This window comes from Mus musculus, chromosome 2, assembly GCF_000001635.26.
Source record: "Mus musculus strain C57BL/6J chromosome 2, GRCm38.p6 C57BL/6J".
In the NCBI taxonomy this organism is placed as follows: domain Eukaryota; kingdom Metazoa; phylum Chordata; class Mammalia; order Rodentia; family Muridae; genus Mus; species Mus musculus.
In genome coordinates this window covers 117,405,834-117,477,922 of record NC_000068.7, presented here as the reverse complement: position 1 = coordinate 117,477,922, position 72,089 = coordinate 117,405,834, and the positions used below count along the sequence as shown (strand labels likewise).

Here is a 72,089-nt window from a genome sequence, read left to right as displayed (position 1 = left end):
TTGTTCTGCTCTCCCCTCATGTGGAAGGGGAATAAACCCGAGACGCACACGGCCTTGGAATCGACTGCATTTTACCAGAAGACTCCCTACAGACTCCCTACATCTCAGGGTAAGAGGAGCCCTGAGGCAGCACAAACACAGAGCTGTCTAAGGCTGATGATGACAGATGACAGAAGCTTGCTTTGGAAAAGCCCTGGGCTGTGGTGGTATTTGAGCGCAGTGTTTACTCTGTGATGCAACTGTGCTTCCACAGGATGCTCTTCCTCGCGGGCTTTGTCTAGAGCGATGCCAGGCGCACATGTCGGCGTGGATATACAGAGTGGGTTTTCAGCACTGGTGCTGTACTCCTGGCTGCCAGTCAATTTCACCATCCAACTTGTGACAAGCAGCTTCACCAATCATCAGGGGTTGCTGTTTCACCACATAGGTACCATGCTCATTGTCTTCCAGACTGTAGCCATCCCCAAGGTCGAGGAATTATCCCCTTGTAATTGTTTTACTGTGCTTAGCTAATGAAATTGAGTAGCTTCCCATGTGTTTCATTGGTCACTTGCGTATCTTCTCTGAACACACGTCTGTTCACATTTTCTCCATGTTTAGTGGGTTCTTTTCCTCCTCATGACTGAATCAGCAAAGCTCCATAGAAATCCTCACACCTCTCTTTCAATTGAACATCCATCAGCCAGCGACTACCACAGCCTCTTCTCGCTGTGTATCTGCAGCAGTTTGACCTCCCATACAGCTTTTCACTTAAGAATGGCTTCTGTCTCAACATTGCAGAAGAAGTGGCAGAAAGACTAAGAGTCAGAGGTTGGGAGGGCCTAGGCATAATTATCTTCTGGATACATCAGGACCACAGCACTCATGAATTCACAGTGGCTATGGCTGGCTGCACATCGCCTATTCAAGACCAAGCCAGTAAATATTCCTACAAATGGGCAAGGGGCTCTCCAGTCCTCAACAGTAACTGAGGGGCTATTGACGGTTGATGACTGCTGTTCAGGCTCCTGCTTCCCTGCCAGAAAAGACATAATCAGTCCCCTGGATTCTGAGAAGGGAAGCAAGGCAGGATGGCCTGAGAGAAGAGACCTCAGGTGACCAGACTCTCAGGAGGCAGCTTCAGCTCATTTAATAGGGGAACAAAGGCTATTTAAACCTTTGGGGATGGGTAGGGCTTTGGGGGTGAGTGTACATCATTGGCCAGGGTCAAGGTTCTAGAGATGTCTCAGTGGCGTAAAGAGGAATTCTAGATGCTACAGGACTTGACCTTAAAAGCTGAGGAAATTTAACCTGGCTACCAGGCTAAGTGACCTCCTCCAGGAGAAGAAAGGTCAGGGAGCAGGGCTACATTTGCCTGGTCACACAGGGCTGGGGCAGTAGACAAGCAATCCTATTCCTGCTGACCTCAGGATGAGATTTCTACAGTTTGGACCCACCTCCATCCTACTCTTGCTCCCTGCTGGCTCCCCACAGCTCCATGGCTCCCTGGCCACACAGATCACTCTGTGTGTGTGTGTATGTGTGTGTGTGTGTGTGTGTGTGTGTGTGTGTGTGTGTGTGAGAGAGAGAGAGAGAGAGAGAGAGAGAGAGAGAGAGAGAGTTTTCTTTAAGGATATGTCCCCTGTAAGACATCCATGGTCCATTGGATTTCCCTATCCCTGTATATATATGATCAACACAAACTGGACTCATTGGGTTATAAAATAAAAGAGAAAATCAAGTAGAAAGGAGGGGTGGTGAGTGGAGGGTAGGGCTAACATGAATTAGAGAGAGAAATTATGGGTGAGTTAAGTTACACATAAAATTCTCAAATTAACTTAAAATATTGTATTTAAAATACAATATTAAAATAGCTTTTGTCTCACTTGACTTTACTTTTTTAAAAACTATTTTCTCCTATATCTGCATGTCCCCTTAATGTGCTCTTTACATTTGTGTAGCAGCAATTATTTCAAGCTGCCTTCACAGGTGAGAGGGACATCTCTAACATGATATGTATTTTTCTGGTATATAACAAATTATTACAAATATCACCCCCATTTGTCACCTCATCTATCCCAGGGATGACTGTTTGAGCATAGCTGAGAAGATATGTCCTCTTCAGGCCTCCAAAGCCACCAGCACTAGAGCTCTGTCCACAACAGATCGCCCTCTAGAGGACAATCCCAGGTATACACCCTTAGCTTAGAATTCCAGATATTGGAATTTGTCCCACACAGCTGTAGAATTCTCAGATGTTTGCTATCTTGAGACTAGCAAGGGAAGTCTTTCCTCTCAGGAGAGTGCCCACCTCCGTCCCTTGTGCTTTTTGAGTGGCTCCCACATGATTAAATCAAACCCATTCGGGATAATCTTATTTTAAGTTAACTGTCAGTCAATTGTTTTGGGGCCTTAATTATATTACAAAATTCCCTCACCTTTCTGATAGTCTATTGGCTACAAGCAAATCATTGGCTGCAGCTAAAAAAATAAAAATAAAATAAACATGACAGGATTTTATAACCTCATGAGTCATCATGGGATACCTTATGAGTGTCTGTCACGGGATGCTAGCTCAGAGTTCTCACCCATGATGCAAAAATAAACACTATGAGCTGTCAGTTAGGCAACTTCACTAAATTAGTAGCAGCTCCAGAGTAACATAACAGCTACAAGAGATTATGAAAACTGTGATGGTGAACACTGACTGTCAACTCTCTAGGATCTGAGAAGAGGAGGTCTGTGTATGCCTGTGTGGTGATTTGTAAGAGAGGTTACTTGTGGTAGGAAGACCCACCATAAGTAACTATAGGTGGTACAATTCCATAGGCTAGGCTCCCAGACAGAACAAAATGGAAACTGCATACTCAGCAATAATCTCTCTCTCTCTCTCTCTCTCTCTCTCTCTCTCTCTCTCTCTCTCTCTCTCTCTCTCCTTCCTGATGGAAGATACAACTTCCTCAAGTTCCTCCACCATGCTATCTTTGCCTAACTGTACTGCTTTCGAACCATGCACCAACATAAATCTTTCCTTGTTTAAATCATTTTTTCAGGGATTTTTATCTCAACAAGAAAAGTCATTGATGCAAAAAAAAAATATTTTTTAGTGCAGAGACATTTTAAATACTTGAGACTTTCAGAATACAGCAATGGCTTCCCTATCTCATGGTAATAATGAGATCTGATATGCATTGCTTTCTACTTTATATAAAGCCCGATATTTTCTATATAAGAACCAGATCCTCACAGCCAGCCCTAGAAGTAGGCAATGTGGTTGATACTGACCTCTGCTATAGAGGCAGAGCTGGAGACAGAAGTCAAGCAGTCACATGTTAGGATGCCTGATTCCAGAAAGCCTGGTCTCACCATGGAGAGCAAGTCACCTATTGTCTTTCCTCACCCCACACACAACCTCAGGTATAGGCATTTCCAGGGTCCAGCATTGTCTTGGAGGACAGGACACCAGCATAAAGCCTTGGATCATTCCATGGACTGACCAGTGACAGATACGTACCCAGAGAGAAGAAGCATCTTGAAAAACAGATGAGCCACCCCGTGTCCATTTTGTACTACTGCCTTTTGTCAGAGGAGAGCACCACCGAAGGAAGCTGCACCAAGCTGCTCCTGCTCTGAGGAACAAGTGTGAACACCATCACTCCTTCACAGGGCTGTGCTGTCATGCAGAGACAGCCATATATCTGGCATAGTGCATGTATGAGGGACAGACACCATGAGAGAAAATATCTCACTACTAAGTATCTACTATGAAGTTTCCAATGTAAGAGAGTCATAATAAAAGCCCACCCTTACTGAGGAACTGCTGGCAGTTGATAGCCATGGAGAAGGGAGAACTGTGCTTTCTTTTTTTCTAAAAAGGAATTCTCCATGCTACAGTGGATAGTCCTATACCCACTGTCCACATGGGCAGTACTAATTGGACTTAGTAGGCTACCAAGAAGAAGAGAGGAAGAGGAGTAGAGAGAAGAAGAAAGGAGAAGGAGGAGGAAGAAGAAGAATAGGAGGAGAGAGAAGGAAGAGGAGAAGAAAGAGAAGAGGAGGAGGAAGAAGAGAAAGAAGAGGAGAAGAAAGAAGAAAGAAGGAGATGAGGAGGACAGGAAGGAGGAGGAAGAGAAGAAAGATGAAAAAGACAAGCAATGAAGTCAAGAGGAAAGCATTCTGGGAACTGTCAGGAAGGAGTTGAAAAGGGAAATGGGCGGGGTGGATAAAATTATATTTCATTACAAACATGTATGAAATTCTCAAGAACAAATATTATATAATAAAATTTGACCACAAGATTGCAATAAATACACTTAAGGTAGAATAGCTGCAGGTGCTGTGTGGAGAACAGACAAGGTGATGGCTGTGACCGGCAGCAGAGATACTTCTCATGCAGAGAAAAACCACCACCACCACCACCACCACCACCACCACCACCACCACCACCACCAACAACAACAACAACAACAACAACAACAACAAATGTGTGTGAATCTGTCAAGAGCCTGTCTAGAGCTTTGACTCTTGTGCGACACGATGTTCACAAGAAATCATTTGGGGAGAGAAGAGCATCTTGGGTGGCTGAAGAAGAGCAAGAGTCCATGATGAAAGCCCCAGCAGCTCAGGATCTGTCTGGCTGTTTCCACTCACCATGATCTCGCTTCTGCCCACACCTCAGTCCAAGAGGCCACCAGCCTCCAGGGTAGACTTACTGAACCATTGTGTCTCCCACATTCCGTCCAGCCAGTCACTCAACCAGGACCAGCTATTTTGTTCTAAGCCAACCTCACCTTCCCACACGAACCTTGATTTGAGCCCAAAGTATAAACTCTGATAGAATAGGGGTCATGTCACAGATAATGCGCTTCCTGGGACTGGCCCCTGAGATCCAGAGTCTTCTCTCAGGAAGATCATACTTAGTGGAACCCATAAGAATGCAACTGGGCTTTCAGTGAAGAGAGGAAGCCACTTGGACTTGCTTTCACCCTGGATTTCCAAATCAGACAAGTGCATCTGACTATACCAGAATCAGAAGCTGGCTACCACACACATGCTTGAAAAAACAAACAAACTGAGTGCTAGGCTTTTTTTTTCTCTATTCAGTACAATTCTTTATCTTTCCCTTCATTGCCATGTCTAGCCACAACGTCTACCTTTAACCAAACAACACTGCTCTTGCATCTGCTTTAGGAGCCCTTGAAATGAACAACATATTTTTGCACACTGGAGACCTAATCTTCATTTCCTTCACACACCCCTCTTCTAACAATCCAACCTGACTTTAGTCCTTCCAGATCCATCCTAGGACAGGACAGACTAGGGCTTTATAGAGTCCTTACCAGAGACTGCAAAGAGGAGACAGCAAGCTAAGGAGATAACTTTTGGTCTCTTCCTTGGATACCTGACCAAAGAACAGACCTACATAGATTATGACTTAGAAAGATAGGTCTTCCAACGAGGTCCCTAAGAAAAAGTGTCTTCAGCTGCATCCCCCAGCTTGGCCAGTTGGTAATTACTTCTACTACCCTTTGATCTAATTTTATCGAAAGGACCCAGATGTAGCTGTCTCTTGTGAGACTATGCCGGGGCCTAGCAAACACAGAAGTGGATGCTCACAGTCAGCTAATGGATGGATCACAGGGCTCCCAATGGAGGAGCTAGAGAAAGAACCCAAGGAGCTAAAGGGATCTGCAACCCTATAGGTGGAACAACATTATGAACTAACCAGTACCCCGGAGCTCTTGACTCTAGCTGCATATGTATCAAAAGATGGCCTAGTCGACCATCACTGGAAAGAAAGGCCCATTGGACATGCAAACTTTATATGCCCCAGTACAGGGGAACGCCAGGGCCAAAAAGGGGGAGTGGGTGGGTAGGGGAGTGGGGGTGGGTGGGTATGGGGGACTTTTGGTATAGCATTGGAAATGTAAATGAGCTAAATACCTAATAAAAATGGGAAAAAAATAGGGAGGTCTGGTGACTTTCAGACTGCAGAAGGTAGTCCTGCATCCCTATTGTCTTTCTACCAACAACATCATGGACTATTCTTGTCCCAGTGTGCCTCAGCCCCATCCTGGATGAGGTGAATCCCTGAGTACCCGATGTTCTTTCCAAGATTCTGATCCACTGCCTTGTAGGAGATTACTGTGACTAAAGGAAAGCTACCCAGATGCAAGGACAAAAGACTTTACTAGTTTCTGGTTGCCCTTTGTAAGTGAGAAGCTTCCAGCCAATAATGCTCCTTAATTATACCGTTTCATGGACTATTAGGGGCTTCATTTTACTGCCTATCAACTTGTGGGATAAGAGACATTGACAGAAATCCACACTGCCATTGCCATACTGCCCTGGGTGACCTTGGTCAGCAGTTTTAAGACCTTGATTTCCAGCCCAGTTTCTCAGACAGAAGTTATTCACACTCAAGAGCTGCCCAAAACAAGACAATGAGCCTTCAGGGAAGTGCAGCCTGTGGCAGGAGCCTCTGACTCCAACAGGAAGTGGTGGAAGGTTCTGGCTTTCCTCAGAATCCTTCAGGCTCAAGGCCTCATCCTGAACAGAGCATCTAAGTAGAGACTCCAGCAAGACTTTCCAAAACATGGTCATGTTCACCTTCACAAATATGGTGACATCCTCTAGCCATCCTCGGTTTATAACTGCCTTACAAGTGAGGTTAAAAGGAAAGAATTTTAGTAATAAATTTCTCAAAGCAAAACAACAAAGACAGAATGATTTCAAATGTGTTATTTTCCAAAAGAGAGACATGCTTTCTACTGGAATTTTCAACATTCATTTTCTTTTCCTTCTTAACAAAGAGAATAACTTCTTTCAGTGTTCAAATTCATTTTGAAGTAATAAGAAAATAGAGACCAGGGTGATGTCTCTGTGGATAAAGTGATTGCTACTCAGGCACAGGGACTAGAGATGTACATCCCCAGCACACCCTTGAGGTAGTGTCAGTGGGAAAGCTTAGCTGTCAGCCCAGTGCTTGTCAGGTAGAGATGGGGGCCTGGGACAAACTGGCTAGCCAGATTATCTGCATCAGTGACCTCCAAGTTCAGCAAGTGACCCTGCCTCTGTAAATAAAGTGGAGGACAATTTTAGGAAAATATCCTATGTCAAACCCTGGCCTACACATACATGTATAAACAAGAGCACATGCACACAAGAGAACATGCATCCATACACATCACACATATAAATACATAGAAGAAAAGTCAAAAGTTAAAATAATGATAACGCCATGTGGAACACTTTTTCTAAAGCAGATGTCTGTGGTTGGAGTGCTACCTGCTCTCCCACACAGACACCTGACAGTAGGATCAGTTCTACTGCCTCCCAGTCAGTCCCACAGAGCAGGCAGCAGTAGGTGGGAAGGATGGAGCAAGCCCTCACAATGAGGTCACTTCACACTTATGAGTAAGACTCACACTAGAAGTCTCATACACCTTCTCCTCCCTGGCTTGCCCACCCACCTTAGTCCCCTAACTGTCACAGTGTGGCCATTTTATAACAAATTGTTGAAAAGTTGATGCCTTTCAAACTGTTTGTGCCCAATGAATATCTGGTTTGTGGATTACTCTGCCCCAGGCATATCCATTTGCTTTTTCCATGACAGTTCACATCTTGTCCCTGCCTTTCTCATTTCCCTAATTCCTTAAGCGATTTCTTTCCTTCTGCTAGTGTTTGTCATATTTCTCCACACAGAATCATCTGTGAATTTCATTTTCAACCCCCTTTCACTCCCTATGGTCCTTAAGGAAAACAGGTCTGAGAGAAATGGAATGGAAGGCCAGACTCCCAACCCATTCCAGAGACCATCACTTCTGTAGGCAGCCCAGAGTCTAGAAGGATATTTACTTCCAACCAGAATATTTTCCAGTCACATGAGAATATGGGCAGCCAAGAGAACCTGCATTTGTTTGTGCCACGCATCAGGACCTTAATCAACTGCCAAACTCCCAAACCCATAGAGGGAATGTCCTCTCAGCTTTTGTGCTGGAGTGATAGGCAAAAAAGGAGAGTTTGTGCCCACCTCAAGAGCCATGTGGAGCATTGTCAATTTACAATGTGGAACAAAGAGGCAATTCTCCATTTCCCTACCCTGTGGGCAATTACATTTCTCTGCACACCCCTAAATTTCCTCTTCCTTCTGCTTTTTGTGTGATACAAACATTCAATCTTTCCTCCAAGATAGTCCCTGGTGAACCGACCCTTTCAAAATTATGTCTTTTTAAGCTTACATGGGGGTAGGCTTGTGATATTACCCATTTCTGCTGCAGTACAGAGCTTGTACTGCAGACTAGGGTCTGCTGATCAAGGCATGGCTTTGCTAACTGGCAATGACAAATTCCAAGTAGATCTCAGAAAGGAAAGAGCTGAAATCAGCATGCTCAAGAAAGATACAGAATAGACATGAAGTGATATTGGAGGATGAGGAACAAATTGAAGTTATCCTTTGCCTGATGTAGCTTCTGATACTGAATAGATCAGTGGTTTTGAACAGTTGCTCAACCTATCTGAGTTAATTTTCTTAGGAAGTGTACAATGAGATATTTGAAGTGCACATTATCTAACTGAATCATAAAGTCTATTGGAAGGACAGCATAGAGCACAGGAACACCCTGGCCAGAATATTCTCACTGCCGAGGGGAAGAAAGTTGGGGTCCATGGGAAATGAAGAGCCTTTTAATATTTCCAGGGTCACCATTTGCTTCATTTCTTCCATGCATCATAAAGACTGGCTCAAAGTCACCCCTTGCCAAAAAAAAAAAAAAAAAAAAAGAAAAGAAAAGAAAAATAAAGAGAGAAAGAGAGAGAGAGAGAGAGAGAGAGAGAGAGAGAGAGAGAGAGAGAGAAGAAGGAAAGAAAGAAAGAAAGAAAGAAAGAAAGAAAAGAAGAGAAAGATCTCTGACGTGCAGCAGTCATCTCTGCTTTAATGCAACTGACTTCAGAAAGTGTTCCTCAGATATGCACTATAGCTCCAGCTCCAGACAGCTCCTTCATGGATCCATCCCATATATGCCTAAGCATTTCATTCAGGTACACACGGAGTGCCATCTCTCAGAGGATCTCTATTAAAGTGAATATTCAAAGTAGGGATTCTCTTCAGGTGGAATTCTATTCTTCCATTCTTGAAATCTTGAGTGAAGTCACTTACTGAATGCAGAGTGATAAAAGTTGGACACAAAGACCAAAACAAGGCCTAATTCCTGCCCTTAAGCAGTTTGTAGTTTCCAGGACAGTCAAATGTAGGAGCGTACAAGAGCAGCTTGGGAACATTCAAAGCTGAAGGACCACATAATTTATAGCACAAAAATAGGACCTTTTTGTAAAGAGTAAAGACATGCATTATTAACTGATAGCAAATGTATAAACCAGATCTATCCCATAGAAGCCAGTATGTATGGTAATCCTAGCTCCAATGAGGGCCAGCAGTAGTCACCCTCAGTAAAGTGTCCTTACATAGCCATTGAAATTCCTTGTGATACAGATAATACCTTGACCCAGAGAATCAAGTTGTACCTAATACAAAATTAGCCACAGTTTATATTCTGTTTCTGAAGACTGGCAATGACTCTCCCAGAAGCCCTGCTATTCAAAGTGCTATTCACCCCGGTTTTCTTGTTTCTTTCATACAAAAGGTTTCCCAGTAGACGTGATCCTTAGCCTAATCTTGTCATAATAAAAGCTCTTGTGTTCCAGGTGGCCACATGGACAACCATATCCCCAGTACCTCAGGAGGCTTCTGTTCCTCCGTCTGAGCTTTCTTCTACTTTCCTCAGTGCTTGCAGCTATAAGATCCTTAATATACTGTCCACAGAATCAACACAGGGAGTAGGATCTGAGTGAGCCTCGTTTACCTTCTGTGGTTCCACATCTTACTGGATTGAATTGCCTCTTTGTGGTTTTTATGACTGTAGAAAATTATTTTTCATCACCACTAACCCCATTAATCTAACTTCTGCCAGGATGTTAGATTAATGAGTTGATAATTAATTTTAAATGATCAACTATATATTTAATAAGAAACTTTCCCGCAGTCTACTGCTAAGTTGCTAGACCTTTGATAAGATTATATTTCTTAGGTCTGTCAACCAAGATGTATCCTAAGAAACATCATGCTGTCGTACTCATTAGTATTTTCCTCCAGAGTAACTGAGAACTCAGAGCATGGCTAGGGCAGCCATCTTCTGGGATGTGCGCTCCACTGAGAAGCACTGAATCCTTCCATCCAGAAGTACAGACAAGCTGCAGCGTGAAGCAGAGCTCTGTGCACAATGCAGCGTTCTTCCGCAGTTCCTTCATCCCCAAAACAAAACAAAACAAATGATTCCTGGGAAGAAAATCCACATCCACCTCACTACTTACTATTCTGAGACACGAATCTGAGAGCCAAACTGAAGACATGTTACTTAGCCAGTAATGCGCTCCTGAGCATCAAGAGAAATTTCACATATCTCATCCTGTCATAATTGATAAGAAAACAGTTAAAAGGTGCAATTCACATTAAAAATGGGCAAAAGATACATGGAGAAAATTTACAAAGAAACATTAATACCCAACGAATCCATCGAGACCATCAAGAAAATATGACGTCATACCGATGAAATGGGGAGGTTTTAGTGTTCCAATACAGACACTGGCATTGACATGGAAAAACAAGATGCCATGCAATGCTGAGGACAGCGTGGATCTCTGGTGTCACTGGAGGGCAATGTCAGTCTCTGAAGTAGTTAAAAATGGGCAGATGCTGCCACCAAATCCTTTACGTCAAGTGATTACTCTAGGAACTTTCACTGCTTCCTATGAGCAGACTTCCACACAGCTGGCTGTTGTTACTTATGATATCAGGTTAGGAGAAATTGCCTCAGTACCATTGGTAAAGATGGATAAGTCTGATATACTCACATGGTGGACATGAATTGCTGATTATATAGGTAATGAAGGAGACCAATATCAAAAAATAGGAAATGCAGCAAAAGTAAAAAGTTCACAGGATACTATTTATATGCATTTTAAAAAAATAATAAACCCTGATGGAGGTGGGCTCTATAAGTTCCCTCTCCCTACTCTAGGGCATTTCATCTAAGGTCCCTCCCTTTGATTCCTGAGAGTCTCTTACCTTCCAGGTCTCTGATGCATTTGGGGGGGGGCAACCTCCTATTTCCTGAGGTTACCTGTTTCCATTCTTTCTGCTGGCCCTCAGGGCTTCAGTTCTTTCCCTCACCTAATATTAGATCAGGTTCCCAAGAGAGGAATGGGGTTGCCATCCCACAGTCACATCTCTGACCCATAATTGTTCCTGTCTGAAAGAATTACAGGGGTGGAAATGGAGAGGAGCCTGAGGAAAAGAAGGTCCAGAGATAGACCCAAAGTGGGATCCTGCTCAAGGAGAGATCCCAAGGTCTGACACTATTGCTGAGGTTATGAAGGGCTCACAAAAAGGGACCTAGTATGACTGCCCTCCAAAAGACTCAACAAGGAGCTGAAAGTCAGTTGCAGATATTTGCACTCAACCAATGGAAAGAAGCAGCTGACCTGTTGTTGAATTAGGGGATGCAGAAAGAAGCTGAGGGTGATCCTGTAGGAGGACCAGCAGTCTCAATCTGGACCCTCAAGATCTCTCAAACAGCAGACCACTAAACAGGCAGCCTGCACCAGCTGATTTGAGGCCTCCAACACACATACAATAGAGGTCTTCCAGGTTTGTGTTCATTCAGAGATGATGCACCTAACCCACAAGAGACTGGAGGCTCCAGGGAGTTTAGAGATCAGGTAGGGTGGGCGGTGGAGGCATCCACTTGGAGACAGAGGGGAGGGAAGGAGGTGTGGGGTGTGGAGCAATCAGAGGTGGATGAGGGGCAGGGAATGGAATATGGTGTGTAAAAAAAATAATTAATTAAAATAAATAAAATAAAAAATAGCACATGATGAGAATATGTGTATTGAAAGGCAAGAAAATTTAAACAGGATAAATACTACTTTGAACTTCGTTACTATGACTAGAAAATAAAGAAAGGGGAGTAATTTTATTTATGATGTATCCGTTTCTTAAGAAAAGATGTGATGCAAATATTAAAAAGTCAGTTTCTAAATAGTTTTAATAAAATAAAAACAAAAAACTGGAAGCTGCTGGGCAGTGGTGGTACACGCCTTTAATCCCAGCACTCAGGAGGCAGAGTCAAGTGGATTTCTGAGTTCGAGGCCTGCCTGGTCTACAGAGTGAGTTCCAGGACAGCCAGGGCTACACAGAGAAACCCTGTCTCGAGAAAAAAAAAATGGAACCTAGCTTCTGTTTATAATGCACACACACACACACACACACAGACACACACACACACACACGCACACAAACACACACACACAAGAAAAGGAAGGAAGGAGGAAGGAAGGAGGAAGGAAGGAAGGAAGGAAGGAAGGAAGGAAGGAAGGAAGGAAGGAAGGAAGGAAGGAAGGAAGGAAAGAAAGAAGGGAAATGTTTGAAAACCTAAAATGAAGAAAAAGAGGAGGAGGTAAAGAATTGGGAAGGGGAAAGAGGAAGAGGAGAAAGGAGAGGAATCGAGCATTTATGTAGGTCCTTTACATTTACAAGTTCAGTGTGTGCAGAGTCCTAGGGCATAAATGTTGTCTATAAGAAATAGACCAGTCTCTTTTCCTGCTGAGCCATAGAAAGCCCACCCAAAGCTAATTACATTAGAGCTGACTTGCCCATAGTTGGAGCCCTTAAATAAGATGCTGGACATCATGCTGAACTTTTGGAAAGCCTACTGTATCCTACTGTATTTGATGTAGTTGATGACCAGGGTCATCCAAGCACCTCTTAGAAGAATTCGTAATTAAAGGACACTGAGCGGGTCAATTGCGTCATCAGAATTTTTCACTGCCTAGTGTCCTGGATGGGAATGGGCCTGGCACAGCCCTGACCGACCAATACTGTCAATACTGTCCAGGCGCTGGAGGCAACGCCCATGATATAGTATCTGAAGAACTCACTTTTTTTGAGATGAGTAGTGGCTTTATTATCAGAAATTCCACTATATTTGTAGCTCATTATGGTAAATTTTATCAACCAAAATATGACCTTGTTTACCAAGTAAAACCTAGCCCTTTCTTCGACTTCTGACAATCATTATACTTTGATCCTTGACTGTTATAAAAGGGGAGCTGGACCCCAGCGGCATCATTTGTCTGCCAGCTTGGTCTTATCCCACCTTGGTCCACAGCTACCTCCCACCCCTTCCTGCACAGCTTTTGCTCACCTCTTGCTCCATGATGACTGTACACTTTAGAGGGGAGGGAACTCTCTTACTCATCATGTTTCTTCACTACTTGATAAATCAAATACATCTGTGGCAGCCATCACTGAAGCAAATCCAAAGCGCCACAATGGCGGGATCCATGGTGACAAATGAGTTGATCCCACTGAAGGGTAGGAGAGCTTCTAGCCCTCAAGAACATCTCCATGGACCAACGTGTGTACTGTGTTGCAGATAACACAGATAACACAAAACTTATTTATCTAATTACCCCCTCCAAAAATAAAGACCATGGGTCTTACAGGATATAGGCTCGGCATCAATTGGGAAAGGGTAACTCAGTCTCCATTCAGAATATTAACCTCTGTACTACATTTCACATTTAAAAAAAAAGAAAGTAGAAAATTCTGACTAGTCCCAGAAAGTCATTACCTCTGAACTTCAAAGAGAATTAAGAAAATGGTAATTGGTCTCAGCATCCAGGAGTTGACACTAACAAATAGTAAAAAAAAAAAAAAAAAAAAAAAAAAAAAGTCAGGTTTTTATTTCATACATTTTAATTAAAATATAATTACATCATTTGCCCTCTGTTTTCAGTGAATATCCCTCATAAGTCTTGGACATTTGAATACTTATCCTCTGTTGGTGGCTGTTTTTGAGAGATTAGGATATGTGGCCTTGTTGGAGGATGTGTGTCACCTGGGTCAATTTGAGGTTTCAGAAGGCCCCCAGAGTCCGCAGAGAGATCCCTGTGCATCCTGCCTGCAGGTTTGAGGTGTAAGCTCTCAGTGGTTCCTGCCTTCATGCCTTGATTTCACCATCATGGAATCTATCTAGCCCTCTGGAACTGTAAGCCACAATAAACCCTTCCTTTCATAAGTTGACTTCGTTATGCTATTTTAATACAGCAATAGAAAACTGGTGTGTGTGTGTGGAGGGGTGTTCACAAATATGTAAATACAAGATGCTAAGTTTATTTTTGTTGCTTGAGAATGGTTTCAGGGTTGAATACTGTGTGTTGGATAACCAATTATGGGTCTTGCCCATTAGAGAGGCTAATTCTCCCTCTCTGCAGATAAATTGATGGAAAAAGTATGTTGAATAAGGTTACCCAGACTCAGAAAGACAAACACCACATGTTGTTCTCTTCTGTGATTCCTAGCTCCAGATCTTCAGGTGTGAGTATATAACGTGCAATAATTGCAGAAACCAAGAAACTATGAGTGAGTAGGTGACATGGGGAAGGGAATAGCAGAATACATGTGATACGAAGAAGGAAAGGGAAAATGGAGAGGTGGTTTAATAGGAGAGAGGGGAGGAAAGACAATACAGAGGAAGGAAGGAGAGACACATTGACGCCAAGGTTGCTTGATAAAGCCTGGGGGATGATATTATTTTACAATTATCTAAAATTATATATAACACACACACACACACACACACACACACATATATATATATATATATATATATATATATATATAATGCATACATAAATTGTTGCTAGGGGTGGTTCAAGTGACTTCCAAGACAATATAGGCCATTAGTTTTGCCCTTGGTTGCCTCTCAGAGATGAAGGTAAATCCTTATCTCTGAAGACACTGTACATGTAGGACATGGATGATTTAAGCTGGAGCTAACCTGAAATCCTTCTTTCTGAAGTCTAGCTTCCATAGTACTAGAATGAACGTATTATGCAAGTTGCCAAGGGAATGAAGCAATGAAAAGTCCTCTCTGGCTGTGACACCTATGAACCATAGTGCTGAGCTGCAGAGCAAGATATCAATAAAGGAGCAATAATAGCACTTACGTTGGCAGCCCGCAGCTGTCTAAGTGAATTTAAAGCCCACTCAACAGGAGAGATGTCAGGCTTGGTACCTGAAACTGAGCCAACTACTGGGTTTAGTGAAGCCATGAATCTTAGGAAAAATCTCCTATAATCATTTTACTATTAGCCTAATTCCTTACTACGTCTTGGATCATCTCCTTATTCCCACAAATAAGTGCAACTCTTATCCCTTCATTTTTGTCTTTACAGCAAATAGAGATCATTACAGAAAACCAACTGGCCACACTGTAGTGATCAATGGGTGGTGTGGAGTCCAGCCCCAAAAGGTATATCTTCAGCACGACTCCTGCATTGAAGGTTCAGAGAACATCAGGAAAAGAGTTGGGCAGAAAGACTGCAAGACCCAGGAAGCTAGAAAGTCTACCTTAACAATGTGTGTCCTAGAAACAGCTGCCTAAACAAGACCAGGACAATAACAATATCAACAGGCATGCTAACATGGAGTCTCACCCCCTAGACAAAGAACTGAAAGATGGTTTTGAAAATGAGCCAGAGATAATAAGAGGTGCAGACTCATCCCTACTTGATTGACATTTGAGCTCTTGGCCATACCCTAGATTTGACAGTTGGTAGTTTTGTACATAATAGAAAACTCAAGGCTCCGGAATTTCCATGTGTTTCCTGTGACTGATTTTCACACAGATGCCTTTGTCGAGCACAGAGGCTAAGATCCCTGAAGCTAGTTAGGGATCTCTGCAGCCAGGTCATTGAGGAAATGCCAGGTTACCCACAAGCATTTCAGGAGTCCTGGAAATTCTCTAATGAACAAACCCACACCCACAGAGCACTATTTTAATAGGGCCAGATTGCCCCATAAGGTATGTAGAACTTAGTTCCATTGGGTCCTCATGTTTGCTGGCTAGCCACTGGAGGAAACAGTTTGTGGACACTTCTTGGTATTCAACCACTATGTCCAAGGAAGACCTGTGCTTGCCCAGTGCTTTCCCCATCCTCTAGGACCCCCAGAAACTTGTTAGCTGCATCCAAGCCCACATTAGGGCAGCAAAGTGAACAAGAATCACTCAGATCCTCTAACCACAAGTTGTGAAGTCCCCACTCTGAGCCAAAGTGCATAGCTGGGCTGAGTTGTGGGCAGGGGAGGGGAGTAGAGGACAGGCTTCCTCCGCTGTTGGTTTTACCTCTAACCACAAGGAAATTTTCCACCATCTTTATTATTTCTGGCATGAAGCCATACCATAGGAAAGGGGAATTTTGGTTAAGAAAAGAGATATGGATTCTGGTGAGTGAGTAAGGGACACGGAGTGAAGAAAGGGGTGAGCCAGAAAACAAGAAGAGAGAACCAAAACCAGGCAGAGGAATGTGGTAAGTGATCAGAGGCAGGGTGCAATAACTGGGTAAGTATCTGAATAGCCAGGTTATATGATGGAGTTAGGTTTCTAGATTCAATTATTAAATCAGGTTAAGTCAGTACATACTGACTTATCTATACTATGATATTCCTACATCAGTTTTATGTCTGGTTCTATGTCAATCAAAATAACTCTAATATCCATGAGCAGCTTATCTGGGGACCTCACAGTCTGGCTCATTATTAAATAAAATGTGAAGGCTTTTTCCAAGTAAGTCCATGATGTAATTCTCTTCTCTACACCTCTCCCTCAAAACCCAAATAACACACTTACAGAAGTACATTGGCTTAAAAGGCACCCAGACCAACTGTGGATTATACTCATGCCTTATTAAATGATGTAACTTCTCAGCTTTCTCTTCCATTCCAGAAGTCAAGCAGAATGAAGATTGATTGGTTAAAGAGGTAAGTTGGGATTCTGTCAGATTTTATTCTTCTAGAGTTACTGGCACTTGGTACTGAGATGATGGAACAGTTGGAAGCCATTCATGAACACTTCCAGAGTGATTGAGAGTTGCTGTTGTGACTTGAGACCTGTATCATCCAGAGTTTACCTTCGAAGATGTTCTCAGCACAACTATTGCTGTTGGCTAGACTTGGAAGATCCAGTAGGACACTTTCCTCCAAACCATTATAGACACAGGCATAGCAGAAGTAATGTCATCCAAGGACCACAAGCAGTCTAGCTCAGAGCAAATATAATCTACAATCTGAGATGCTCTGTGTCTTAGCAAAGAAAAATAGGAGCAAAGATGGAGAAAGACATAGGTATCCAAGGAGAGGAGAGTCAGTAGAGCAAGTACCTCCAGAAGGAGGATGGGAATGCAGGACACACATGCAATCACAGGAAAAAGAGAATAACATGTAGGCAGAGATGATGAAGGTATGAGGAATCAGGAAACTCCCCTTCCTGCCTTTGATGAATTTTGCAATCCTGAGCCAACTGATCCTGAGAAGTTGCATGCATTTTGTTCCCAGCATCCATGTGAATGGCTCACAACCACCTGTCACTCCGGCTCCAGGGTATTTGATTCTGACTTTTGTGAGCACTGACATGCATGCGTGTGCGCTCACACACATGCACACACACACACAAATAAAAATAAAATAGTATTAAAAGTTAACATTTAATTCCACTTCCACGTGGTAGAGCTACAATCAAGCTTGAAGAATTCTGATCATTTATATCAGCAAAAGGCACCAGTGTTGGCTCAGTGCGCCAGGGGAATGTTTTAAGCATAATTGGAATCTGTCACCTTTTAACTTGGGTCAGTGGACATATTCGCCTCATTGACAGTCTGTTTAATCATTTATTCTGTTTGTTTGGATGTCAGAGTGTTCTCTGGTGGAGGCTAGCTCAAAATTGAAAATGAGATAGAAAATGGTTTAGAAACCACAAAAAGTTTTACTTGAAACTCACAAGCCATGAATCAGTGGTGAAGCATCTTTCTGCAATAATCAATGTTTGCAGATTCTGTCCTCTGTCCTCTGCTGGGTACTCATGCACCTTCCTTTGAGAGTTCGCTCTTCCTGTCCCCTCCCCAAACACTATGAGTTCAGGAAGTCTCTCTCACAGAAGGAAAATATCAGAATGAAAGAAGGTCTGCTTCCACGCACATCTGGCATGATCACAAGTGAACCTCAGCACCTAGCAGAGTAACTCATAGCTTGTACTTGCAGACAGACAGACAGACAGACAGACAGACAGACAGACAGAGAAGGAAGGAAGGAAGGAAGGAAGAGTGGATGGAAGGAAGGAAGGAAGGAAGGAAGGAAGGAAGGAAGGAAGGAAGAAGGGAGAGAGAGAGAGGAAGGGAGGGAGGGAATGAAGGAGGGAGGAGGAAGGAAGGAGGAAGGGGGAGAGAGTGTGTAGAAAGAAAGTAGGAAAGGCATCCCTCTAAGGATTCATCACCAAGTTTGTGCAGTGAACCTCTCTACCCTTGGACTCAGAATGTATCCCTTTTAAGTTCCTCATACTATTTTATAAGAACACAATGGGATTTTATTCTTCCATAAAGAACAAAAGTATATAATTTACATAGAAAATGGACGGACCTGAAGATCACTACAGTAAGCAAATTAAGTTTGACTCAGAAAGACAGATGTGTATCCATTCTCTCATACGAGAACTTGGATTATAACACTTACACCTAACATGAGAGTAGAAGGGGTGACGAGAGGAGGGAAGGGAGAGGGAGGGAGGGGCAAAAGTGGGAAAAGATGATGAGGTGAATACGGCCAAATAGGAGATATGTGTTGCTGAAAATGTCATTAGAAAATCCATCACACTGGACAGCAGACACCTATGAAAATTTTAACAACTAAAAGGGTGTGGGAAAGAACCCAAAGTTTGGAACTTCCACATTGCCTGTCATCTCCTTCCTGAGTCCTTTATTGCTTCCTACCAGCTTGCCTTCAATATATCTGTGTGTCTCAAAGCCATGACATGCATGTCAAGTGACTGATAGGATAAAGTTTCTCCTTGTGGGTCTCCATGTTCTCCTATTAGACACACAGAACATTGGTAACCACCTAAACTACTGAGAACCACCTAAACTCTGATACACAGAACACTAGTAACCACCTAAACTACTGAGAACCACCTACACTACTGATACACAGAACACTGGTAACCACCTACACTACTGAGAACCACCTAAACTACTAATACACAGAACACTGGTAACCACCTACACTACTGAGATTACGATCAAGCTCCAAATCCTAGAGCACAACTGCATTGTTTATGCTTAGACCGACCAGAGAGATGGAATGAGCAAACAGCACAGGGTGAATGGTCCCTTTGCTGCTGTGGCCTGTGCTTTCCTGGGAATCCTGTGAGCTCCTGGGGACTTGTGCTCTCCTGGGGGACTATGAACTCCTGGGAACATCCTGTCACCACTCTGTATCTCACTTATAAAATCTGATGCTTTGAATGAGTAGTCTTAAGGACACACCCACACTAGACTACTGCTGTTGCTACCTGCAAGCTCCAGTGCTCATTTCTTTCTCCTCTTGGATTAACATCATGCATCTGTTTCACCCTAGACAGGTGAGTTATCAGGCCTTCCACTCCACCCTCCACAGATCCAGAGGCAGCAACCCAAGCAGCCTGGAGAGTCGGGCAGGAGGATTGCAAATTCAAAGCCAGCTGGGCTTATCTCATGTGTGGTGTGTGTGTGTGTGTGTGTGTGTGTGTGAGAGAGAGAGAGAGAGAGAGAGAGAGAGAGAGAGAGAGAGAGAGAGAGAGAGAGAGAGAGAGACCAGGACCTGTATCACATTGCTAGCCCCGACACCAGTGAGAAGGAAGAAGGTGGGTCTGGAGTTTGTGGACTAGCCACTGTAGCCAGATCACAAGAGCAATGTTCACGGACAGTGATCAAGGAAGACGCCTGATGTTGACCTCTGGCCTCCTCATGAACACATGTGGATGTGCATTCACATGTACACAGACATACACACATATACACCATTCTCCACATGCATACATATGAATATCCACATGTACATATCCACACATACATACATAAACACCATGATCACACCCACGCACAAACTGTAGGACACAGAACAAAATTTAAAAGTTGTGAATGTGGAGAAAAGAATATTTTTAGGGAACAGGGGAGCCTGGCAAGGGTGGGTGGGAGATAAGAGGGGGCACAGAGAAATCAACTAGAATGTATTATATACATTATTAAAAATTTAAAAATATAGTAATTAATAAAAACAGAAAAATATAAACATAAATAAATAATTAAAATCATATCACTAAACCAATCATTTTCAGCCAATTCTTTCTTAGCTATGTTCTTAGTTTATGTGCAGAAATGATAAGGATAAAATATATTTACTTAGTAATTAATACATAAGAATTTTTATTAGGAGTAATGTATGTGTTACAACAGATGGAAGGGACACCCCAAGAGCTAGGAATGAAGCTCAGGGGAGAGTGCTTAGGGACCAGGCACAAAACCCTGAATTTGATATCTCCCATTAAAATAGAAAAAATTTGAAGAAAACACTTTGGATAAAACCTGCAGAGTACTCCATGTACTAAAGGCACAGACATTTCATGACAATATTCCTATTGTCTAGAGCACTGGCCCTCAACCTGTGGGCCATGACCCCTTTGGCAAACCTCTGTCTCCAAAAATATTTACATTAAGATTTATAACAGTTATGAAGTACCAAAGAAAATAATTGTATGGTTGGAGTCACTACGACATGAGTGGATTAAAGGGCCACAGGACTAGGAAAATTGAGACCCACTAGTCTAGGGCTTCTGACCTAGTCTAAGCCAATGACAGCAGAGGAAAGGTAGGTTCACAGCTCAAGAAGAGCTGTCCCCACAGGTACAGCTGCTATAGAACAACACTGGCCCTGGGAGGCCCAACTCCAGTGTAACTGCAGCCTTCTGAAGGAAAGCATAGATGAATGCTTGAACACCACACCCGAGGCCCAGTACTCACTCACAAAATTACAAATATGCAATCCAGTTTGGGTGGAAAATAGATGGAGGTGAAGCTGTTTCTTCATCCTCACTGACGCGGATAACTACAGTGTCTATTTTGCAAGGTTTTGTGAAAATCAAAATGATGCCTTTCAGCACGCTGTAGAGAGCCCGGCCTGACCGTTAGGTCATGAATAGGAGTCATTATTATGTACCAGACATTCAGGCAGCCGCAGAAACTGGGTCCAGCCAAGGCGTTTGCTTCTCCATCTCCAGCACAAATATTTATTCTTTATATGAAAAATTCTTTTCCTGTTTTATATGAAACTTTCTTTCCCCAGTAAACAACTATAAATCTCAAGTACACATCTGGATCTCAGGGAAGCCCAATAGAAATCAGGCAGAGTTGATGAAAAGGTTCTATAGTCTTCCGGAAAGCACTACAGCCTGTGGGGGCCTCCATGGGGACTCGTGCATGCCGTGCGGAGGCTTTCCCTCATCACACCAGGGAGCAAAGGCATCCGGCCATCTCAGTGTCATTTTCAATATTATCTATAATGATGAAAAATTGGGGGAAGAGAGAGAGGGAGGGAGTTCTCTATATGAGGCACAGGAATCCTGTACAGACGCAAGTAGTCATGCAGAACACTTTGTCCTTAGGAAGTCTGCTAGCTCTGTAAACACAGATGGCCATGCTGTTGAGAACGACCTCTCTGAGGGCTTCGCTAGCAAACTGAAAGACACTACGCCCCATCTCATAATTTTCTATGTCACCATGACTATCCATGTGGGTACAACCAATGTCTGTCTTGGAACACTTTCCTTCTGGTGTCTGGAATCCACAAGCTCTTGTTCTCTTCAAACTTGAAAGCTTTTGTCACTTTGACCTTGGGTGTCTTACAACCACACTCAAGCCAACCGAGTTAATTGGCTTAGATGTGCTTAAGACTGGCGCAAAGCCCCTCACTCCCTGCCCAGCATAGCAACACTCTATTTCTAAAAACAGCCTGTGGGAAATTTACAAGGTCATGCTCACATTATTTACATGCAAATGAGAAAAGAAAATATATTCCAAAAGGGCATACTTTAAATACAAATGCTAGAAGACCTTACAAATACATACGAGAGACAGACAGTCTGTTAGCTTCCTCTCAAGATGCCCCAGAAAGGGAGCCAACTGCCTGAGCAGTCACAAAGGGTGTGGACAAACCCCATGATTCATGGCACCAAATATTTTATTTATGTTAATTTTTATAGAAAGAAATGTTTTCCTGACATTTAAATTATTGAATATAAACATGATGTAAAATATATGCATTTCTAAAAGCCCATTTGTATACAGTCACTGTATGTTGGTTTTGGAGCAGGAAGAAAGCCCAGGAATTCTGGGAACAGGAATGCATAGCACATATTTAGTCTGCAAAGCTCAGGCTCGCTGTGAGGCTCAGAGCCCATGACTTCAGGGCAGAATTCAAAGTCAGCACTTCATTATCTTTCAGCCATAGTTAGATGTTAATTTTTACTTTAAGAATTTCATTTGAAAAAAAATGCGATAGTCAATTAATTCTACTGTTTAAAAATGGCCTGTTTTAAGCAGTTATTGGAATTAATCTTTAAAATGCAACTAAAGACATTTGTTAATAATGGGTAAATTCTAAACAGTGTGTAACATTCAGATAAACCAAATTTGATTTATAAAATTAACAGATGTTTTCAACAGCCTGGTAGATCTAAAGGTACATGATCCAGGTTCTCTGAAAAGGGCCTGTCCTGCTGTGTTGAGAGAAAAGTTGGTGTACACCACCATCTTCTGGTCAGGTTCATGTATGAAACAAGAGTGTTCTCTGCACAGCAGGGAAAGCGGAGGGTCTCAGGAGGGACACTTCCAATGTCTTTAAAGTGCACATCAAGTCGGAAGAGACTTCCACATATTAAACCTAAAAAATGAAAGTATGATGTGTACTTTGGGAAGCCCTCAAGATGTAATTGGTGCTTAATATTCAAACTACAGCACAATAACATCTAAACACTAGGAAGAATCTGAAGGATTTAAAATGAAAAAACAACCAAGACAAAAACAAAAAAAACCTCTGCAATAATATGTAAAAGAAGCTTTGACTAGAGCAGTAGAAGGATAAAAACAGAGTGAGCTTTTAAAACTATGAAAATAATAGACTATGGGGGACATGAACAGAGTTGTATAAAAATGGCAACCAGGATGGCTGATTAACTTTGGTAACAGCATGTGCTGTAGAACTGACTAATGGGGACAGGTAATTAAGCCCCATTGTGATGCTTGCATAAAATTATTTTAGATATTCTATGGGGATTGATTCCAACCATTCCAAATCCCACTCCATAATGCTGCGAGTGAGCACACAGGCACACACACACACATGCACACATGCACATACATGCACACAAATGGTTTTTTAAATAAACTGAGAGCACACAAATAAGCTGGCCCCAGTGGCTCTCTGGTTCTGTTCCTGCCTGAGGAATGCAGCACCAGTTTGCTATGTAATAGCATGGAAACATGGTCATGTGAAATAAGGCAGAGAGTCAGAGAACCTGCTGTAAAAGACAATGCTAAGTCATTTGGTTTCAATATTAGTTTGCTTATTTTAAATTTATATGCAGGTGTGTATAAAACAGATAAATTTGGATATCAATACTTATCCATTGTGGAGAAACAGCTCTTTGGACATGTGAACCTTTATTTTAAAGAGGATTCTTTTGAGCTCCTTGAAACTCTGAGCTCCTGGGTGAGTTGAAAGCAAGTTGGTGATTAAGAGCATAGGCTCCCCAGCTTGATGACTGGGTTCTACATCAGCTCCATCTACATCTGGTTTCTAGCTGTGTGACTTCAGAAAATCGATTCAGAATCTCTATGTATCTCTGCCCTTATCTGTGAATAGATCATATTTTATATTCAAGTGCCTCGCTGTGGGGTCACAAAGATTCATAGGCACCTGTGGTTGATGCTCACCTGGCACCAAAGCTGGCCCTCACACACTGTGGGAAGGCTTCTACCAAGGCCAGGTGAATGAGGAGGAAGCACCTGGACCAGGTAGAACATCTGGCCTTGGTAGATGGAAGGCAATGTTAATGCTTGATGTTTGCTTGAAAAGCAAATTAAAGTTTCTCTTCAGAAAATGGAGGAAGACATCATGAGTGCTGTTACTTAGGAACAGTCTTTCTCCCTTTCACCTCATTCAGAATTCAGAAGTTGTTTTATTTAGGGTCTCCATTCCTGTGAAGAGAAACCATGACCAAAGCATCTCTTATAAAAGCAAACATTTAATTGGGGCTGGTTTACAGTTTCAAAGGTTCAGTCCATTATCATCATGGCAGGTAGACATGGTGCTGGAGGAACCAAAAGTTCTACATCTTGATGCGAAGACAAGCAGGAGGAGACTGTCTTCTGCAGGCAGCCAGGATGAGGCTCTCTTCTCATTGGGTGTGTACAGTTGAAAATTGATTACAATATTTTTTCACTGAAGTACACTGATGTAAAGCCAGGTATGGGAGTGGATTTATCAAAATTCCAACCTAAACAAACTTCACCAAGTTTTTGTTTTATTTTATTGTCTTTGTTTTAATACTTGGACTTTTATTTAATGTTAGTGATCAGGGCTTCATGAATACTATATACAGTTCAGCAGTCAACCACTGAACTACATCCCAACATCTTCTAGTTTTTATCTTGAAACAGAGTCTCTATAACTTGTCCATTTGACCTTGAACTCATTTGTAACTGAGGTTTGAATTTATTTTATAGGCCAGCCAGGCCTTGAAATTGTGATCCTTTGACCTCTACCTCCCAAGTGGCTGGATTACAAACCCGTGCCACTGTGCCCAACTAGAAAATATACTTATGCTGGAACTTTATCTTCTAACAGAATTTAAAAATCATGATACACATACACACACACACACACACACACACACACACACACATACACACACACACACACACACACACACACACACACACACACACACACACACCACACACACACAGCATGTTTTCTCAAAACCAATTGAAGAGTCCAAACTAAAAAATTTTACAGATTTTTCTGACTTTATTCAAACATAATTTGCCTTAGAACTTTATTTCAGTTCCTGGTATTTGTACAATTTTTTACATTTTTTGTGTTATTTCCTAGCTAAGTTGTCTTTACAAAATTGGTAAGGAACATGTTCTGACTATTCTAATTGTTAATTCAAATATAATAATGTATGTTTCAGATCTACAGTCTTCTACAGGTGAAGGGTTTTCACAGAGTCAACATTACTTTGTAATTAGCACTGAGGTCAACAAACACCTTCCCAGCACCTGAGAAGGACAAGAATTTCCTTTGGGTTGACTTTCTACTGTACAGTTCAATGTATTGCTGTGTAACAAATAAAGGTAAAACTTCAGTGTTTTATAGATGACAATACAGTTAGAGTATCCCGCCTGGGGTCGTGCCTAGGTAACAGTGGGGCACGTTTGCTCTCTGGAGGAAGGGGCCGGGGGCATAGGAATGATGGTGGTAGAGGTTAAGAGACCAAACAAGGATCAAACATATTTTTTACAAAGAGCAAGAATTTAAAATAAAGTGATTCATTTTTCATTGGAGCCCCTTCAATGGGAACAAGTGATTGTGCCATAGAACCCAGCTTCTGTCAAAAATGTTTGTTTTTATCTATCATGGGATTTTGCACTGTTTTGTTTTGTTTTGTTTTGTTAGTAACTATCACATTATAATATCATTTGACTGCTTACTTGGGTTTTTTGTACCCCATACATTTTATGTGACTGCCTCCTTGTGGTGCTAATCCTTCTGGAGAAAAGGACTATGGCTCTTCATTCGGAGTTACTGAAGTCACATGGCGAAGAGGGTGGGTTTTAGAAGAGACAGAGTCAGAGCTGTTTAAGCCATGAGCTCACAATTATTTTTAGCCCCGTTTACAGTTGCGTACATGGAAACGTATGCCACATGTTATGTTCCTTTGAAACTGAACCCTCTCAGCATTGCCTTGTGGAAAGCACCCACTGTTCTGTATGTAGTTCTGTATGATGGTCCTTACTGCTATGTAATATCTCATGGTGGGAAGGTGTCACAAAGTTGACAAGCATATGGGTAAACTCCATTTATAGTCCAAACAGTACTGATATGACTAGGCTAGCTGAAGTTTCTGCTACTGTGAATGTCTTCATTGAGCCTGCACCTCAGGGTCAGACTGCTGAGCCAGAGGGTTGGCAGATGCTCCTGGATTCCCAGCAATCCCCCACGGCTTGCTTTATGAAACATTTGGAGTTTGAGTCTGTCAGGGTGTGTTTCTGGTATTGTTCTTTCTCAAGACTGTCGTGGCAGTCTCTGTCTGGTTCTTTGTATTTCTAGCCAGATTTAAGAAGCACCTTGTGGGTGTTCAGGAGAGAAAGCGCCTGCTGGAATAATTTTTACAGCATTCACTCTGAATCTACAGTGGACTCTGGTGGTGAACCGGCTGGCGCCTTCATGGCATGCCTCGGTGACTTTGGAAGTTTTAAACCAGCGTCCCATACACCTGCAAATCTACCCTGAGTAAGATGGGTGAATGGCGCATACACCACGTAGATGGTATCTGTAGTCAGTTTGTGCAGGCTCCAGCATAAATGATGTTTTCCAGCCACAGCACGCATCTCACAGGCACCTAAACTCATTCCTCTTTCCATTCCAGGGGCCTTGCTTATGCTCTTCAGACAGGCAGAATTCCTTCCTGGTGTCCATCCTCCTGCCTGGTGATAACAAATCTTCCTGAAGGAGTTACTCAAATGTCTTTGCTTTGGATGGTTTTTAAGTCCTGCCCTTGCTCACATCATAGTGCTACTTGCTGTTCAGCTCTGACACTATATTGTGATGAGGTAGCTACTCAGACACTATAAGGTGGTAACTAGGGCCATCCTAGTAAAAGGTAGGTAGGTAGGTTTGTGCTGGATAAATTCATATGACCACCTCATTCTTAATTGGGCCATTTGTTTTAGATTTGTTTCTACTCATAGACCATCATTTGGATTTAAGTTTATTCGAAGATACTTGATGTCATGTTTTAGTGACATAGTGGTTGTCAATCTGACTTTTGGCTCAATATTCATTTGTCCTGAAACTATTTCACTTACACTTAGGGGATGTGCACTGTCTGTGATGGCTTACATCATATAGTCTGTCAGTTTTAGGAACCAACCATCACTGATTGGCTTTTGTGTTTGTTTGTTTGTTTGTTTGTCCTGTTCTGTTCTGTTTTGTTTTATCTTGTTTTCCAGCTAACTAGAGCTCCTGGGGAGCCCTGTGCCTGTTCATGCCACTAGGTGGCAGTTTCTTCTCAACAAGATCAGTGTGTGTGACAGGCTCTGTCACTCAGATGTCTGCATCAGGCTGCACAGCTCAGCCTGCCTGGTGAAGGAAACACACACACACACACACACACACACACACACACACACACACACACACACGAACTAAATATCAACATTAAAGATAGCTGAGTCATGGGAAAATCATCCCGTGGAAAATGGTAACATTTTCTTTTAGTTGTAATTTCCATGAAGAGTTAGAGAAAAGCTAACTGCAGCCATATGGGTAAGAGGAGGTGTGTGCAGCAGACACAGGCCAGATGATGCTGAGCAGCTGTCCACCCTTCACGGTGGAACCCAGATCTTCTGGATGAAGACAGAAGGTGAAGCACGTGGGGTAGAAAAACTGGACGCCTAAAACCTTCCTGGTTGGAATCCCCTGTGGGGAGAGAGCAGTGGGGGCTTCAGATGGCACTGAACGTGGGTCCTCCCCACTGAAGTTGAAATGGTCGTCAGCTCCAAAATGATTGCAGGACAGCATGCAGACACTGCTCTGCATTGAAAAAGCAAGAGCGGTTGATGTTTATTTCTATGTATTTAGTGCATAAAACTTGGTCCATTTTCTAAATGTAATCTTCACAAGTCTATGGATTAGGCAACTCACCTGTCTTTTCCACATAGGAAACCTGAAGCTATGAGCTAAGGTGACTCCCAGAATTGCAGAGCAAGAGATGGGGGATTCGAACCCAGCCCTCTCTTGCTGACACTCACTGTTTGAGGATCCCTGAGTCCTCAGAGAGGCCCAAGGAGACCAGAACCTGGTAAACACTGCCCTGCTGGTGTCTATATTCTTACAAGACAACACCCTCTCAGCCACATGAAGGACTGTTTCAATTTTCATATACAAAAAAATTACTTCATTTTTTATTGTTGTTGCTACTACTAACCCTACAAAAACTGCTAAGACCCCAGGGCCTACTCCAAGCCCCTGGACAGCGGCAACATCACAGGGTTTAGAATTCCCAATCAGCAGAAATGACAGCACACACGAATGAACTGACTTTCTTATTTCCACCACACACTACCAAGAGCCTGGGTTATAAAAAGGGGGAGCCAGAGGCAAATTATAAAGGACAAAGCAGACAGCACAGCTTCTCCCAGGACACCCTCACCACTCATCCCTGCAAACCTTCAGGCGGCATCTTCTATGCGTCTGTTAGGATGAAGCAAATACATAGGATCTGAGAAGAGGAGAGGGTAGCAGGACCTCCGGAATGCTACAGTTTCTCTGGCATCCAAATGACAGTGCCCTCGTTGGCACACTGGGCCAGAAGAAAAGCAAAGCAGCCAAAGGACAGGGCATAGTCAGATGGGCTGAGCCAGTGCCCTGCAAATCCATCAGTTGTATAGATCTGGTGTCAGCAGACACACTAGCTGGACCTTGGGACAACTTGCCCGCCTCAAGAGAATATATCCCGAGAGAAGGTATTTTCTCTTGGATTCTACCCTAATTCTTTGCCTTGTGTCCTTAGATTGAAACGCACACTACCTCTGAGCCTTGGGTTTCTTGTTTGTACAGTGAGGCTAATGTTAAACCATGAAGCTGTTTTAAGAAGTAAATAAAGTAAACTCCATCAGGATCCTGTCACAGAGTGGGTGATTAGCAAGTGGTGAGAGGTGTGGACCTCACATCAGGGGAAACTTCTGAGGTTCCTGTGTACTGGGATACTGGGATACTGGGATACTGGGATACTGGGATACTGGGATACTGGGATACTGGGATACTGGGATACTGGGATACTGGGATACTGGGATACTGGGATACTGGGATACTGGAGAAATGAAGATGCCAGAAGCGAACACCAGTGAAGAAGCTAACCCAATGATGCAAAAAAACATATGGCTCGGGAAAAGAGATGACCATTTGGTCAGCAGTACTCAGTCAAACATAGTGTGACAGTGCTGCTCACAGCCACCAAGGAAACTAGGGGTATAGAGGTGGGGGGCGGGGAGGCTGGGGGTATCCAGGTATAAAATATATTCCATTCTGTTGCTGTTTTAGTATTAGTTGGTGGTGTACCGAACTGACTCAGTTTTCAATCTGAAACTGCAACTTTATTATCATTCAGTTCTGTAGTCCGGCAGGATGAAAATAGTGTCACTCAGGAGGCAGAGGCAGGTGGATTTCTGAGTTCAAGGCCAGCCTGGTCTACAAAATGAGCTGCAGGACAGCCAGGGCTACACAGAGAAACCCTGTCTCGAAAAAAAAACAAAAAAAAAAGAAAAAGAGAGAAAGAAAGAAAGAAAGAAAGAAAGAAAGAAAGAAAGAAAGAAAGAAAGAAAGAAGGAGGGAGGGAGGAAGGAAGGGAGAGAGACAGAGAGAGAGAGGGAGGGAGGGAGGGAGGGAGGGGGAGAGAGAGAGAGAGAGAGAGAGAGAGAGAGAGAGAGAGATAGAGAAAGAAAGAAAGAAAGAAAGAAAGAAAGAAAGAAAGAAAGAAAGAAAGAAAGAAAGAAAGAAAGAAAATAGAGTGTCAACATGAATGTGCTCCTCTTGAGGGCCCCAAAGGAGAAGCTGCGCCTTCGCTTATTTGGATGTCAGTAGTTGTGTGGATCTGGGGAACCGGGGCTCCTGTTCCCTTGATAGCTGCCGAGTAGGGCCACCCACAGTTCCTATCCTTTCACAGAGATCCTGATATTGGAGAGAGAGAACTGGAACTCTAAATGTTTTCTTTCAACATTTTTCATGCTCACCTTTCTCTGCCTCTGCCTAGGGAAGGTTGTCTGCTTCTGAGCACTAAACTGAGCTGACCCCCAGTGAATCCAGGGTAACTTCCCCAACCTCGGGTCCATAATTTTAATCACACATACAAAGTCCTCTTTGCCTTGTAAAGCAATATATTCGGCTTCTGGGTATTAGGACATAAATACCTTAGTCTTTCTGCCACCTCACTGTATGTTCAAGTTGTTATTTTTGTGCCTTAATATGCCAGGTGAAGAACTGGGTGTTGAGGTAAGATGTCACTACCAGTGGAAGTGGGTTGGGGAGGAAGCCTGAGTGGGTCAGAGCTGCCATGCCCTGGGCATTCCGATTAGTGCACGAGGTGAAAACATGAATAGAAGGTGAAAGAAAACCTCCCTCATCTCCTCCCCTCCCCTCCCCCCCCCCCACCTGCATCCCTGAATTATCCAAGCTGCAGCCCTGGTCTGAGATTTCTGAAGGTCTCTGGCAATGGTCACAACATTTCTCTAAGAATCATGCATGGAGCTTTACCAACGGACTGGCAGAGGCTGTGCTAGGTACAGGGTTAGTTGTAGCAGGAAGCCTAGCAGCAACAGATAGGTAGCATCCTCTGTACCCCAGAGAGTTCCTATAGACAGAGGTTATACCTGTCACTTTCCCTGGTTCCTGACTCAACTTCACTTTTTCCCTGGGGATTTGAGAGCAAATAGCCCATGTCTTCCTGGCCACTTAACAACAATACAGAGTAAAAGAGAGAGAGAAAGAGGACAGGAAAGGGTTGGTTTCTCACTAGCCAAATACCCTTCCGGTGGAGGTTCTCTGTCCTATATTTTGAAGCGCTAAGGCTCATGGGAGACTCTTGCTCGCTAATGTTCTCTCAACCACAAGGATGGTGAGTCAGCATGGTGGTTAGCTCTCAGATGGCAGGCTGCAGCCCTCAGCAGAGTTCCAGGTGGGACAAGTGCCTGACAGAAAGCCCTCAGAGCGGCCCTGCTGTACCTTGCAATCTTGAGCATCCCTGATTGGCTAGGACCCTGACCACACACCCAGGAACAACTCACCTGTCTAAGTTCCCTGTTCTTCAAAACCGTGGCACAAAAGAGCAAGAATGAGCTAGAAAAGATGTCTTCAGTCCATTCTGGCATGAGCCAGCTAACACTGGCAAACAGGAAGGAACACAAACCAAACCCTTTGCTCCAGATCAAGTATGAGGGAGATGGAAGGGCACAGAGCTTCGTCTGGTCTAGAATACATATCTGTGAGCCAGCTCCTGACTCCGGGGGCGGAGGTGGGGGTGGGGGGCAGGTGCAGTCCATCGATATACCACATGCTGAACAGCTACACTTCAGAAGCACATTCAGCTACCAAAAGAGCTGGCCAATACCCCGTGGCTAGAGGGTTCTTGCTCTTTATGTCACAACCTCACCCACCCCAAGGCTGCCTGTGTTGTCACTTCTGCTCCACCAATTTAAAATGTGTTAGCAAGAGTGACATTTAAGAAGTAAATTTTAAATCTTTCTTGTACTCTTCTTCAGAAATAAGAGGTTAATAGTGGCTTTGAGGTAAATGTTGCAGTTTGCAGCTAGGAAGAAACAAGGGCTATGTGTATGTGAGAGAGTCAGGGGGGTCAAAGGTACCTGCAAAGACCAGAAGAGGATACTTAGATCTCTCTGAGCCAGAACTATAGGGGATTGTGCAACACCAAAAGTGAGTGCTTGGAACCTCACTCATGTTCTCTGGAAGATCAAGAGGCAGTCTCAATAGCTGGGCCATCTTTCTTCAGTCCCTGTGCTGAATTTTGAAAAGTATATTTTATCAGTACAAGATAATACACTTGTCTGGCTGTCACATCTCCATCAAGGCTCCTTATTAAGGGCCTGAGTTTAAAGGTATGAAAGGGTACACGTCTAAGAGAGGTGAAGCAACCCCTCTTCTAGCTTTTGTAATGGAATCTCAGCTATGCTAAGCCAGTGGTCCCTTGATGCTGGCTCCCAGTAGAGCCATCCCAGTCCAGTTAGATCTAACTCACTTGATCGCTATAGGTCTCGGTGTCTTTACAAAGTTATCTGGGAAGTGTAAGTCGTATGGCTGGCAATGGGACTCGCCAGTCTCCATGACACATGGTAGCGTCAGTGCATCCACATGGAAGGAGAGTGGTCTGCAGCGTCTGGGAAGGCACAGCCTAGTTCTTTCCAAAACAGACAGATCGTGTTGATGAAGCAGACTGTGAGGCTCTGGTGGGTTTTGTACAACTGAAGTCCCCAATCCTGGCCTCAGCCTTTTACTAAACTGTTAGGGAGTCACAATAAGGCTGGCGTGGCCAGCTTCATTTGGGCTTCCAATTCCATATCTCAGACTCTTCTCCTGAAAATTCAGCTCATCATCTAAGCAGGGAGTTTCCAAGTTTAAAAAGAAAGAGACAAAGAGAAGGGAAAGAGAATAATTGGGAAGAACAACTGGGTTAGAAATTTTAAAAAATAAGAGGGGGCTGGAGATGGCTCAGTGGTTAAGAGCACTGACTGCTCTTCCAGAGGTCCTGAGTTCAAGTCCCAGCAACCACATGGTGGCTCACAACCATCTGTAATGGGATCCAATGCCCTCTTCTGGGGTGTCTGAAGACAGCTACAGTGTACTCATTTATATAAAATAAATAAAATCTTTAAAAAATGAAAAAAAAAAGAAAAAATAAGAGCCTGAATTCGAATTCTGCATTGTCTTATAATTCAATTTTTAAAAACATATAGTAATTTTGCTCATCTTTGCAGTAACCTCAGTGGCTAGTGACTCAAACCACTGTTTCAACTGAATTGAGTCTTCTGGCTAGTAAGTTTCCACTTTAAAGTCTCCAAATTAAGTATGATGAAAATAATTAGTATTAGGTCGTCACAAGATAATAAAATCTCCTGTGAGAATAAGCAGTCAGGCATACTTCTGTTTTCTGGGACTTGTGCCATAAACTCATGCAGGACACTAAGGAAGTTGGCTGCAGGCTTTAGTTTGCACGCAATACTGAGGCCCTTAAACATCAGGCTAGTACCAGGACCTACCTGAAGGCGGCGCTCAAGGGTGCAGCTGAAGGCAGCTGAACGGGCTGTTAAGGCAAAGAGCCAAGTGGAGTCCAGACCCTAATTGCATAGGAGTTCTTCCTAATGAAATAATCACTTTAAGTGAACATACAGTGCAAAGCTTTGTCACATAGCAACATACACAACGCATAATATAAAGGCAAATACCATGAAGGAGGACTGAGCCTGGTGAGGGTGGATGAGGGAGGGACAGGGCTTTAGGGTCTGCAGTGACAGTGCAATGACTGCTATTCCTTATGTAAGAGATTATCTAGTTAACACTTAGTATTTTTCCAAGCACACCTTCCTCTATTCCTATGTCACATACATAAAATACACTTGTAGACATATCTGGGTCCAGAAGTCACTATGTGATGGATAGCTACCGTAGCAGCTTCCTCAATACTGGATCTGCAAAGCTCTGGCGTGTGTAACTTCCCTATTGAGACCATTACACACTGGCCAAATTTGCATTTTCTGCCCGATTTCTTACACTGATAGATAGATAGATAGATAGATAGATAGATAGATAGATAGATATCTTCAGGCCTTCCTTTCAGGTCTATATCATTATTCCCCCAAGCCTCAGCAATCTCTTAGGCTACATCTATCCTGGAATGGGGCTCCTAGCACCCAAACTTTATTTTTAGAAGGCTCTAGACTACAGCCATGGTTGTTCTGTGATTTGGCTTGCTGCCCTGAGGAACATGCTGCTGAGGGTAGCTCTTTTGAGAATATTTATCATTAAGAGCACTCACCACCCAGATTTTGAAGAAAGTCCTGGCCTTTGTCCCTTCGAGGTCCTTCAGCCACTGTTGATTGCGGATGCAGGAAGCCATGCAGATGATGCAGGAAGCCGTGCAGATGGGCATGCACTTCCAGTCAACATGGGTCACCTCATGCCTTCCCTGGCTTCTAGAACTATGGCAAAGACTACGCTGTATCACTGCCTGCAGTGTTTGTTCTGTTTATACTAAGGTCTCTGCTCTTATAGAAACAAAATGGCTTGATGACAGATGGCAAGACAGTGTTTTCCTGCTTCAATCTCTCAGAGTGTCTATATCCAGGTAGTGGTTCTTCGGACTGTATCATGTTCAAATGTTTGATTTTAAAACTTACTATTTGAGTGGTTGTTCTGGATTTCATAAAATGTTGTTGCATGCATTCTAGCTTGGGGCTAGGATAGACCGTTCAAAATTTTATGAATTGTCCCTAAGCATACTTCTGCTATTTAGTGTTATATATTACACAAAGTGACACTCACAGCATTGACAGTTAAAAAAAAAGTATCAGTCAACTGAAAAACATTGAAGATGTCACATCCTGCAGTACTAAATAGTCCACCATTATTTAATTACTTATATAAAAAACAAACAAGCACATCTCATTAGTACACAAGTTTGCTTTTATCATTAATAAATGCACAATATACATGTACAAAAACATTGTTTTCAAGTAAAATGCCTTTATGTTGTGTGTTACCAGTAAAAGTTTGATTTGCACAATTGTTTTATATGCCTACATACTCAGGGTCTTGGAAAACTATCTCTAGCAAAAAGGAATCACAAGTGGGAAATGCTCTGGAAGCTCAGAACTGACCACCATGGTGGATGGCCCACCTTGAGCTGGCGTGGCTGGCTGTGGTTTTCTGGTTACCATGGTGGATGGCCCACCTTGAGCTGGCGTGGCTGGCTGTGGTTTTTTGGGTCCACAGTGAAGCAATACTTCATATATTTGTTCTGCAAACATTCAGAAGCTTGCCCAGTATCATTAGGCCCAGCCCCATTGTGATGTTGTTAGACTCATACAAGGCCCAACTAGAACAGCTGGTTAATTCTGGGTGTGGCTTTCTGCAGGACTTTCCCTGTTCGCTCTAGTCACGGGGTGTGGGCATTTCAATCTTCGGATGATGGCACTGAGGTGTAAAGAGGTGCTCAACTCCCCAAGTCAATAAAGATATCTGAAATCAAGCACTGTTGGAATCCTGGAGAAAGAGCAACTTAACTGAAATAACTATCACCACTACTGTTGCTGGTCTGTGCATGAAGCCCTGGGGCAAATGGTACATAAGCTCTCTGTTCTCTGATCCTCCTGTCAACCAATGTGGAAATCACACAGGAAACATGCACAGGTCCTAACACTGGGAGAATGACCACATTTAAAGAGCCCTATTCTGTTCTTTTCTACAGTACGTACACACACACACACACACACACACACACATCTTCATCCAGTAGTTTCCCATCTGAGCCCAAGCAATGGTTGTATCTGGGTGACAATTGTTCTTGTCTCCTTCCCAAAATCTTGAGCCATGACACTGGGATGTATTATTCCAATTTAAAGATGAAGAAGTGATGGTGTAGGGGATTTGTGATAACCCAGGCAAGTGTCATATTGGAGACTGGGAAAAGTAAACATCCAATGTCCAGCTCCAGGACACATAAGGTGAGTTAAGCATTCCAGGTAAAGGAGCCTGGACAGACATGGGTAAGTAACAATTCTAGATACAGGGCCGGAGAGATGACTCAGTGGTTAAGAGCACTTGCAGCTCTTATAAGAAGACCTATGTTCAAGTCTCATCTAAAATCTCATCAACATACTCTACTGTCTTCATTCTGGCCTTCTGCAATTGCACCAGGGACACCCAATAGGAACTTCCTACAGAATCTTAGGCTTTCTCTAGTCTGCTTATTGAAACTCACTGGGATCCTTCCCTCAAACATCCCAAAGGTCTCTGAACCATATCATCAGTTGTCACAGTCATGATCCCACGTCTCTGGTACCTGGTTTCTGTACTTGACTTCTACCATGGCTACAAGCACCCGCCAGAAACAACTTAACAAAGGAGACTGACTTGGGCTCATACTTTAAGTTTCAGTCTGTGACCTAGTTGGTCTATGGCTGTGTACAGGAGTGAGGTATGTCACGGCAGAGGCATGTTATAGAGAAAATTGTTTACTTCATGGCAGCCTGAGAAGGGGGCGGGGAAGGAGTAGGAAACTGGGAAGAGAGAAGGGGAGAGAAAATGGATCCTTCATTCCAATTCTTAGATCTTTGACCACAAGATTTCTAATTCTACATTTGATCAATTTTATTAATGAAAAAGCCACAGTGGGAAAGGCTGCCAACACTCTTAGCTCAATGTATGACTAGAAATAGAGACTGGAAGTCAGATGAGGTGCTCAGGAACATGGCTTGCTAGTATCAAAGCAAAACCTTGTGCCCTTTTTTCCCAAGTTCTGGCCCTGAACTCCAGCCCAGTGTTTGCTTGCAGTGAGGGCACACCTTCTCTCTGACCTCACTTTGTCCCCTCACCATGTTCATCTGAGCTGCCTTGCCGAAGGGCACTCACCATCTTCCATGATTCTGGTTACAAATATTTCCTTATACAGCAAAGTTTCATGAAGAAGGAAGAGGAAGAAAAGCAGGAGGAGGAGGAGGAGGAGGAAGAGGAGAACTAACAGTGCCGTGGGCTTTCCCCAGCATGGTCCCTGACTTTTCTCTGTTGTGCTTTCCTTGTCAGTGTCAAAGAGTAAAATATAATTCTCTCCAGCAACTGAGTAGCTAGTTTACATACATCTAAAGTGCTCCACGGAAGGAGACACACTCCAGTCCGATGCTTGCACACCTAGATGATCTGTGTGACACTGGGTGAGCCTTTGAAGAATTCTAAGAACTTTCTCACAGGAAGAGTGGCTTGGGGCCCCTCAGCTGCTCTCTCTGGGTTCCTCTGAGCTCAGGGTTTTAATGTGCATAGGATAGGATGAAGGAAGGGGGCTGGGGGAAGAAAGCTGATGGGAGGACTGAGCCTCAGAGGAAAGAGGACGAGCCATACAAAAGCTGGCCATTTACTATTACACTCCTGGGGAGGGGGATTCCTCCCTCGGCACAGTAAGTTCATTCAGATGATGTCTAATGCAGCTGAAGCTGATGACTAGGTAGACCAGAAAGATGCAGGGCGATGGGGACTTACAGCAAAGGCACATTGGGTGACAACAGAGATCACTGGACAGAAGAATGACTCAAAGATCAAAGGTCCATGCGAACCTCCTGTGACCGCCAGAACTCTGCGGAGGAGGCCTGTCCCTACTCCTCCTAACCTTGTGAGCTTGAGTACATTCTAGAACATTCCTAAGCCCCTTTCTCCTGTAAAATGGGGGAGCATAGGAATACTTTATTCATGGGGTACCCACAAAAAAAAAGAAAGAAAGAAATTAAACGGCATAAGAGCCCTTGGCCCATTTCTAATGCCCAACAGGCAACACGTCAAAGATCATAAATAATTACAAATTCAAGACAGGTCCAAGGGCACATGACTGCGATCTCAGTACTCAGGGAGTGGAGGTAGGAAATTAAGGAATTTAAAGTCATTCTCCACTACATCGTAAGCTACAGGTCAGCCTAGGTTCCATGAGACGTTGTAGCAAATAAATAAAACAAACACACAAACAAGCAAATAAACACTGCCCACTCCAATTCCCAAAAGTCTGCCATCTCACGGTTTTCTCTTTTTCCTAGACATCCTGTTTGCAATGCGCGCATATATATATATATTTTTGTATATTTTCCCATCACCAAACAAAGCCATCCCATTTCCCATTCTGTCAAAATCCCTCCTCAACAAAGCAAACTCCACAGGCAGACGTCGTCGTCGTGGTCGTCATCGTTGTCGTCATCATCATCTGTGCCTCAGAACTTACTTCCACTGTGTAACTAAGTTATATTTTCCTCCTGGTTTTCTGGGAAATGTTTACCTTAGTTTGCTCCTCCTCAGTTCCAAGAACAGGGCACCATGGTTTCCATCCCGCTAAGCTATAATGGGGTATCCCAGGGAGATAATGGATTCTGCCCAGCAAGCGAGCACTTACAGGAAGCCCTGGGTAGAGTGCGCCTGCGCAGACCCTCTCTAATGCACTCCTTCCATTATGCTCCTCCAATTATCCCTGTCTCCCCCGGCTACCTCCAATTAACCAGTGCTCTTTGCAGTCTTTCATCTGCCCCAAGGTCATTAGTTTCCATCTGACATGGTCAGTAGTCAGAGCCAGGCCTGGCACTTCTCGAAAACCTCAGATAATGTTTTAGCCAGCGTGGCTCGATTTCTTGATTGCATTCAGCTTTGACAAGAGCTACTTGAACCAGCATCCTACAGAAATAATATGTTAAAAGAAAAGTGGCCACTGCTTTCTATTCCCTGTTTCCTGGTGGTGTGGGTAGGTAGCCCAGAACTAAGGCTCTGCAGTAGTAGAGTGGCTTATTTTGCAAATGGTTTAGAATCTCTGGGTATGTGATTTTAATTCATTTTTCGCCTATAAACTCGGAGATACCAAGGCACTTCAATAACTCTTTAATTAGCCAAACTGGGTAAGAAGTTAGGGATGGACCCAGAACCACCAAGTGACACCCAGACGCGTAAGGCCACAGCTGACAGGACAGCCACTGTGTGACAACCAGACACTTTCACTCCAAAGGGCTTGTCTGCTGAAACTTTAAAACACATTTCCACTTCTAACATTCTATCCTACTTCTCCATATGCTGACTCACACTCCCCAAAGTGGATTAAAATCTTCTTGGCTCTTGCCTCTATACAGTTTAGATGTTCTCCTGTAATGTGTGTGTACTGCCAGCAGATGGCGACAAAAGTCACCGCTGTCCAGACTCTTGCTTGGAGATGAGGGTGAGCACCACAGTGACAGTAATGAGAATGCAGTGTGAATGTGTGTGTGTGTGTGTGCTTGTGAGTGTGTGTGAATGTGGGTGTGTGAATGTGCATGTGTGAATATGTGTGTATTTGAAATTCACAAGGAAAATGTTAATTAAGAAAGAAAGAAAAGAGAGAGAGAGAACCAGAGGAAGAGAGTGAGAGGGGGAAGAGAGAGGGGTAAGAGAGAGATGGAGAGAGATAGAGAGGGAGAGAAAGACACAACAGAAGGAGAGAGGGGGAGGGAGTAAGGGAGGTTAGGAAAGAGAAGGGGGACAAGAGAGAGAGAGAGAATCTAGTAGTGGAAGATGGGTAAGACAGCAGCCGGCTGGGTATTTGCTTGAGGGATCTCCCCACCCCCAGCCCCCCACAGACACCGATTCAGACAGCCATCTACATCTCACACTATTTGCACAGGAACTAAGGAAGCGATGCAAGCAGCTGCGGTACCTGGTTTCAGTATGAAAATCAGAAAAGACATCTTGAAGATGGCAGGAAGGAAGCCTCACCAGTCCCCAACAGTAAAAGATGCTGCCTCCGTGCCTGCCTGACTGCCTGTCGGATCAGAAGAGAATTAAGCCCAGCCTTTAGAACTATCTACCAAGTTTGCCATGCTGTGAGCAAGTGCCAGTTAGGACACTAGAGCTCTGTTCCTAGGCAGTACATGCAGATTGAGTCTTTACTATCCTTGGCCATGTGATGAAAGGACTGCCTCTACTGTCCTCTCCCAAATTTGAACAGACAGTACCAATTACAGAAGGCCTCTGCCCGTGAGCCAAGCTCTGCAGCTGATGTCTTCACATCACTTGGGCAGCCTCTGCACCCCTGCCCCAAAAGGGATATAAAGGTAGATACCGAAATGAATACATGTCTATGCCTAGAATGCTGCCGGGCTGGTAAAACGCTAACATTGGCCCTGTCCAGACCAGCACGTACGTGCAGATGGCACCACCAGAATCTCCCCGGACTAGGCCCGGGGCGCCCTCTAGTGCTGAAGCAGCGGCAGCACACCAACATGAGATGGTGGCAAACCTGCTGTAGTAGAACGCCCACAAGTTCCGGGCCAAATAAGTATCTTGCTTAGAAGTTTTGGAAAGATGGGAACAAGAAAGACCAGGCTATGATAACTACTAAAAAGTTTAATCTCTCAGGTTCCAGATGACATGGCATGTCAACAAACAACAAGAACTTTTAAGAAATAGGACCTAACTTAGCCAGCAAAAGAAAGCACCAGAAACTGACTGGATAATGACTGATACTTGTAAACTCTAAGATGTACAATTCAAAACAGATATTTTTTTAAAGTGCTATACAAAACAAAAACAGGGTGGACGGGAAGTAGAGGAGTAGGGCAGGCCTCTAATCCCAGCATTTAGGAGGCAGAGACAGGCAGATCTCTGAGAGTTCAAGGCCAGCCTGGTCTGAATAGCAAATCCCAGGCTAACTAGTGCTATGAGATACTGTCTTTAAAATAAGCAAACAAAACAAAACAAAACACAAAAGACCACAGAAATAATCTAATTCTGCAAGAGAAGAGAAAAGTTTAACAGAGAAAAGAGATTAATTAAAAAAAAAAAAAAAGCAAAACAGAAATCCTTAGGCAAAAAGAGAAAAAAAAAAACTCAACAACAACCCAAAAAAACAAAAACAAACAGTAAACTAAGAAATAAAAGCAAAGAGGAAGAAAAAGTAATAAAACAAGCAGGAGGGAAAAGCTTGAGGATAGGTGACTGGAAAACACACAGTCAGAACAGAAGGTGGAAGGGAGCAAAAGGGATGAAGCCAGTGTGTGGAAGGAAGCACCCAGACCGCCTGCAGGAAGCCAGTGTGTGGGCCACGTTCTGGTGTGCAGCACCCGGACAGCCTGCAAGGAACCATTGTATGGATTAGGTGCCAGAGAGCCGCACCGGGACACCCTGCAGGAGCCAGTGTGTGGGCGAGGTGCCCTGGTGCATGCTTGTGGCCCCACCTCCTTGGAAGTCTAAGGAGAAAGGATTACAATTTCTGGGCAAGCTTGGGCAACTTGATGAGAACTTATCTCAAGAAAAATGATTCAAATTCAAAATATGGAGAGCAAATGATATAAGCTTGGCCTTCCTATTGGTTTCTTTTCTACTCCCTACTAGCCCACTATCCTCCAAACATGATTTTTTTAAGTCTCCTCGGAGCTGTAAAGCAAGTTTAAAATAGATACACCCAAATAATGACGAATCAGAAAACTCTACGGCGTGATAGACTCTTAGTCACCACTGAAGAGTGTAAGAGTCATGAGAGAGAAAGGATTCACAATGAAGGGAGAAGATTTATTGGTATCAAAATGGCAATGTCAACACATGGCCTACCATTAATGACCTTAAAAATGACAAAGGACATGAGATACCTCAGCGTGTACAGACATTTTCCACAAAGCCTGGTAATCTAGACTCAAGGCCCAGAAGCCATGAAGCAGAAGGGGAGAATCAACTCCTGTAAGCTGTCCTCTGACGACACACACACACACACACACACACACACTAACACTCACATGGGTGTGCACACACTCAATCATCAATCAATCAATCAATCAATCAAAATAGAGAAATAAATAAATAAATTGAAAATCTTTTACATTAATAATAAATTAGATTTTCTAGCTCAAAACACAAAATGACTATGTAGTTTCTTTGTTTGCTTTAAGACACAACTATATGCAACTTTTCAGACACTCATGACATCTCTTGGGACAGAAGACTTGTGTGAGAGCCTGTGCCCAAAAAGCACAAATTCAGGAGGACTGAAGAAGACAAAAGCAAGCTGGACTTCCAGATCTGTCTGAGGGAGACCGAGGGAAATAAGGGAAGATCCTCTAAGCTCTAAGAGTGGTGAGGCTAGCCCACCCCTGAGCACCGAGAGTGGTGAGGTTAGCCCACCCCTGAAGGACAGCAAGCACACAGAAACCAGGCCTGCCCCTTCCAGCAGACACAGGCTCAGAGAAAGCAGGGCTCTGGGATGCCTGCTTAGTAGAAGTATTTTACACTTTGTGGTCTCAGGCTGTCCACAGACATGGCTTCCCGGCCCCACTGCCTAGAGGAACTACAAACATACTGAAAGTCATTAGCTGATTAATGGTCGTGGTTGGCTAACCCATAATCCCACAAAAAAAGCTCTCTTTTCTTTTCTTGTTTTGAAGAATGTATCGTGTTGAGTATTGACATATTTACAAACTTAGAGGAAATGATGGGAGAATGATAGAGTTTTCACTTAGATCTCCTCCCAACTTTCTAGTCCACTTAAAAGGGGTTGGTACCAAATCCAGCTGAGTCTTTCCCTACCCCACACAGCTTCAGTGTCTACTTCAAACTTCAACAAAGGCTCTTCATGGGCCATATCTATAGTTAAGATTTGCAAACCTAAATAGATGCCCTTAACCAAATAGTAACACTCTTTAGAAAAATAGACAAAAGTTATAAGTTGCCAGCTGCAAATGGAGGCTCCATTGACAAGAGGATAAATTTCAGCCTCCGGGATAATTAAATGAAAATCTCAAATGTCAAGCTCTGTGCTTAGGGCTTTGCACATTTGGTACATTCTGTGTGTGGGCATGTGTATGCATGTATGTAGTGTGAATGTATGTGCATCTCTCTCTCTCTCTCTCTCTCTCTCTCTCTCTCTCTCTCTCTCTCTCTCTCTCTCTCTCTCTCTCTCCCTCCCCCCCCCCCACACTTTCTTGGAAAGTCATTATTTCCTTTTTTCTTTCTGGCTGAAAAAATGTCATTGTGCATACATACCATATTTTTGGTCATTTATTTGTTGTTGGGTATTCATGCTGATTCTACCTATTTCCTGCCTATTACACAAAGCATAGCAATAAGCACAGATGTGCTAGCATTCCTATGTGGAACCTATGAATCGTCTAGGTCATATGGTAGCTGTGTTGTAGCTTAGTTCTAACCTTAACAGAGTTTAAGCTCTTTCTTCAAAGTCTAAAGATACATAGTCTTTTCCCCTTGTGCTGAGTGACGATTACATGACATCTTTGTCTTTTAAGTTTAATTTTCAAAAGATTGAGAAACTATTGTGTAAGGTTCCCATACAGCCCCCAGCCAGTTTCCTCATTCAGAACACACATCAGCGTAATGCATTTCACATAGTTAATAAACCAATATCAATACTAATACATTATTGTCTAATGTCCACATTTCATTTCCATGAACCTAGATGTCCTTGGGTGTCTTTTCCATGTTCCAGGATCTATATCTGATCTAACTGGCATGTGTAGACTCACATCAAGTACTACTTTAAAAAAAATACTTTTCTGAATCACTCAGAGGCTAAATTTTGCAAATAGTTCCAAATACTGGCAGTAGAGAATTCTTTCTGATCTTTTCAATAACATTGGTCCTTTGCAGCTTTAGTGGTAAAATCAACATTCAAGTTCTGAGTAAAATATACCAAAAAAAAAAAAGTCTTGGGATGTTTGCTCTCAGAAAGCACCTGCTATTTATAGTAGAACCTCTAGAGAGACTTCTGTGTCCTTTCTTGTTTACATAACATTCACTGGAGAGGTGCTGTTTCCTCCAGTTCTGTGGGCATAGTTCATCCTAGAAAAGATATTTTTCTGATTATAATGTTAACCTTCATTGAAATATTAGAGAAAATTTCATTTTATGGAAAATGACGTTAAAAATCACTTGTGGTTGAGTTTCTGATTTTTGGTTTTCTTTTCCAGTGCAAAAACGGAGGTATATTATGGAGAAACCAAATTAATGCATATTTGATTAACTAGGGGGAAATGGACATATGTTATCTATACCTGTGGTGCTTTTGTTTGCTTTTAATAAATACCTCAAGTTGGATGAATGACATTTTGAAGAAATAAGGGTGATTTACTATATGAAAAATATCTGAAATTTTTTATGTTAACATATAAGTAATAATCAGTAAAATACACAGATCATTGATGGAATTGATGAGCTTTGAGAAGTATACACCCATTGGCCCTAATCGCTAACAAAAGAAGAGACGTTAGCATCCTTCCAGAAATTCCTTCTTCTTTTCCAGAGAACCCACTTTCAACCTTCCGCTACCAAAACCTTGTTTTGCTCAGGTTTTAATTGATGTAGGTGAAATCCTATGGCTTGTGTCTTAGAGTTTTCTCTTGCTATGTAAAAAACACTATAATCAAAAGCAGCTTTGGGAGAAAAGGGTTTATTTCAACTCATAACTTAGAGTCCACCATCCAGGGAAAGTCGGAACAGGAACCTGGAAGCAGGAACTGAAGGCGAACCACAGAGGATTGCTGCTTACTGGCTTGGACCTCATGACTTTCTCAGCTTGCTTTCCTATTCATCCCAGGGGTGGCACTACCCAGTGTTAGAGCCCTTCTTCATCAATCATTGAGAAAATGCCAAGTGAATTGAGTTGCCTCAATTAATATAGTTTAGCTTACCCTGCACATTTCCAGCTTCAACCCATGAACGAACACACACACATATCTCAAACATCTCAGACATCTATGCCACGCCTACAACTTCCCCTCCTTACCAAAAATCAAGACCCACCATCTCTAAGAGGCCTGCCACTTAGTCTCTGTCACTTGCCTAAGTGACACTCCACCTTTCACCCATTGTCAACAGCCAGACTACAGCAGCAAGACTTTATTTATATGTTGCTTTTTCACAGGAGACAAAGTTGTTCCTAGGCATCCATGTAATGTTTCATAATACTTCAATTCCAAAGAAAACACACTCATTCACTTTAAACCTATGTATATTTCACACGTGATCTTTGCGATGGAAGCAAAAAGAACTGTTTGTGGCAGATTGTTTGTGAAAGAACGCACCCTCAATGGCTGTTTCCAAGGATGCTGAGCAGATGGTGACCCTCCCAGCCAAGGAAAGTCTGAGGAGGCTCTCCCTTCACCCATGATATATGCATGAGAATCGGCCTAAGCTGCATTCCTTCTATAGAACTGATGGTCAGAAGAAAGTTAAGTGAGCATCAGGTAGAATATGCAAAATAGCTGAAGTAACTTGGCACTTCAGGACACCCCTTAGCCCTGGCATTCATACCAAGACAGGAAGTGGTATTCATCCAGTACCTTGCTATTTGTGAAAGGCAGATCCAGGGTAAGAACTCGAAGCTCCTAGTTTATGATTGACTTACTTTATTCAAGGTTCTAAGTGTGAACAAAGAAAAGTGCTGTGCTATGTCACACACTGAACACTCTGAAATTGACTTGGTTAATTCCCACTTGACATAAACAGCTGTTTTTGTCTATTAATTGAGAGAGAAACAGCTCCCTTGTGTGACCATGGAAGGGGCACTGTGGGGGGATGGCCTGTGGTTATTGCCACTTAGTCACCAAGATTTCTTTCTCTTTTGCTGCCAGCCAGTCGGGCTATAGCAGCCACTTCAGTATGAGCATCCGCAGAATCCAGCACAAATGGTCCCAGCCATTTGCAAAAGGAAGACTTAACTCATGTTCTTGGTCTAGATTGTGTGCGCTACAGTCAAAGTTAGAGGAGATTTTTTTCAGGGTGTTTGTAGTTCTTAACTGGGGTTTGAAACATCTGACAGTTGTTTTTCCACCTTTGAAGAAGACATTGCCCAGTAAATTTACCTCTCGAAGGGCATCTGATGCAATGGTAATGAGCAAGGTAATGAACATGAAAAGAGTCTAGGTCAAATGGTGCCTGGGCAGAGACTTTTTCTCTCCCTTAGGATTTTTCACTTTAGTTGTTATTCAAACTTAGCTGATGCAAAGACTATACCACTTTTGGTTTGTACTGGGGGGAAGGGTAAAAAAAAAGGGAGTATTTTGGTTGTAGGAGGGAACTGCTAAGAGTCAGAAGGAATCACATTCTCATTCCTCTGGTCGGGCAGCTGGGCTCAGAGCTGGCTGGTGCTGACTCAGAGACCAGGACGTGTGGAGGGGGTGAGGCCATCAACTTATGGCCCAACGTGCCACCAGGCAAAGGCACGTGGGTGGGCCACCTGTTCCCAAACCTGCTTCCCAGTGATCATGCATACTGTTCTCACCCCCGCAGTGTCCCACCTTCTCAGTACTGCTTTGCAGAGCTGCCTGGCGGTCTTCATAGCCTGGTTTCACTTCTGAAAACATGTGTGAAGAAGGAAACATACACAGGAATCTGTTCCACAACATACACAGACACACACACACACTCACTCACACACACACAATGGCACACACATGCCACACACACACATGCTCATACACACAGACACAGAGACATACATATTCTCTCTCTCTCTCTCTCTCTCTCTCTCTCTCTCTCTCTCTCTCTCTCTCTCTCTGTGTGTGTGTGTGTGTATGGGGAGGGGGGGTCTGTGCCTGTGCCTGTGTCTGTGTATGTCTCTGGCTACCTAATCACCCTGCCTCTTCAAAGGTTCTTGTTATGAAAACTGACATCCTAGGCTGTCAGCTTCATTCACGTTCTGCCTAGAAAGGTTTCCACACTTCATGACCCATTTGCTTCAGGACTGCGAAGACACCCCACATCTGGTGGGGAGACTCCTGCGTCTGCTTGTTCTTAGGCACTGAAACAATGGCTTCTTTCTTTGAGCATTTTGCTTGTTACCCTTTTTAATTATTATTTCTTTTAATTTTGAGATTAAAATATATCATTTCCCCCATTCCTTTCCTTCCATCTAACCTTCCCATTTCCCCTCCTTGTTCTCTTTCAAATTCATGGCCTCTTTTTTGCATTAATTGTTGTTATATGTTTATATGTATATGCATATATATTCCTAAATATAACCTGCACAGTCTGTAGAATGGTACCCATAGGTGTGTTATCAAGGCTGAGCAGTTGGTATTGGATACAGCCTAGTACCTTTGCATCCAGATCAGCAGCACCTCATGCTGTCATCCTGGCTCCATGGAGACATTCTGCTCTGACCAAGAGAAGCACTCTAACCAAGTGTGTGTGTGTGTGTGTGTGAGAGAGAGAGAGAGAGAGAGAGAGAGAGAGAGAGAGAGAGAGAGATTGCCCTAGACAGTTATTGGTTCAGAAATAGAAATAGATATATGAGCCAATTCTGACCAGTAGGACTAAAGGAGAGATTTAATAGAATCTTCTAAAAAATGTCTTTTAAGAGAGAGGGGGGAGAGAGAGAGAGAGAGAGAGAGAGAGAGAGAGAGAGAGAGAGAGAGACAGAAAGAAGCTGGGCTAATATCAGAACTTGGGAGGTTGAAGCAGCCTGGGTTACATAGAAAAACTAAGAGAAGAAAAGAGAGTATGTGTGAGAAAGAGAGAGAGAGAGAAAGACAGACAAACAGATGGACAGACAGACAGGCAGTCTGAGGGGTGAGAATCACAGATGATGAACCTCTCCTTGTGTTTATCCACCAGGGAAAAGCAATTGCAGTGACTACTGAAAGCCCTCCAGCTGTGACAGGGGGGGGTCCATGCTTAGGATGAAGCCAATATTGAGAATGCCATGGAAGAAAGATGAGAATAATACAGAATCACCTAGTGACATCAGCAAGGCATTGAGTGCGCCACCCTGAAGGAAGGACTTCCCTGGAGATTCCTTCTTATAAGTGCATAAATTCCAAATGAATGTCAACAAATGTTTTGGCATCCTTGCCTGACCCTGGGATAGGTCATGTTTGGTGTCTACAGAACTCTACCATCCTTTTTTCGTATCTTGAATGATGGTCTAGATGCATCGCACACTCAGTCAGAAAATAGAATGCAGGTTTTATGTGCAGTAGGTTCAGTGTGGTATAGCTAAGATGAGCACATTCTTTGTCATTGGGAGATCACTGAGAGCAGATTTCCATTCCCTTTCTCTTTAATGTTTGCTGTCTTCGTGTTCCTATTTTGGAAATGCATTGAGTGCGGTGGAAATGGCATTGAGTAGGTCTCAGGTAGGACCTTTAAGGATTGTACATGGAGCTTGCAGTGGTCCCTCTCAAAGCTCAGCTGCTGTTGAGTTATCTGCCAACTGTGTGATTGATTCACTGTGCTGTGTGAAAGTCCAAGACCATTATCATCATGTGTGTGCCCATGTGTGTGCTCATGTGTGTACATATGCGTGTGTAAAGAGAGAAAGAGACAGACAGACATACATACATACATACAGACAGACAGACAGAGGAGCGATATATGGATCAAGCGTGCCAACTTAGTTTGAGATCAAACAAGCACGTTCTAACACTCATGGACAGCATCTAAAATCTATAAGGATGAAGTTGCTCTCCTCCCCCCTTACAAACTCCCCATGACTCTATAAGGCTCTTAGCAAAGCTTTTCTGAAGACTAAAAAGCATATGAGATGGAGAAATAATCTAGGGGAGTACAGGTTTTGGTCTCGTGAATCATCTCCAGGTATGAGTGTGCAACACACTCCTCGTGCACCAGCGTGAGTGTGCGCACACGCACACACACAGACACACACATACTTCAACCATTTCCTCACCTCACTCTGCTTGGCTTGGCAGAACTGTAGCATTTGTACAAATATTTGTCACATAAAAAAAAAACAATCAGCAGAATTTAAATTCTCTTTTAATCACTCATCTCGTTTAAGCTGAGCAGACATTTTGAACTGAATTTATTTTAACTAGGGATTTATGAGAGGAAAGGAACAGTTCTAATTAAATAAGTATTAGCCTCAAACAGAGTGAATAATGACCCTTTGGAAGTGCCCCAGTCCCTAATAGCTAATTAACAGCTCATAACGGGTCTCTCTTCGTGTCCCAAGGCAGGTGTGAGAAGGAGGCCATGGCTGATTAACGAGATGGGCTCAAACAGGATTAAAAATGAAAATTGGCTTTTCAGACTCTAAACCTGCAAATGCACAGGATGTAAAGACGAATGGGCAGCGAGCCCCCTGAGCCACCCCTGTGGAAACAGCAAGTGTGCTGTTGATTGTGCATCGATTGTCATGCATCGATTGGCTCAAGCCCTCAGCAGACCTCTTCTCGGTGGCACAGACAGAGGACAAGATTGCCCAGCAAGAGGGCAAAGGCCTCGCCAATGTCATGAGGTCCGGAAAAGTTCAAGATGGAAAACCACATGTCCTTTACAAATATGCGTTTCTCCTTTGTGTTCACTTTCAAACACTTATTAAAAGGGCACTGACAGCGCATTAGAAGTCAATCAACATCCATTTCCATCTCTGAGGGTCTGTGACTCCACGTGAACACACGCTAGCCCTTTTCCCCTCCCTCAGTCAGCGGCCTGGGTGGCTCTCTGTTACTAAGGAAGACTATTGCACTTATTTCAAGGAGATTTTAAACAGGGGGAAATACAATGCTTTGATTTGTTTTAAATTCATCGAGCTACTGGAGAGAACTGCTTTGCCTCTACAGGTCTCAAAGCTGTGGTCTTGCCTCTAGGAGGCAAGCCCTAGGTCAAGCCCTAGGAGGGACCTTGCTTTTATTCCACAGCCCCAAGCAAATGAGAATACACTACACTATACAACATAGAAACAGCAGCCTGGCCACCCAATCAAGCGCTTCCCCACCCCTCAGTCACACCGTTATCCACATCTGTGCTTCTTACTACCTTTGAAGGGATGAAAGATGGATCAGGAAACAAGACCTTGGTACCACACTATGCAAAAACAAACCCACCTCCCAAAATATACAAAAATATCTCCTTTTTGAATTTTATACAATTAAGCAAGATTTAATGCCAGTCTACTTGGTTTACTGCCAGGAGAGGTGTTAACTCTCAGAGGGTGAGGGAGACTGGAGCAAGGCACCAGGTAATTAACACTTCCGTGGAGGTGGACAGAAGCGTGCTCCTGGGCTGGGGGAAAAAAGTCCATTTTCTTCCAAAACTGTGACTTGGAGGTGACACTTCAAATTATCAACAGTAATTTGGGGGATGAGAATGTGATTCTTTAGTTATTTTAATCAGCAGGGTGTACCGAACACGGGTACAGAACTCTCTGCAAGAGATTTTTTTAGAAAAATAACCAGTAATTGCGCATCTTCAAGACATCAGTCTAGGAGAATTAGACAATACAGAGTATGCTGAAAGGATACAGATAAAGACATAGCAGCGATGTACATTGGTATTTTGTGTAACTTACATGTTACCTATATGCATGTATGTATGTATGTATGTACCTAATGTGTATATATGATGTAAATGTGGCTAATAAGACCACTTTTGAAATATTGGCTGAAAATTTTAGAGATAATTATAAGTCTTTTAATTTCTTTGGCACATTCATCGTACACAGTGGTGAGTTTCATAACCCTGTGCTATCCATGTATACCTAATCCCCCTTTCCTTTCCCTTCCCCTCCCCACTCTTTCTTTCTGTTACTCCAGACATTATCTCGCCTACTTTTTTGTATATATGCTCACACACACGAGTGTGTGCCTGTGATTTTTCTTTTTTGGTGGCTGGAGAGATATCTCAATGGTTAAAAGTACATACTGCCCATGCAGGAGGCCTGAGCTCAGTTCCTAGCAGGTAACTCAGAATGGATACCCTCTTCTGAGCTCTGTAGGCACCTGAACTCACTTGCTCTCTCACACACACACATAGACACACACACACACACACACACACACAGAGAGAGAGAGAGAGAGAGAGAGAGAGAGAGAGAGAGAGAGAGAGAGTTTAATTTTCAATAAAAAAGAATTTTATGTATCTAGATAAAATCTGGATCAACTGCCAGGCAGTGGTGGCATCTGTCTTTAATCCCAGCACTTGGGAGGCAGAGGCAGGCAGATTTCTGAGTTCAAGGCCAGCCTGGTCTACAGAGTGAGTTCTAGAACAGTCAGAGCTACACAGAGAAACCCTGTTTCGAAAAATAAAAAAAAAAAAATCTAGATCAACTAAAAACATGTGATATTTGTCTCTCTGAGTCTGACTCATTTGACTATATTTTATGATCTCTGTTGTATTTATTTTCCTGATCACAACATAATCTTATCCTTTACAGATTAATAAAATTCTGTTGCTTATATAGAGCACGTTTTGTACCCACTTATTTCTAGACAGACACTTAGACCAATTCCAGTACTTGCAACAAACATGAATGAGCAAGTAATTCGGATCAGAGAACATGGCAGACATGGGTTAACAGCAGAGAGAAGAAAAACATGCACGTTCTGTGGGGAGTAGCAAGAAGATCTGACACCCGAAGATCATTTAAGACACCCATGGTTTCATAGACCAGGAACTATGAATAAAACTATAACAAAATAATTAGGAAAAATCAATAGCATCGTCAAAACTCAGAAAGAGCATGCACTGCGGGGTAGAGTAAGAATTAGCTAAGTCAATTGTGACAATAAAACAATATTATCTAAGACAAAGATCAAGACACAAAACTATCAGCAGCATGTTGTCGACTTATCACAGAACCAGACAAACAACTACAGAGATGAACTGCTAGAAGAAAAGTGGAAGGAAGAATAAAGCACAGAGCCATCTGTCATTTCTGACTTTCCTCCTTGACTGATATTTTCTACATGTGTGACCTTGATGACTTTTAATTTGCTTTATTCCTTCCCATGGGTGTGTATTGTGTTGAGTGAATTTCTTCTTCTTCTTCTTCTTCTTCTTCTTCTTCTTCTTCTTCTTCTTCTTCTTCTTCTTCTTCTTCTTCTTCTTCTTCTTCTTCTCCTTCTCCTTCTCCTTCTCCTTCTCCTTCTCCTTCTCCTTCTCCTTCTCCTTCTCCTTCTCCTTCTCCTTCTCCTTCTCCTTCTTTCTCCTTCTTCTCCTTTCCTTCTCTTCCTCTTCCTCCTCTTCCTCCTCCTCCTTCTCCCTTCCCCTTCCTCTTCCTTCTCTTTCTATCTCTGTCTCTCTGTCTCTGTGTGTGTGTATCCTTCTCACTCTTCTCCCCTTCTGCTACATGTCTTTGTCCCTAAACAGATTTACTTTGACCTACTTTTATATTGCTGTGATGAGACACCATGACCTAGGCAACTTATAGGAGAAAGAGCTTACTGGGGACCCACACTTCTAAAGGGTTAGAGTCCACACCCATTATGGAGAGACGCATAGCAGCCGGTAGGGGCTGCACTGATACTATAGCCAAGAGCTACATCCTGATCTGCAAGCACAAGGCAGGGAGAGCTAGCTGCAAATAGGCTGGGCTTTTGAGACTTCAAGCTCACCCTCAGTAACACTCTTCCGCCAACAAGGCTGCATCTCATAGTCCTTCCCAAACAGTTCCACCAACTAGGGTCCAAGCATTCAAATATATGAGTCTACAGGGCCCATTCTCATTCAAACCTTCAAATGTCATACATACATAGATTAATTTATGCATCTATATAAAATATAAGAAGTACAAAAGTACAGATAAGAAGACTCCATGTGCTGCATGTCTTTCTGACATTGGATTAATAATTGATATAATTATTTATAGTTCCATCCATGAGTTGGTTCCTTTGGGGAGCCCAATAAAATGGCACTGTACATACATACCACACTTTTCTGAACATCCAAGTTGGCAGTCTTGATATTCCAAGTGTCTTCCAAACATGCCTCAGTCAGGCACAATGGTACACACCTATACTCCCCGTAGGAGAGGCTGAGACAAAAGGATCACAAGTTCAAGGCCAGCCTGAGCTACATAGTGGTTCCTGTGTCAAAATGAAAAAGCAAAATAAAATTGATATTGAATGTGGCTCAGAGACAAAGTGCTTGCTTAGCAAATGTGGCTTTGGTTCCGCCCCAGCACTACACACAATAAAAACTACAAACGAAAACATGAAACAGACAAGGAATAATTGTTATGTTATTTCCATAATAACCTTTTGGTTATGTATACTCATGTGGTCAGAAAAAAATGTCATCACTCCTACAAACACATTATTTAATATTAATCATTCATCATGATGAGGAACACTTCCTATGGGGGTAACTTTGATGCCCATGATCACTCTTATGCTACCTTTGTTTGTTTTTTTGTTTGTTTGTTTGTTTAAGACAGAGTCTCACCGTGTCATGCTGGCTAGCCTGTAACTCAAAGAGATTCCCCTGCCTCTGTTCACCAAGTGCTGTGATACAAGACATGTGCCACCACATCCAGTCCTGATGCCATTTGTATGCAATCCTTATAACCAGATCATTAAACAGCACTTTCATTTACAGAAAAATCAAGACAGTGCCTTTGAGGTTTTACCATTCTAAAACTCTTTATCCTAATTACCTAAACATTAAGTCCAAAGGGCCTTTGTGGGTTTTTGGTTGGTTGGTTGGTTGGTTGGTTGGTTGGTTGTTGGTTGGTTTGGGGATTTTTTGTTGTTGCTGCTGCTGTTGTTGTTTTATTTCCCAAAGTACCATAAAATGCCTATCTGGTATTTGGTTTCAAACCATCTTTGCATGCCCCAAATATTCAAGTCTTGTATAGTAAAATGTAGTTATCATCTGTTCTACCTCCTTGACAAGCAAACCGGAGCTAAGGGCTCAGGAGGTGCCCAGGGGCATTGACAAATGAGCACCCGTCCTCTATCCAGGACTTTGGTACACATAGTTCTCTCCTCCTGGCTCCCCCCCCCACCCCTGTGTTAGCCTCAGCAGAGTTCTTAAGAACAGTTTTAAAAACTACCCTTTCCCATAATAATGGAGTGAGTCATGGACCAAGAAATTCTCTCCCACCCATTACTTCTTAGGCACTTCATTTTAGAGCATCATTTTTATTCTCTAGAGGAAGAACAGCCTTAAAGTTTGGATATTCTTAATTCAGTCAAGGTGGGAAGGGGAGGTGAAAAAAGGAACTCTCTTGAGTGCGATCACAGCGAGAACAAAAGCTTAGCCAGTTTATGTGATGCGTTATAATTATGCTATGAAATTGCTCTTCAGCTCGGGTGTCAATGGAGAAAGCACTTTAAAATAGTTCTGTTCTTCATAGAAATAGTTCAGATGTGTGTGTGTGTGTGTGTGTGTGTGTGCGTGCGCGCGTGCATATATTTAAGCAAATCATGGGCCTCTAAGTGTTCATCCCGGCATTCAGAATTTATAGCCCTTCCTTTACAATTGAAAACAAAAACAAAAACAAAGAAACTAACCCTCACAGGCAGGGAGACAGCTCAGTTAGTAACGTACTTGATTTTTAAGCATGAGTACTGGATCCTTGGTACCCAAAACAGCATATGCAGTGTCCGTACAGGGGGAGCAGCAGCAGGGCAATCCCAGAGGCCTATGGTCTGCCAATCAGCCAATCAGCAAGCCTGATGAAAGACCCTGTCTCAAAGGTAAAGTCAGGACTGGAGAAAGGCTAGAACCTGTAAAAGCATGCTCAGCTCAAGCTGAAAGACCTGAGCTGAGTCCCAAGATCCTACCGAAGAGAAAGAGAACGGACTTCAGAAAGCTGTCTTCTGACCTCCACACACAGCCATCACATGTATACACACACACACACACAAGGGGGACGGAGGCTTGTTCATATTTAGGGAGGGAGAAAGAGAGAAAGTAAATTTTAAAAACATGGTGGAGAGCAATTGAGTATTTTTTTTAATCTACATTAAAATACACATCTAAAACCTCTTAGCTAGGGCTAAGATGCCCAGGCTCAATTCCATAAATATTGCTTTTAAATAAATGGAGCAGAGAGAAAGCTTCCGAATTGATATTAGTGAAGCTTGATTAAACCAAATATAATTTCTCATTCTAGGGGATATTATTTTTTTTCAGCTTCATTGGGTGAGATACCCAGAAGGACCTGGGAGGGGGAAGTGGGTAGAGAATGAAAGCCGAGGGGAATCTGGTAGCATAAGGATAGAACATTCCAGAGAACTTTTTAATTTCTCAATGCTTTTAGGAGAGGCGAGCCTTGCTTATCAAGAGATATAAAGACTAACTTATGGATGGAAATGTATCCCAGGCTGACCTTGAACTCACTATGTAATAGGGGATGAGTGGGACCTTAAACCACTGATTTCCTGAGTGCTGGGATTTTAAGTGTGACCACTGTGCCCGGTGGAAGAAAAAACACATATTGGTGTGTGCTTTATTCACCTGACCATATATAGAAATGCCAGCCACTCAAGTATTGAAGCCTGGTTCCCCTGGATTCAGATTTTACGGAGGTCGGGGAGGCAGAAATCAAGAGGAAAAAAACAGTAATGTGTGACCACGTGCCCACAGAGACAAACATTGGAGTCACCTTGCCTTTGAAGGCCTTATAAACAAATTCAAGGATATAAGAAGAAAATCTGAAAAAGAGCAGCCTAAACCAATAAATAAACAGAACCAAAGAGGAGGAGCGGGGCACCAGGGCCTCCACCTGGGCCACAAATCACAGCCCTGTGTCTTCTGAAGTGTGGGACCTGCAGAAGGAGGAAGGGAGAGCCGGGGCTGCTCCTGTGACAGGTTGGCTTATCTGTCGCTTCCAGTGAGAATCCATTAATTAGTCAGAAACAGGCAGCATAGTTCTCACAAAAGGCACAGATGCCATGTAAGGTTTTTTTTGATTATTTTTATGTTGAAGATAATGCTGGCAACTCACTACAAATTGACAGAAAAAAGTGGGCAAAACCTACATTCCTGCCTCATCGGTCATACGCACCTCAGCTGCTTCAGTAAGAAGCAGACACTGGCCGATCTTCTCAGACCAGGTAGGGCATCGTTATTCAAACCACAAATCCCATTAAAATGTAATGTCTGCTCACATTAACAATGGAGTACATTGTCTAAGTGAGTACATACAGATGTAGTAGATGATGTACTTTCAACGTGTTATAAGGTCTTCAGAAATAGCTCAGTGGGTCACCTACTTTCAGCACACACATGAGGTCCTGAGTATAGACCCCCAGAAACCACATAAAAATCCAGGTGTTAGGTGCATGGCTGTAACCCCAACACTGGTGGAGACGGATCTACTTGGCTTGCTAGCCCAACACTCTAGCCAAATCATTGAACTTGAGGTTTTGTTTCTTGACCCTGATAATAAAAACATGTAGAACAGCTGATACCAAACGTCAACCTCTGGTCTCTTCACACACATGGAAGACCACATGCATCTCTCTCTCTCTCTCTCTCTCTCTCTCTCTCTCTCTCTCTCTCTCTCTCTCTCTCTCTCTTTCTCTCTGTGTGTGTGTGTGTGTGTGTGTGTGTGTGTGTGTGTGTGAGAGAGAGAGAGAGAGAGTGTCTTTCTCTGTCTCTCTGTGTGTTGATATTTCTGTCTCTCTATCTCAGTCTCTCTCTGTCTCTCTGTTTTCTATCTCCAAACATACACAACACACACACACACACTAAAAATAAAAATAGATACAAACATGTTGTGTGCATTTCCTTTATAGCTCAACGTTTGGGCTCTCACTCATTCCTACATAATGTTTGGAGCAGTTTTAGAGACAGCCCTTTGTCCATATCAAAATGACCTACCCTAGGGAACACACAGTCAGGAACACACATCACTGGTTTAGGAGAGAGGCAGCAAGAGTTCCAAGGCAGATGAGTCAGTAGGCATCACAGCAAAGCAGTTTCACAGAGCTGGGATTTGAAAGCTGGAGGCACATAAAGACATTGGGTCCAAACGAAAGGAAGAAAATCAACAAAGACACATTAAAAAGAGTGTCAGATGTCAGAACTGACTAGCTGGGCTGACACTGAGGAATGAAGGTTGGGGATATATGCACCTCCTGAAAACAGGAAGCCTTTTGTTGGTTGATCGCCTTAGCTGTCTCCTTTGAGGTGAGTTCCACAGATGTGTTTTTAAAAGCAGGCTGAGTGCTGCCTGGGTGTCTGTTTATTTCTCTACAACTCTTCACCTCCACTTCAAAAACAACTCCTCAGTCTCCCCAAGTCATGGGAAGACATTCTGTATGCATTCTGTATGGCTAGAGGATAGACCGTGGGACAGGTCCTTGACACGTCCTCCTGGACTCCCAGTGTAAAATCATACAGATTGGGCAGCTTAAACAACAGCTTAAACCTCTCAATTCGTGGAGGCTGGAGGTCCAAGACCAAAGTGCAATTCCCACTGGTTGCAGGTGAGGACTCTACAAGTCTGGCTGTCTTCCCTGTATATGTAAAGAGTCCAGAAAGGTTCACAGCTCTCTTTTTTCTTTTTATAAGAATGCCATTTCCACCTGAGACTTCTCTTTCACTACTTCCCTAAAGGCCCTGCCTTCAAATCCACCCTTACTTAAGGAAAAGGCTTTGACAGAAGAATGCAGAAGGAACACAATTCAGTCCTGATCAGGTCCCTAGCTGTATTTTAGTCTCCAAAAAAGGACTGCTAATTTAAAAGAGAAAGAGACAGTAAGACAGAGAGAAGGCCACATTGATCTCCATCTACTATGATTTGAAATCAAAATGAAGAGAAAAACGGTAGATAAGGAGAAGCCCCCTGCCTTGACCGATGGGGGGGGGGTCGTTTCCTAGGGTTGGACAAACCCTCACCAGAGGGTTTGGATTCCAGAGCTCAGGGCCAAGCAGACTACTGGTGTTCAGTGTACACGTCGTCAGCCATGTGTCTCATTTCTCTTCATTTTCTACTCTGCAAAATTAGGTTAAGATTTTCTGCTGCAGAGAGAGAGGAGAGAGAGAGAAAGGCGGGGGGGGGGGGGCGGGGGGGAGAGGAGATCCTGATTCCAAACTAAACATAGCATTCTTCTCTGCCTTTGTAATCAATAATATTTCCAGGCTGTAACCGCCCTGAGAGATAGAATTGGGTAGATTAAAGGACATATCTGAGTTCCTGCATGTCGCCAAGTTCCCTCAACTAAGCTAAGACATAGAGACAAGAGAGAAAATAATTTACTAGTTAAAGCCACTGACATTTGGGTTTGTGTGCTACTGAAGCAACTCAGTGCACCCTGACAACGGAGACAAGCTCTGCGGACTTGGTCTTTTTCTATACTCTCACCATTTTCTGAGGAATGTGGTCCTCTACCCGGGACACTACAGTCCCATGTATATGGCTGTTTAAGTGCACACACCGAAATTTTACAAGTGGGGATAGAATCTCAAGTTCTCTCAGAAGACAGACCCATTCTTGTGGAACTCTCCTCTCCTCTCCCTTCCCCTCCCCTCCTCTTCCCTCCCCATTCTCCCCCTCCTCTCCCCTCCCCTCCCCTCCCCTCCTCTCCTCTCCTCTCCAGCAAGGTCCCTAGCACCCATATGCACCAATGAGCACCTCAAATATAGTAGAGCAATAATAGATTTTTTAAAAATTTTGTACAGTTTTATTATTTTTAAAGATTTACTTATTTTATTTGATGTGTGCATGTGTTTTGCTTGCATATTTGTGCTTGAACATGCACCACGTGCTTGCCTGGTGCCTTTTGGAGGCCAGAAGAGGGCATCAGAGCTCTGGAATTGGAATTTCAGTCCTCTATGTGTGCTAGGAACTGACTCTAGTTCCTTTGCAAGAGCAGAAACTGCTCTTAGCCTCTGAGCTGTCTCTCCAGTCCCCAGTTTTATCTAATTTTAATTATTTCATCATTATAATCGATGCCATAGATTTCATTAACAATAGATTTAAAACATTGTACATTTAAAACAGTAAGATTTCAGATACATAGGGTGAAATAAAATATATTCATCAAAAGCAACCACACACAACTCAGTGCACCCTCTAGAAACTCATTTAAATGTGTGTATCCAGGTGGCTCCAATTCCATTTCTACCTAATGGTTCTGGTTCAGCCCCTAATGCTCTAAGCTGTAATTCTTTACTAGACACCTGCGCCCATCTTCCAATGTCATGTAGAATCATGCTGTGAACTCTTTAGCTGCTAGAGGATTAAGTTTCCCTTGTTAGCTCTAGAAGTCCCTAATTAGCTAACAGCTGGAAAGAGTTCTCATCTCTGGGTCCTGAGAAGTATCCCCTGGGAAGCCTATGGTGTCCATCACTGCTACCAGCTCTCTCAGGCCCCGTGACAGACCTTCTCCAGCTCTCCTTCCCTGAAATGTTGCTCCCTTCCCTTCTCCTTAAATAAGAAAATGACAAAAGACCTCACAGATTTGGTAAGGAGACCATAGAACAGATAATAAGTCCTAATATGGTTTCCTGTTACTAACCTCTGTGGAAAGACATTTCTCCAGGTTTGTCCACAATTTTGTTTCCTAGTATTTTTCACTGTCCTGCTCTTTGCCAAGAGGTTTAGAAAATCTTGGGTGGTTGAAAGCCTAGTTACCAGAACAAGCATTAAGTGTCTTTCAGGGCTAAGGAAGAGGCATGAGAGAGGCCTAGACTCTTTCATCACGTGTCTTTCTCCCCTCTTCGGTGCTGTCCCCTTGAATGTCAAAGAGCTGGCCAAGTCTCACGTTCATAAAAGACAAGTAAAATACCCTCCCCAACCTGTGGCCTAGAGCCTACCAAAGGCCACTGACAGTGTGGCAAGATATCATTTCTAAAGCCTGCAAAGATCAAACAATTCTACAGTTGCTCAGACAGCCACAGAAAAACCCCACCCCCTCCCCAAGCTAACTTCCTGACCCCAAAACCCAGAGTCTGATCAAGGAGAAGGCTATGTTAAGCTTGGGGTTTTGATAGCTGCAGAAAGCACATATAAAAGTGGCTTCCAGCTGAGAGTAGAGAGGGATGCACAAGCAGCTGTGCAGGCTTCCTTGCTGGCATCCCATCCACTCAAAGCTTCTTTGCACCATCTATATTTTCAGTACCGTCCCATCTGAACCACTAAAGTCTGCTTAGCCTAGGTAGTAAAGGCAGACAGTTGTATGCTTCAGAAGCTGATCATCGGGGAACGCTTTTGCATGGTCTTTAATGAGGGAGATCCAGAGTAGAGCTGGATATAGTGTCAGAGCCAAGTGGGCAGCACGGGAACTTCAAACCTTAGCTCATACTTCCTTGAACCTGTAAACTTGCAGGCTAGAACTAGCCTAGTAGGCAGCTGGTTGATGGCTAACTGTCTGAGCGTTCAGCATTGCATATAACTGTGAGTTTCACTCAAGCTGAAGTCCCTCACCGTTCTGCAGTTGATTGTGTGAATGTGTCTCACTTCGCAGTGAGAGTGTTTCATTTGTAGTTTCGGTGTGTGTAGGGGTGTGAAGTGCTAAGTTTTTGCAGGTGTGAACGGTAGCCTCTCATAGGCTTCTCTGCCTCACAAAAGCCTGAAATGTTTGTTCATTGCTCTCATGTTTATTGGCTGGACAATAAGTATGTCCTCAGAAGAGAAATTAAGTTAAAACCCATTCCTTTTATATAGTATTATAATTCTAGCATGCTTACCATACTGTGGCATGAATGCATTTCTTCAAACTATTACTGATAGCTATTGTGTGAGAATAGAGAAAAATATGCTTACTTGGTCAGGGGAGATGGGTCAGAGAAAGGGAACCATGCCACGCACCCTCTTCAAACTTGGAGGTTAACACCTTTGAATACCCAGATCCGAGGGGAAGGGTGTGAGAAAGGAGCAGGAGGACAGGGGTAGGCATTTCTCACCATCATTCTTGCCTTCCCTTCCCAGCTGTCCTTCACTTCCGTCTGCCTGTCGCGGGAACAAAGATGCCAAGTAGATATGGTTACCTTTGTTGCCTGGCAGGCGGGGAGGTGTGGTTCATGTAAACTGCTTCCTTTGGTGCTTACAGCCTGTAGCTCTCACAACTGTTAACTTACCCTGTTTGTCAGAGCTGTTGCTATCTGAGCATATGTACTTGAACAGAGAGAAAGAGAGAGAGAAAATACAAGCATCTCTTTGAAGGAGAGGTGGGTGAAAAGAAAAACCACATTAAAAAGACTGCTGGTGATAAATTTGGGCTGCTCCTATGTGTAAGAGGTTTAAAAATACCCTGGGGCCTGGTTCTGCTTCTGAGCTTTTTGTGTATAGCAGCTTGCCCCCATTTCCAGCAGTTCCTGAGGAAGGCACTGCTCTCAGCCAAGGCTGAGTGCTTTGCTAGCTACTCTCTGGGTATATCAGAGGCTTTAGAATACCCTGTGACAAGCTCAAAGACTCTGGCCCCAGCTAAAGACCTCAAGCATGACAAACAAGGCTGCCTTAGTCCTACCCCACCCACTGGAGACACACAGGAATCAAACCAACCTGAACCCGCACCCCACGGGTGTGTCTGTCCTGAGCGGTCTATTCAAAGACAAGTTGATTTAGTCGTTGTTGTGTGAAGGTTGTGGGGTGTACCTGTCTGATGTGAAATGTGAAGGGGCGAACAGAAAAGTATGACAATTAAGCAAGCCATGGAGACAAACAAAAGTCTTTCTGTGTCCCATGTGAAGGAATTATTAAATGCTGTGTTCCAAAAATGGAGACATAAACCACTGGATGGTTAGACATGGAGACAGAGATAGTTAAATACAGTACATGGAAACTGAGCAGTTACAATTTGAAGAATGGGAAAGCACTCTGAGCAGTGGTGTGGAAGAATCAGCAAGGCATACTGGCATGCAAGCACTCTACCAGTGAATTACCAAGAGACGCCAAGCGACAAGAAGCAAACTATAGGACAATGTCCATAGGCTACAGCTCTTATTTAAAATATTGCCCCTGTTTCACACTCACTGATACACAGCTAAGATTTCCAGAACAGGAATATTTCATACCATTTTCTAGTTGCCTTGTGACTCATCACAGGTGGCTTTGCTAACCATAGCTCTTTCCTTTCCTTTCCTTTCCTTTCCTTTCCTTTCCTTTCCTTTCCTTTCCTTTCCTCTGTGTCTTCTGTTCCCCTATCAGATTGGTTGCTCCTGGGAAGAGAAACTGCATACCAGGGAGTTACAGAGATTGGAAGGAGGAGTTTCATTGCCTCTGTTTTTTCTTCTTGGCAATTTACAATTTTCTATTGGGAAAATAACAGAAACAACAGTTCCAACTTTTAAACTAATGAAGACCTATCCTATAATGGGAGTAGTAAGCCTACTGTTGTTGGTGTTCTTCTGATCAACTAGGAGTCATTCACAGGTGGCACAATAACCCGACACAGTGGATCCAATCTTTAAAGAATGCTGGAGCCCGGAAGGTTTCTCCTTTCCAGATCTGAGCCTCCCCTGCAGAGGCAAGCTCAGATCAGGCTGGGTAGTTTCTACCATGTGGCCAGCATTCCATAGACTTGAGTTGAATTCAACAGCTCTTCATTAAGAAACTTTCTGGGCAGGTATTTTGATAAAAAAACCAATACTTTAAGTAAACTGGTAGCCTTCTTAACTCCTGGATAATTTGCAAGACAATGCAGTAAAAAATAGTCAATGCCTGTTCAATGTAGATCGCTTTGATTTTCAAAAAGAAATGCATACATACAAGGAGCAAGAATCACAGTACTCAAAGGGGCCACAGCTATGAAGCCGTGTGCTCATTAGTTAGGGGCATAAGGTTGCATCTGTCATTTCATATGTGAGATGTGAAAGGCTAGCATGCAGCAAGAAAGACTCAGGTGGCAGAAAGAAGACTAGCCAAACGCTAAGCATTATGGAGATGAGTTCCCTTTAAGCCTAGCCACGATATCAGTTTTTACATCTCAAAATAGTCACAATAATGCTTTAAAAGCAGCAGACCATGTTCATGCGTATAAGATAACCAGGGGGGTTTGCATACTTGCTGGGTATGCGCATCAGTTTTATAGACTTGATTTATTCAAACCAGGGCTGAAACTTTTGCATTGAATGGTATCCTGAGTCTCCTTTTCATCTGTTTTTTTTTCTGTGAATTGTTGTGCGTACATTGAGTGGTTTGTTGTGCGCAGTAGGACAGTTTCTCATCTCTGCATCCGACTGACTGCATCCTCACCATTTTGCCTAAGACTTCTATTTGCTCGGTTTCCACTGAGCCAATAGCTGGTAGAGCTAGGAGGTGGGTTTGATTAAAGATTACTCTTTCATTACATGAATGTTTCATGGAAGGCGCTGTCTATCAGGAGACTTAAGATGCACTGTCGTTGCTCTGTTAAAGATACTACAGACATAAAAGGTCATTCTGTATCCGTTATTACATCTGCCAGACTGGGATGTGCAGACCCGGCTTCCCGGGCTCTCGCAAATACTTTTAGTCCAACTTTAGCAAAGCTAAGATTTGCCTCACCTCTGTGATAGCATGTACTTTTCCCATGTAATGTGGAAAACCTTGGTTGCTGATGTACTGATGCAATCATTTCATTGATTCACACATAGAGATCTGGAGCCTTGTCAAAGAGCAAAAGTAGGCGTGAACTGCAACAAGCTTTTGTTGACTTGTTTTTGCTGCTGCCTCTACTACATTACTGCAAGTGGTTTACTGCACAAGGTATGTATAGCCATGGCCCTTTTTTTAAGTCACTTTAAAAATATTTAGGATTGCTTCTTTGATCTTTACTTAATTTTTGTTATTATGATGATGCTTATATTGTACCAACGTTAATGTTTGTTTGTTTGTTTGTTTTTCGAGATAGGATTTCTCTGTGTAGCCCTGGCTGTCCTGGAACTCACTCTGTAGACCAGGCTGACCTCGAACTCAGAAATCCGCCTGCCTTTGCCTCCCAAGTGCTGGGACTAAAGGCGCGTGCCACCACACCCGGATTAAACTCTCTCATTTTTACATCTGTCTTCTCCACACTCTTCCCTCTCACTACTTCATGTAATTTTTAAATTTGATAGTTCACAAATATATTTCTGTTACTTTTAATTGGGAAAATGTTAGAGTGCTGTATTTTCTATCTTATGCCTTTTAATTCATAACATTGTGGTGAGAGTATACAGTAATATCCATCTTATGCAAAGCTACATAGTATTCCACTATGACTGGGTCTTCCATAGCCTATTGAGCATGTTGCTAACTAATCCTCTGTTATTGTGAACATTGTTATAATGTAGCTACACGTGAGTCTTTTTATGCATTTAGTATATGTTCTAGGAAACATTCCTGAAATTTGAAATACTGGGTCAAAAGGTAAATGCATATTCAATCTTATTAAATATGTCAAATCCCCACCAATGAGGTATGTACATATCTCCACTAACATAGTAGAGTGATTATTTCTCCAGAGTCTATCCAAAAAAAATGCTGTCAATCTGATAAGAGAAACAGTTATATCTCAGTGACCATTGAGTACAAAGTTTGATGTTGTAGGAGAAGCTGAACATCTCACATATTCACAAAATGCTTTCATTTCTTTTCTGTTCAGTGTCTACATCCTACTTCCAATCCATTGTTGGCATTTCCTCCATGTTTTAGAAGCTCTTTATGTATTATTATAATTAACTCTGTGATATGTTATAAATATCCATTTCTAGGCTTTCTAGCCTTTAAAATATTTTTATAACCTTACATAAAACTAGCAACACACAAACGATGTAAGGACACTCTTCAGGGCTACGATGGGGGCTGAACACATTTCATTAACCATCAAAGCACGGGTGCGGTGAGACTCTTTGGGACATGTGTGTTCCCAGAGTCTAGTAATGGCTTGTCATCAGAGATGTACATCCAGACTCCAGCTGTGAGTCATGGTCAGACAAGTGCACAGAGAGCCCAGATGGTGGCTCGCCATCAGAGGTGTTCCTCAGAGCACAGGCTGTAGCTTGTTATCACAGTGTACCCCCAGAGCCTGCTTCTCCATGCCACACATTGAAAAGCAGAATGTCTGCAGTCTGGTGAATGACCAGTAGTTGGCTGGATAAGCCCAGGGATGTTACCTCAATCAGTGTCTGATGCCTTTGGTTTCCATGTCTGTGAAACACCTAGCAGGGCACCCTCCTTCCACTTCTGGCAAGGTCATTTATTCTTCAAATATTTCTTATTACATCCCATCTAGAAGTCCCCTAAGAAGGTGAAATTAGAACTAAGACTTTAGCAAAAGAGTAAGCCAGCATTGTTAAGTAAGACTGAGATAAAGAAAAAGGAAGCACCAAGTCCTAACTCCCTAGGGCAGCAGTTTTCAACCTGTCAGTCATGACCCCGTTGATAAATTTTCATCTCTAAATATATTTACATTTCAATCATAACAGTAACAAAATTACAGTAATTAAGTCACAGTGAAAACAATTTTATGCCTGGGTCACCACAATGTGAGGAACTGTATTCAAAGGTCAAGAGCATTAGAAGGTTGAGAACCACTGATATAGAGGGCAAATGGCAGGAGCATTCTAGTACTACAGGCTCATGGACCAGATGAGCACTGTGAATCCAGTGGCAGATGGTGGCTGATAAGGCTGGTTCCAGTGAACAGGTAATGAAGACTCTCACAGGAGGCTAAAAATTGGATTTAAAATAATTTTGTTTTTGCCTCTGACTGAGTTCTATTTGTATCTGTTCCCTTGTTTCCTCTGCCAAGAGTGGGCCTCTCTCCCTCCCTCCTTCTCCTTCTCCTTCTCCTCCTCCTCCTCCTCCTCCTCCTCCTCCTCCTCCTCCTCCTCCTCCTCCTCCTCCTCCTCCTCCTCTCTCTCTCTCTCTCTCTCTCTCTCTCTCTCTCTCTCTCTCTCCTTCTTCTCAGCTTCAAGAACATGACACAGAGTTCCAATACTTATGCCTCTCTCTCCCTCTGAGTCTAGGCACTGCTCCTGTTCTTCTAAGACCTGGCAGCTCTTCTTCCTGGAGGAGAAAAACATTGTGCATGTTCCCACTGTTGACAAACACAGGGACTTCATTTACATTTGAGCACCACACAACTCATTTCTACCCAGACACACTGCAGCACATGGGCTTTGCCCACACAGATCCAGTATGCCGGCTTGCGTGTCTACCAGGTGTTTCTTTTTTTGGTGTTTTGGGGTGTGTGTGTGTGTGTGTGTGTGTGTGTGTGTGTGTGTGTGTGTGTGTGTTACAAGGTCTCATACAGAATCCAGGCTGGTCTCAAACTACTGGAGTCAAGCCATCTTCTCACCTGGCTTAGCTGGGGTCACAGACTTGTGCCATCATGCCCAATGGAATGCTGTTCCTTTTGGAAAGCCTGCTACTGTCATATACTGTCATAGGAGTTAGCGACTGCTGGCTTATTCCTTCGCTTTGCTTGGAGATCAGCTGATGAGAAGTCCCATTTCAGCCTGTGCTATTGCAGGTGGCAGCAACAGTTAGAGAGACTAAGGAACAACTACAAGTCAGCATTTCCGGTGCTTCAGTGCTGTCACCTCCCTCCCCATCAGGCTGCTGACGATGATGGAGACCTTCCCTACCTCAGGAAAAGCCACAGGACCTGGAGAGGGCAGTGAAGAGCTGTAAGAGAGACTTATCTCTTCAGCCAGAGCAGGATACCTCAATAGAATTTTCAGCAGCTGCCTCTTTTTTAATAGGATGCATGCCTTATTTCAGATGTTAAATATTCCCTTTGAGATGTGTATTTTTAGTTTTTATCCTTGGCTTTAAAAGATATTTCTTTTATTTGAAGTTTTACTGCAAACTAATTTTTTTATTACTGCAGACTTTTTTTTACTGATTCTCTCTCTCTCTCTCTCTCTCTCTCTCTCTCTCTCTCTCTCTCTCACACACACACACACAGAGAGAGAGAGAGAGAGAGAGAGAGAGAGGGAGGGAGGGAGGGAGGGAGGGAGGGAGAGAGAGAGAGAGAGAGAGAGAGAGAGAGAGAGAGAGAGAGAGAGAAGTACTTCTTTGAAACCTGTTCATGTGGGCCAGAGCAGTGATTCAGCAGGCAAAGGGACTCATCAAGCCCAATATAACATGACTTTGGTTCCCAGATTGAAGGAGAAAAGCAACTCTGGCAAGCTGTCTTCTGACCTCCTCCTGTGCATCACCATATGTGTGATCACACAGAGACACAGACGCCTGGAAGATCCTGATACACAGCAGAATCATCAAAATAATGTCATATTGTGAAACTGAATTTATATATATTATTTTTTAAAAACATTGGTTACAACCACCTTCTCTGATCAATAGATACATAGCAATCATTGTATTCCTTTATAAAGTAGGAAATATGTTGAATATACAAAAGTATCAAAGGAGAAATGGCTAGATGGTCCATGGAAATCTGCAACAGAGGCCTGGAATAAGGGAGGCACTCAAGAATCAATGGGGGTGCCCTTAGCTGTGGCTCACTACACTGGGGATATGGAACCTGAAGAGGCCACCTCCTGTAGCCAGGCAGGAACCCCAGTGAAGGAATAGAGATACTAACCCATTCACCAAACTTTCGACCCAAAATTTATCCTGTAAACAAGAAATGTAGGCATGGGGCTGGAGCAGGCTTGGAAAATAGCCAACCAATAACTGGTCCAACTTAAGACCAATTCTAGACACTATTAATGATACTTAGTTATGCTTGCAGACAGGAATGTAGCATGGCTATCCTCTGAGAGGTTCCACCCAGCAGCTGACTCAGACAGATACAGATACCCACAAGCAAACAGTGGATGGAGCTTGCGGGCTCTTATTGAAGAATAGGAGGAAGGATTGACGGCACCAAAGGGAATAGGAACTTCACAGGAAGACCAACAAAGTCAACTAACCTGGACCCTTGGGACTCTTAGAGTCTGAACCACCAACCAAAGAACATACATGGGCTAGACCTAGGCCTCTCCATACATATGAAGCAAATGTGCAGCTTGGTTTTCATGTGGATCCCAAACAACTGGAACGGGGATTATCCCAAAAGCTGTTGCCTGTATGAGGGATATGTTCTTCTAGCTGAGCTGCCTTGTCTGGCCTCAGTGGGAGAGGAAGCACCTAGCCTCACAGAAACTTGAACTGCCAGGCTGGGCAGAGGGGATACCCAGGGGTCCCCTATCTGGTCAGAGGAAAATGGGAGGGAGGATGGGGAAAGGATTGTGGGAGGGGTGAATAAAATAATAATAATAATAAACAGGTACCTGTCTGTTAAGCTCTGATGGATGTTACCAGGATACCATGCTGTTTGATTGACATTTTAGAAATCCAGTAATTCAATTACAGTTTAGTGTCCTCCCCTGACCTGTCCCCTCCCCTTCTTCCTCAGAGGTGTCATCACCTGTTACATATTTTTGTGATCTTGTGACACACATCTTATGCCCTTATCACAAATATTTTTGGCCTATGGTTTCAAATTTGGCATATAGGGTATGTTCTTTCTGGAACTGGTTTTGTTTCTCTGGATGGGAATTATCCACATTGCTACATGAAAAGTAAACTTCTTTTTTTCTTTTGCTGTTATTGATCATCACATGAGAATCGCACAGATTGAGATACCGAGTGATGATTTGACATGCATAAAATATGTGGTGACCTACTCATAGTAGTGTGAGTATCTCTCCATAAATAATTGCCATTCCTGTGTGTTAGGGAGCTTCAAGCTCCTCTCCACTAGTTCTTCATAAACTATTTTGCCAGTTTTCACAAGCCATAAACACCTGCTGTGTTTTAGAGCACTAGAGTTCAGGCTTCTTATTTGACAGCATTTGAGTACCAACCGTCCACCCTTCCTGACTTCATTCTTCCTCTCCTTTAGTGTGAGATGTCAACATCACTTTAGTTAGCTTCTACATATGAATGAGAACACATAGCACCTGTCTCCCTGTGCCTGGCTTATCTCATTTTCTATAATGCCCTCTGGGAATTCATTCTTTATGGCTGAATAAAATTCCATGTACATCACAATTTCCTTATGTATTCTCCAAGGACTCCTATACCAATCCGTGTCTTAGCTACTGTGAATTGAACTTCAATAAACATGCAAAGCAGTTATTTTCTAATACAATGATTTCATATTGGATACACACCCAATTGAGGGTCAATAGACCATACAGTAGTTCTCATTCTATATTTTCAAGGGACTTCCATGCTGCCTTTCATAGTGACTACATCATGTTCCCACCAACACTGTGTAAGAGTAGTCCCTGCTGTCTGCTCCAGCATGCTTGCTTTTCTTTCTTTCTCTCTTACTTTCTTCCTTTCTCCTCATTATAGCCATTCTAGTTGGGGCAAGACATTGTCATCTTAGAGTTTTTGAAGTGTGTTTACCTGGTGGTTAGTGATGTTGAGTATTTTCTCATATACCTATGAGCTTTCCTCTATTTTTTTATTCTATAAATGCCTACCCAGTTCCCTTTTAATTTATTTGTTTGATTGCCTTTGAATTTTCTGAGTTCTTCCTATGTCCCAAATGTTAACCTCTTGTCAGATAAATATTTGCAATGCTTTCTCCTATCCCATATGTTGCTTCTTCTACCTCTTAATAGTTTCTTCTATGAATCAAAAGTTTCTTATTTGATATAATCTCAAATGTTTAATTTTGCAGCCTTTTTCTTTGCAGCATCACCTAAAACATCATAGTAGGTACCGGTGTCCGAAGCATCTCCCTTTGTATCCCTCCAGTGACCCTGGAGTTAGTCTTGCACTTATTTCTATTGTCCATTTGGAGTTGGTTTTTATATAGGATTAGAGACAGGGGTCTAGTTTCAGCCTTCTGCTTGTGTATACATCCACTTCACTTGCTAAATAACCAGGGCTCTCAACCCTGAGTGCTCACGACACATCTAGGAAACGTTCACAACATTTGGCCATCAAGATCCACCACAGCTCAAGGAAACACATGTAGTCATTTTTTTTAATGTTGTAAGTTTTTGGCATATATTAATTGGAAAAATAATGGGTGTCACTGTGACATTTTCATATATGTGTATGAGGTGCTTGGGGCGTATTCTCCTTTTCTTCCCTTGTCAGCCTCCCCCAGTGTCAGTAATCCCTTTCTGCTCCCAGATAAACTTCCTTCTGCTTTTCCAAGTCTGATTCACTTCACTCAACATGTTTCCCGTGAGTTCTGCTCCTTTTCCTATGATGAATAACAGTTCCGTTGCACGTACATGCCATAACCACACTTTCCCACTCTAATCATTCACTGATGAGCAACTGAGCTGATACCAAACATGGCTGTTAAGAAAAGTACTGCCTGCCACACAGGTTTAAAGGTATCTCTAGTGAATGCATCACAGAGAGGAGAGCAACAGGAAGCAGGAAGAAGCTGCATACTGCCGGTGGGGATGCAAACCAGCCCAGCCCTGTGGGAACCTGTGAGGACTCTCAGAAACAACAAAGGTGCTACATGCTTAATCTTTCACCCTTAAGGCAAATATGCATTCCTTAATTGACAGAAATGAGTTTTACACTGGCTATATTAGCTGAAATTCCTACGCCATCATTTGCTTCTGTGGTCTTTAACACTCAGTTTTTGAGCAGTGAACATAATATAATTTCCCACTATAGTTTATGATTTGTTCTTCTTGGCATTCTGAAGTTTGAGACTTGTTATAATTGAGATTATGTTCTAAAATTTGGTGACTCTGGATTATAACTTTTTCTTCAAAGGTTCATATAATAATCACCTTAATCTAAGTAGGTTTAATTTAAAATTTATTTTTTATTGCAAATAATGAAATGTTATATTAGTATAAGTCTAGTTTAGTCACATATGGATATGATGTAGCCTCTATATATGTATGTATATATACATATATATATACATGTATATATATATATGTATATATATATATGATTTTTTTCTTTTATTTTTTTATTGGGTATTTATTTCATTTACATTTCCAATGCTATCCCAAAAGTCCCACACACGCTCCCCCAACAACTCCCCCACCCACCCACTCCCACTTCTTAGCCCTGTCGTTCCCCTGTACTGAGGCATATAAAGTTTGCACAACCAATGGGCCTCTCTTTCCACTGATGGCCGACTAGGCCATCTTCTGATTCATATGCAGCTAGAGACACAAGCTCCGGGGGGTACTGGTTAGTTCATATTGTTGTTCCACCTATAGGATTGAAGATCCCTTTAGCTCCTTGGGTACTTTCTCTAGCTCCTCCATTGGGGGCCCTGTGATCATCCAATAGCTGACTGTGAGCATCCATTTCTGGGTTTGCTAGGCCCCGGCATAGCCTCACAAGAGACAGCTCTATCTGGGTCCTTTCAGCAAAATCTTGCTAGTGTATGCAATGGTGTCAGCGTTTGGAGGCTGATTATGGGATGGATCCCCGGGTATGGCAGTCTCTAGATGGTCCATCCTTTTGTCTCAGCTCCAAACTTTGTCTCTGTAACTCCTTCCATGGGTGTTTTGTTCCCAGTTCTAAGAAGGGGCAAAGTGTCCACACTTTGGTCTTTGTTCTTCTTGAGTTTCATGCGTTTAGCAAATTGTATCCTATATCTTGTGGATACCCAACTATCTGTGTTGATGCTGTCTCTTTTGCCCTCATTTTATTTTTGAATTTGTGATGCTATTTTTTGTTTAAATAATGTTTTATTAGTTATTTGAAAATCTTATACTTTTGATTACATTTATCTCCTCTACCAAATCATCCCTCATTATTGTCCTTAATACAGCATCATGTTCTCTCTCTCTCTCTCTCTCTCTCTCTCTCTCTCTCTCTCTCTCTCTCCCTCCCTCCCTCCATCTCTGTTTCTTCAAAGCAACCTTCTACTCCAGTTTGTGTTGCCAACTACTCCTTAGTGTGGAGCCTATCCTGTAGTGTAGTTGATATATTATTATTTATATCTTGAAATCATTACAGTAAGTATACTATGAAATTGATTTTTCTTAATGCAGTCTAAATCTCTGCATGAATTTAACAAGTTTCCATGTATGATTGCTGTGATATTTGTTTGGATCTATTCCTATAACGTCACTTTGTACTTCTTACTTGTGGAGCCAATTCCTTTCCTTCTACTTTGTGGGCACAAGGGAGTAAGCTCAGCTTGTCAGGCCTGATTGTGAACACTTCACCAACCGAGCCATCTCGTCAGCACAGCCCTGTTTTTTATTCCCATTTTCTTTTCTGTATTTCTGTTGAATTTCTCACATACTCTCCTTTCTCTTCTGCCTTCTTCTGGTTTCTGCATCATTTCTATATTGACATTTAAACAACCCCCAAAATTCAAGATACATCAACAAAAATTTATTCAACTAGTCTTTCTTACTTCCATATCAATAATGAAAGAAAATTAAAACCTTTCAAATTCAACAAATCCCTACACTACATATAATCACTTTCCTCTATGTTAAATCCAACTTGAAATTATATCCTCAATACCCTGCTGGTATTTTTACTGTCTACATCACTGCCTAGTCTTTGATCCTGAAGTCTCACATATTTATTTTACTTTCTGGATCCCTGGACCACGTAGACAGTAAAATTTGGATTCCATGCCCATACAAGCTCTAGAACAATGGTGCCATCATCTTTCGTTAGGGTTATTTCTTTTCCTTTCCTTTCCTTTCCTTTCGTTTCCTTTTCTTTCCTTTCCTTTCCTTTCCTTTCCTTTCCTTTCCTTTCCTTTCCTTTCCTTCCCTTCCCTTCCCTTACCTTACCTTCCCTTCCCTTTCCTTTCCTTTTCTTTAATTCACGAAGAAGGATGAAAGAGATGTCCTTTCAGTGGTGCCTCTTGCCACTGCTTGTCACTCTACCCCTCCCCCCATTCTTTTCTTTCTTCTTTCTTTTGTCCATGATTAGTAGTCTAGCCTTAGCCTCACAATCTTTGGGCCTTTTCAGAAACCTGCAATTCACCCCCCCCCCCAAACCCATACACATCATGAAAGTTCTATATTCTTATTTTAT

At 42.8% G+C, this 72,089-nt stretch overlaps 2 long non-coding RNA genes across 2 annotated transcripts, besides 1 other annotated feature; one reads left to right on the top strand and one right to left on the bottom strand.

Annotated features, from left to right (window-relative positions):
• Window positions 1-27,432: 27,432 nt before the first annotated feature.
• Window positions 27,433-37,939, bottom strand: Gm32137. The gene is made up of 2 exons (XR_001783446.1): window positions 37,785-37,939; window positions 27,433-27,778 (listed from the first exon to the last, which is right to left on the bottom strand). It is a non-coding gene; the product is annotated as a predicted gene, 32137 (long non-coding RNA).
• Window positions 47,317-50,843: an enhancer, noted in NCBI's record as "VISTA enhancer mm1368". NCBI's record gives its function as "enhancer in: forebrain[3/6]" and the evidence as "EXISTENCE:transgenic organism evidence [ECO:0001131][PMID:17130149]".
• Gm13982 lies at window positions 60,226-63,531 on the top strand. The gene is made up of 3 exons (XR_374899.1): window positions 60,226-60,331; window positions 62,738-62,849; window positions 62,995-63,531. It is a non-coding gene; the product is annotated as a predicted gene 13982 (long non-coding RNA).
• Window positions 63,532-72,089: the final 8,558 nt, after the last annotated feature.